The sequence below is a fragment of the Haliotis rubra genome, unplaced genomic scaffold (genome assembly GCF_003918875.1).
Source record: "Haliotis rubra isolate DU_JTF1 unplaced genomic scaffold, ASM391887v1 Scf122, whole genome shotgun sequence".
Taxonomy (NCBI): Eukaryota; Metazoa; Mollusca; class Gastropoda; order Lepetellida; family Haliotidae; genus Haliotis; species Haliotis rubra.
In genome coordinates, this window is record NW_025765137.1 from 1,899,946 (window position 1) to 1,960,893 (window position 60,948).

At 40.6% G+C, this 60,948-nt stretch overlaps 1 protein-coding gene and 1 long non-coding RNA gene across 3 annotated transcripts; both read right to left on the reverse strand.

Annotated features, from left to right (window-relative positions):
* Nucleotides 1-37,458: 37,458 nt before the first annotated feature.
* LOC124265920 (TSET complex member tstB-like) lies at nt 37,459-42,219 on the reverse strand. Of its 2 annotated transcripts, none has more exons than XR_006895591.1 (4): nt 41,909-42,218; nt 39,496-39,619; nt 38,366-38,660; nt 37,459-37,499 (listed from the first exon to the last, which is right to left on the reverse strand). XR_006895591.1 is itself a non-coding variant. In XM_046700763.1 (4 exons), exons 1-3 carry the CDS (start codon nt 41,989-41,991, stop codon nt 38,374-38,376), a joined length of 435 nt encoding a protein of 144 aa, XP_046556719.1. In that variant the 5' UTR covers nt 41,992-42,219; the 3' UTR covers nt 37,459-37,499; nt 38,366-38,373. The 2 variants fall into 2 exon arrangements, 1 of the variants encoding a protein (XP_046556719.1); XM_046700763.1 differs by having other exon boundaries at nt 39,496-39,560; nt 41,909-42,219.
* Nucleotides 42,220-55,119: 12,900 nt separating this feature from the next.
* On the reverse strand, nt 55,120-56,241 carry LOC124265921. The gene is made up of 3 exons (XR_006895592.1): nt 56,180-56,241; nt 55,418-55,721; nt 55,120-55,165 (listed from the first exon to the last, which is right to left on the reverse strand). It is a non-coding gene; the product is annotated as an uncharacterized LOC124265921 (long non-coding RNA).
* Nucleotides 56,242-60,948: the final 4,707 nt, after the last annotated feature.

A 60,948-nucleotide genomic window follows, 5' to 3' on the forward strand; every position in this document is an offset into this window, starting at 1 on the left:
CCTATTACGTTTCATGCCACGAGCCATTGTAAAAGAATTAAAACAATTAATTGAATTTATTGAATGTAGCTGAGCTGAGGTTAACTCGTGCTGTGTCACGTGACATTCACTGACTCGTAAACAACGTGGGTGTTTTTGCTTCGCAGGGGTACATAAAGGGATTTATTCTCGTGTTCAAAAGTTAATTTTCCTCCCAGGCAGGATTCTAGGTAATCTGCCAAGGTCACTTAAACCAATAGCCTCAAATCCATTTTCAGTCCCCTTCCATTCCCTCCGCCAGTCGCCGCACCCATCCCAAACTTCCCCCATGGATGAACTGGGGTGAATAGTTACATTTCTTTGTTCATGACAAAACAAGACTGTCCATGTTTTATAAAATACTGACCTCTTGGGCATTTGCCTGAAAAGGTCGCTGACCAAATGGATGACTGAGTGTTATCGTACCCCGATGCTCATAATATCGATCACTTGATCACCTGCTCCAGACTCGAGTTTCTTTATGCCACTGTTAGCGGGGATCATTAATATAAATAACCAACATATAATCACGGGGTTTTATCTTCTACGTCTTCATGTAACACACATTGGTACTTTTACAACATAGCTGTCACTACCACTGATTTAGCCAGAAAGTGCCCCACGCCATCAGTGTTCCCAGTACAGCTGATCGTCAGTTACAGTCACCACAGGCTAGGTCAGTACAGTGCATCTCGGATAAAGGAGACCTTTATAACAACCTTTTATGTAATAAGTTCTATTATTACTCGCCCGTGGAAGATACTGCAGTGTAATATTTTTACGAGGATATTACACTAGTGTAATGCCGCTAGACGTTTGACGTCATAATGGTTTACAGTTATGACGTCACAATGCTAATACCTCTGTCACAATGGTATTAGACCTTGCTTGACTCGTGGAAAGCTGAAAGTCAATATACTTCGTAGGCAGTTTTGATCAGTTTATGTTGGAGAGTAATATACAGAATACTAAACTCACTTCCGTGAAATACCATTTATATTAAACTCGTGAAAGATTTAGCATCAAACTCGCTTTCGCTCGCTTTCGCTCGTTTGATACCAAATCATTAACTCGTTTAATAAAAATGGTATTACACGGAAGGTCGTTTAGTATCCTCTATATCTGGCAAGGTGCATCTTGTACTTTGCAGACCATTGTGACGTCATTGCGAAGTAACTATACGACGTCGCGATCAAATGACACCTGTACTGTTATCTTTCTGCCACTGAGGTTTGTTAGATGCACTTCCACTTGCAAACTGTTGTTCATTACCGTTTACAAACAGAAACATCCAAATCATAATGTTTGATGGCACAAAGAATCACCCCCTCGTTGTCTTTTGATATTAAATATATGAACAGCTGTCGATAAAGATTTAAACCCCTCGCCCTATGTATGATGATGTATTTTCATTGTGTATTTTTGTATTTACAGTGCAAAGTACAGTTACACAGCTTGCATAATATTGACTTCAATCACATTCATATAGTATTTCTGATGTATGTGATGAAATAAATCCAAGAGATAAATGTAAATCCTATGCATAATCAGATTTCCTTACATCATTACTGCGTCTGGGTGTACCTTGAAAACTTGAAACTTCATATGTGATACATACAGTGTACAAGCAAATGAACGATAATGTCGCCTGTATTTCATTTAAATCACAAGAGACGTCAAATATTGTAAGTATTCATCTGCGCTGAACAAACGACCAGCATTTGAAAACGCGCATCATAGACAGCCATCGAGAGTGCATTATGTGTAAACATGGCTACAATACTGAATAAAACATGGCTGAAGACTGAATGATGTCTTCAATTCTTTTCGAAGTAGCGTCTTCCTTTTTCATTATATTTTTGATGTGTTCTTGTAGGTTTGTGATTTAACCATGTTTATGATATTTGTCTACATGTGCAGGCTGAAACATACTAGTCCCCATTGTAACTTTAATATTACAGCAACATTCCAACAAACAAAACATTTATCACTTAAATTATGTTGTTTTCAAGCCACTTATTCAGCGTATACATTTAACGTGGACATATTTAGAGAGGATACATATTTTGATCACCTGAACACTATCATTATGACAAGCATTGGGAGTATAAACCTTTCTATATCCATATCTTTACAGCTACGGAAATAGCGAGGATAAATGGTCTGTGGTTTCTGAATTCATTTGTTATTAGAAATTATCAATGGAATTATACAAGTGGTAAAATAACGCAAATATCGTGATGGCTTTTCATTATTTTATTCCTTCGAATCAAGATCTTGTTAACGGGTTGGCAATGTCGACTTCTCTAGGTGGCTCTCTGAAACAAAAATTGTAATTCAGTTTGACAATGAATGAGTCACAATGAATTGAAACAAATAATTAACCTCATTTTCTGTTGTATAAACAACAAATGAGTCATCTGATGGTTATCGGAGCAAATCTGGGACTCATAATCAGCGGATCCTGTCACGGCTAAGAGGCATAACTCTTCACATTATGTAGTGATCTTTATGTGATATGGAATGATATTTTATTAAAAGAATTATGGATACATTTATGGATAGGTTTATGCATGTTATCATGCCATTATTACAACAAAACTGTCAATGATTAACCCCGTTTCACACCTCGTGAGATTAACCGGCTGTGGTGAGGATGATGGGGAGGAAGTTGGTGTGACTGCCGCCGCCGCTGCTGCCGTGAGACATGGGGACGGGGATGAACATGGGGTAGGAGGACGAGGACGAGTGGGAGGACTTGCTGCTTCCACAGCAACAACTCTCACCGTAGGTGGCAAACAGTGCCACTGAAACGTAAATATGTTCACAAAAGGTTAAATCTTTTGTTATCATTGTCATTTTATAATTGTCTTTTACTTTGTTCCTTTGAACAATTTGAACAATATGTCACAGCAGTACTGCTTTGTATTCAAGAAAAAACACGTAAGAGAACATGCATAATAATAATGGATCAAGGATCATAATCGGGTTCCCACTTTAAGGATCCTTGCACGGATAAAACATACAATTCTTCGCACTGTTTCACACATACATTAGACCCGTGAAGATCCGGGTTAGAATGAACCTTCAGTAACCCATGCTTGTCGTAAGAGGCGACTAACGGGATCGGGTGGTCAGGCTTGGTCAACACATGTCATCGTATCCCAATTGCGTAGATCGATGTTCAGGCTGTTGGATTGTCTGGTCCAGACTCGATTATTCACCGACGCCATATAGCAGTGCGGCAGCTAAAACGATCAATTCTAATCCGGATAGGTAACCTGGCTGGAATGAAGGTTTATGTTTCCATCGTAGAATTTGACCCATGTCATCGGTTCCCAAGCATAATGTTCAACTGATTGTCTGGTTCAGACTCGATTATTAACAGACCGCCGCCATATAGCTGGAATATTGCTGAGTGCGGCATAAAACTAAACTCACTCACTCAAACATACATTCACAATGGAATATGAGCATTTGTATGGAGTATATGTAAGAGTATATTCTGTCATTCTGTCATTGCAGTTCGACTTAATATATAATAAATGATATTATCAAATAAGACTGACTGACAGAGTTTTGGTTTTACGCCGCTTTTAGCAATATTCCAGCAACATCACGGCGGGGGTTACCAGAAATGGGCTTACACATTGTACCCATGTGGGGATTCGAACCCGGGTCTTCGGCGTGAAGAGCCAACGCACCACTAGGACGACGCCCCTATCAAATAAGAAAGAAAGAATAGTGGTTTATTAGAGAATAACTAGTAAGTACTCACCACACAGGACAAAAATGTAGAGGAATCTTGCCATTGTTAAATCCAATATTTACTGATGTCCAAACGCTATCTAGATACCATTTTATAGGTTGTCGAAATCTTCACCACTGAGAGACGTGTGACAACTTGATGAAAGCCATATTCAGTTTAAGTGGAAGTGTGTACGTTTAAGTCATTGTTTAACCGTAAAGTACACGAAAAACCCGACAAAATGATCATTACCGTGAACACTACACAGTGGTCAAACTGTTCGACACAGTAGGACGAATATGAAATTCGACAGATAAGAACGTTGAAGGCACGAATTGCCATGTGTCGTAAGTTGATACCACGTGGCGTGAAGGGTGCCTGAAGGTACGGTGTTGGTTTGACTGACAGTTTAAGATGACCAATTGACCAGATGACCTGCTGGTGTTAAAATGACGTTGAACACAGTAATGTCCATACAGCAAGGGTAGGTTTAAGGTTTGGGCGAGCAAGTTAAGGACATTATTAAGGACATGTATGTCCAAGTCAAACATTCTATGATGGCATCTATTGATAGAAGAAAATCATGAGAGTATGGGACCATTGTAGTGAGTGAGTGAGTTTGGTTTTACGCCGCTTTTAGCAATATTCCAGCAATATCACGGTGGAGGACACCAGAAATGGGCTTCACATATTGTGCCCATGTGGAAAATCGAACCCGGGTCTTCATCGTGACTACCCCACCGTCCTTGGCCCATTGTAAGTATTTATGTTGTGTTAACGTATCTTAATCATGTACATGTACATAACAACGCATAATCTTACAGTTTTCATGATATTAGATAGTCGGATTGTACATTAGAGTCAACATACCAACATACATGCCAATGAGACATATTCTGAATACTAATACCACCCAATGTCTAATTGGGACATATATTAAACAATTGTTGAATCGTGATGAAATGATGCTGATACTGGGGGACATCTCTTTGACGTGAAACACTTTGATCACTGATACCTCATATTTGGAGTATGGTGCTCTTTGAAGTCTTTGGGGTAAAACAAACCTAGAAGGCTAGAATAGCTGGAGTATTGGGCGACATAAAGGAACAGGCTCGGCAATAGCGAATATTGATGTAAAAACAAAACAGGGGAAAGTGAAAGTGAAAGCCAAATTACCATACCCCACCGCCCCCATCAAATGAGAGACACACAGTCACTGTTCTGAAGTAGTGTGTTCCTTTTCTACTCTGAATACGGCGCCTGCTATATGAAATCAGTTAAACATTTCTTACAAGAAATTGTTCATACCGAGACAAGTACTCACAGTAGGATTGTCGAAATTCGAAAACATGGTAAAGGACTGCGTTCTACAAAGATATCTTTGAAATACTCAGGTGTACCCCCTGTACTTTCACATTGACCATTTCCATAAATGTAATAAATTCCGGTGTACGATTCCAAGTATATAATAAGCATAGATTTATGAATCACCATCAATGATGGTTCCCCGTTTTCGTCACATACACGCGAATCCACGGCGTGTACATGTCAGGAGCTTGTTGGCTACCCACGTATGCCTGGTGGATCTGAAGTACCTGGTGGATCTGAAGTACCTGGTGGATCTGAAGTACCTGGCTGTACTGAAATGATGAAGCACTAACTTAATAAAAGAAAACTCCAAATTGATATATTTTGTCAATTCCATTTATTTCATCAAATAATACGACTTAGTGACGTCAATCGATGTCCATGTTATGTCACCTCTGTCTCCCACTGCAAAATAAAATAATAAATTATGTTATGAAAGCATCACGCATGTGTGAGTGGTAAAGAAACCCTTTACATGAAACTATTGCTAAATACTAAATTTTGATGCGTGAATTAGGCATTTGTCTTGTTACCAAATGTACTGTTGAATAAATGCACGTGACACTTGCTTGAGATTTTTGGTTTGTAAAGCAGCACTGTTTCAATCTTTATGCTGGAGGTCGAGCCTGGACCAGACAATCAAGTGATTGACATCATGAGTAGCGACATATGTTGATATGCAGATGACATACATCCAAGCTTAAGTCAGCGAGTCTTATCACCCGATCCTGTCAGTTGCCTCTAACGACAAGCATCGGTTTCTGATGACCAAATCTTGCCCACGTGGGTATTGTTTTCACCCATGTGAGTACTTGCTAGAAGACTCATCAATACAACGGTAAAATGTTGTTATCGTGTATGAAAAAGTAGATGTTATAACTCCATCACCACCATTTCAATATTCAGTTTGTTTTCTAGCCTCTCAAAGACCTTTGACCATCGGACAAACACGATGTTCAAGTACACAGAAATACTCACGGTGGTTCATCCCAGCGTGGTGAGGATGGTGGGGAGGAAGCTGGAGCTGGGTGGGGCGGCTGGTTGAGGGACGGGGACAGGGATGGGGATGGGGTAGGATGAGGACGTGTGTGAAATGTGGGTTCCCCCGCAGCAACAACTCTCTCCGTAGTGGACAAACAGAGCCACTGAAAGAAAGACAACAAAGATGCGGAATTGTTATTGCTGGAAGCGCTCGTTAAATATAATTTAGAATTCACTGAGTGAGCGTGGATGATTAAGATGTGACACCTAGCTTGGTTCAATCCAGTCATGATATTTGCTGAAAGGTCTGCAATACAACTGTGTGCCAATTAGCACTGATGGTTATATTCATGGGTTTGTGCCCTGTGAAGGCTCCTGTAACAAACTTCGATCATGTCAAAGAGCATCTGTTGTCACAATGTGAACAAGGTATAATTTTACAGCATGATAATTTGGCCTTTTCCTCACTTGAAAACGATACAAGAACCTGTATCGAAACGTCGTGCTCTACGAAAAAAGAAGTTGTCATCCATATATACTTGTTCTATCTGACGTCCAACTTCTAACATGCCACTCAAAGAAGTAATTTGACACCAGTCTACCAGATGTGTCCTAAATGCTTGACAAATATTGCAGTGAGCTGTATAATCACAACCACTCTACTCCGTCCGCTATGAGGTCAGCTTACCTCTGAGGCGCCTATGTTTACGATGTTTGTAAATATCTTCAATAAGTGAGTGAGTTTAGTTTTACGCCACACTCAGCAATATTCCAGCTATATGGCGGCGGTTTACTGGACCACACAGCAGAGTAATCTATTGGGATAGCTATATGGCGGCGGTCTGACCACCCGATCCCGTTAATCGCCTCTTACGACCTGAAGACTGAATCCAGTTTAGTTTCACGCAGCATGAGCAATATTCCAACATATACTACACCAATTGGGATACGATGACATGTGTCAACCAAGTCAGCGAGCCTGACCACCCGATCCCGTTAGTCGCCTCTTACGACAAGCTGAAGATAAATTCTAATCCGGATCATCACGGGTTCTTCAATAACAGTCAAATACTCACCACAAAGTACAATAGAGAAGATCAAACGAGCCATTGTTGCTTCCAGAGTTATCTCCAGTATTGATGCCTCTCTTGGAACAATTTGTTATTTTATACTTTTCAAGAATGTGAACATGCTGAGTTAAATATGACGAAATGAGGAAACTAAACCCTCCAAAATATCTCCTTCAAACAGACTCATTTAACTGAAATATTAAAAAATATATATTTAGACGTGTGCTTTATGTGATTAATAATTCGATATCATCACGTGTTGCAAACGATTATGGGGATTAACTGACAGGATTAGATAACATTTGACGTAATTATAACCATCTTCCCAATGACACCATGCTCAACAGATTCAGAATTTGTACTTTTACGTGGAACATCACGTGCAACTAGTTATAATTAGGCGCATCACGTTGCTTCAAACTGTGTTGAATATGGAAGTGTGTCGTGATATGAACGACTCAGCAAAACATCAAACAGACACGTCTAACTTTCATGTAGGTTGGTGTATAATTCTTGAAAATAAGTATGTATGTAAACGTTTTTATGTTTCTTATCAGATACGAGACACATAAAGTAAGCACGATCCTTGCCATGTGGTTTGATTGTAGCAGATTCACGAGGGGTAAACGTACGTGGTTCTTTGCGCGTTACGCTTTGCAGGGGCGGATACAGCTTTTTGAGGAAGGTGTGTGTGTGTGTGTGCACACTATTGAGAAAAGGGGGGTGCACACTTCATTTACAACCAAGTTTCAATGGTCATTTAATAGACTTTCAGGACAAAAGGGGGTGCACCCTGCAAACCCCACCTCCCCCACACCCTCTCTGGATCCGCCTATGCTTTGTGTCAGACCTGTGAAGAATTGGCCTTCAGCATTCATGCTTATTGTAAGAGGCGACTAACAGAATCGAGTGGTTCACACGTCATCGTCTCCCAATTGAGTAGATCGATGCTCATGCTGTTGACCACTGGATTGTCTGGTCCAGTTTCAATTATTTGCAGACATATAGCTGGAATATTGCTGAGTGTGGCGTTTAACAATAAATAAACAAAACGAAGTCAGAGTGGATATGCACTGTGCGTAGGGGTTAGATAGCCTATACGTTTGACAGCAAAATGTTCGTTAGGTTAGTGAAATTGTTTGGGGACATCACGTTAAGAGGATAAGAGGATACACCACTCCATAAACCCTTCGCAAAACATCATGATAGATGCTGTGACCTTAAAACGTCTGTATAATCGTGAATGACGCGTTGTTCCTCAAACACGGTATCAATATGGTTTAGGAACATCACGGTGGTGTGATTGACAGCTGAGAATGATCACGTGTCCGCCTGTCTGCCTGCTGAGTTTGACGACCACATATATAAAGGTCACGTACATGCACGTCGCCCTTTACCAAATTCTATCGTGATTATTATGAGTTATTGAGTGAGAATAGTTATTCTCCGCTTTTAGAAATATTCCTGACACCAGAAATGGGCTTCACACACTGTACCCATGTGGGGAATCGAAATCCCGTCTTTGGCGAACGCTGTAACCGCTTGGCTACCTCACTGTGAGTATTAAGATACATGTAGGTTACAAATTCTGACAAACTCACATCTGTAGACTGAAGATTGAACTGCTATGTATTAGTAAGTGAATCTTACGCTTCAGTGGGCACAATTATAGGTATATTATGTCGTGGGTGAGTGGGTTTTACTTCCTTTTGAGCAATATTCAAGCGATATCACGGCGGGGAACACCAGAAATGGGTTTCACATTTTGTATCCATGTGGGGAATCGAACCCAGATCTTCATCGTAACGAGTAACTCCTTCACCACTAGACTACCCTACTGCCAGGTATATTATGTAAATAAACGACGTGGATTGGGTAAACAACTGGTGGAGAGAATGAGCAACGAGCCACGACATCGATGTATGATGAGTGAGTGAGTATGGTTTTACGCCTTTTTTAAGCAATATTCCAGCAATATCGCGGCGGAGGACACTAGAAATCACACATTGTACCCAGGTGGGGAATTGAACCCGGGTCTTCGGCGTGACGAGCGAACGCTTTAACCACTAGGCTACCCCACCGCCCCCCGACGTATATGACCCACGATCAACCAGGGCAAATACCATTTCAGGCTAATGTGCAAAAGGATGGACGTAACGTCATGTTACAGTACGACTTTGCATATGTTCCATCAGACTTTTGAGGCAGGATAGCCTTGCTGTTTTGCCATTTCCAGCTAATTGTTCCAACGCCTCTCCTTTTAACATGTCTTGGATGAGATTCGACGGAAAAGGAATTGGAATGAAATTCACCTCAACGTCCTATGACGTTAACTAGAATCGTTAAGCAGACCACCAGTATTGTATATAAGGTTTGACTTCACACCAGTTCCTCCGGCCATGGAAAGACAATGAACGGTGCTTTTAACGCATTTTATTGACGCTTCTTTCAATACAAAGACGTCAATACAATGCGGGCCGTAACGCCATTGACGACCGTTACAACGACCACAGTTTGTCAAACAGACCCAGAAATAAATCTATTCAAGAAAAACAGGCATGTAAGTCTAGAATATGTGGCAAATCTAGATTACGACATTTTCTGAAAATGTTGAAACTCTCTGGGCTCCTTTTTATAATATATTAAAATTATAATTTAGGAACCGATTTTCTGTGAAATATTAAAATTAATGTATTTTAGAGACTAGATGTTAGTGTACATTGACCAATACGTTGGTATAAGTTAAGCAATAACGTCGATAGCGTTTCACTTAGCTTTGTAAGTGCACATAGCTCATGAATATTGAACATATACACCCGTGGATGTTAACCGTATCTCTCACACATGTTGAACATATACACCCGTGGATGTTAACCGTATCTCTCACACATGTTGAACATATACACCCGTGGATGTTGAACGTATCTCTCACACATGTTGAACATATACACCCGTGGATGTTAACCGTATCTCTCACACATGTTGAACATATACACCAGTGGATGTTAACCGTATCTCTCACACATGTTGAACATATACACCCGTGGATGTTGATCGTATCTCTCACACATGTTGAACATATACACCCGTGGATGTTAACCGTATCTCTCACACATGCTGAACATATACACCCGTGGATGTTAACCGTATCTCTCACACATGTTGAAAATATACACCCGTGGATGGTAACCGTATCTCTCACACATGTTGAAAATATACACCCGTGGATGTTAACCGTATCTCTCACACATGTTGAACATATACACCCGTGGATGTTAACCGTATCTCTCACACATGTTGAAAATATACACCCGTGGATGTTAACCGTATCTCTCACACATGTTGAACATATACACCGGTGGATGTTAACCGTATCTCTCACACATGTTGAACATATACACCCGTGGATGTTAACCGTATCTCTCACACATGTTGAACATATACACCCGTGGATGTTAACCGTATCTCTCACACATGTTGAACATATACACCCGTGGATGTTGAACGTATCTCTCACACATGTTGAACATATACACACCCGTGGATGTTAAACGTATCTCTCACACATGTTGAACATATACACCCGTGGATGTTGAACGTATCTCTCACACATGTTGAACATATACACCCGTGGATGTTAACCGTATCTCTCACACATGTTGAACATATACACCCGTGGATGTTGAACGTATCTCTCACACATGTTGAACATATACACCCGTGGATGTTAAACGTATCTCTCACACATATTGAACATATACACCCGTGGATGTTAACCGTATCTCTCACACATGTTGAACATATACACCCGTGGATGTTGAACGTATCTCTCACACATGTTGAACATATACACCCGTGGATGTTGAACGTATCTCTCACACATGTTGAACATATACACCCGTGGATGTTAACCGTATCTCTCACACATGTTGAAAATATACACCCGTGGATGTTAACCGTATCTCTCACACATGTTGAACATATACACCCGTGGATGTTGATCGTATCATTCATGAATATTGAACATAAACAAACGTGGATGTTGACATCAAGATTTTTCGAACATGTTACACATGGACGTTGAACATGTCACTTATAAATATTGAACACATCATGCTTGAATGTTGAATATATCACCCATGTGTGTTGAACATAATCGCTCATGCATGTTGGGCATATCATGCATGAATGTTAATTTAATATATTACTCGTGGAAGTTGAACGTAATCATTCATGGATATTGAACATAATCACTAATGAACGTACAAGGCAACAATATGGATGTCCCAAATATCAGTTGTATTTTCCGATATATGAGCTACTTTTGGTTTGACTGGTTGTACCAGCGAAGTGCAGGATATAAAAGCTACAATCAAATGAAGTTGAAATATTACATTCTTCCAATGATACTATTACGTGTTCAACTGAGCTCTATGTTTTTATATTGTACACCAACCATTAGAGGCATCTCACTCACAGCGAGACGCTGAGATCAACAAAGGGATTAACATTTTCTTTAAGGGCGGTCATAGCATGTTTTTATGGCCACCTATAGGTGGAGTATCTCACCACACCTGTGGGCGGCCCAGGTAAGATCAGTGGGTTACGAAACTTGAAGATTATTGCTACACCTATGCTAACACGCAGTAGTAGACTGAGGCTAGACAGGATAGTATATAAGAGCAGTTATGGACGAGGTTCTACATCACTACGCTCCCACATTTGGAAAGTACAGCAACCACAATGGCTAGCGTTACAAGTCTGTTACTGCTCCTTGGTAAGTTTTTAGTTGTCTTGTTTTACTGTAGGACAATGATATGGTTTTTGTCGTGAATATCCTGACTTGTTTCTGGTTAAACGTCTGTCGAAAGAATGAATATACTAAACTTTTGTTGTTCAGGTTATTTCTGTTCCTACAGGCTTACGCCAAACGTTGTCCATTCAGTGACTTGTACTTTGACACTAGAGACGGCTATTTTAAGGTGTTGATCATGTTAACATCATATTCTATATGGGATCACTGGACGATGGGGTAGCCTAGAGGTTAAAGCGTTCGCTCGTCACGCCGAATGCCCAGGTTCGATTCCCAGTATGGCTACAATGTTGGAAGCTCATTTCTGGTGTCCACCGCCGTTATATTTGAATATTGCTAAAAGCGGCGTAAAACTTAACTCACTCACTTTGGGGATCACTAATCTGGTTGCTTTTGGAGTCCCTGTGACCGTCTAAACAAGCATGATGCTTATTTTTCTCTAATTTTATAGCAATGCTGGTGGCCGTCGCCCTGGCCCACCATGGTCATCACCATCGTCATCATCACCACCACCACCATCATCACCACCATCACACGAAGAATATCCATCATTACGACGAGTACTCGTCGGGCTCATCGGGTTCTTCCTCATCCGGGTCATCAGGATGCGGTTGTGGAGGAAGCTCAGGATCTTCTGAATCCTCAGATGAAGATTACCCCATCCCGATCCCAATCCCAATCTCCAGCGGTGGTGGCGGCAGCAGCAGCAGCGGTTCCTCCGACGCCGCCCTTCTACAAGCTCTCATCAACGCTGGAAAGAAGAAGTAGAGACGTTACGTGGTAAATACAAAACTGATACGTCATAGCGGAGTGACGTTTCTTAGACGAGTCAGGATCCGCTAGTTTTGGGCTTTGAGGCATTTTCTTCCCGAGTATACCTCAGTCAGAATCGTACAAGCTCATGGTTATTAATTGCACAAGCCAGTTCGAATGTTCCAACCTTTAATTTGACGGGCGTGATGATCCCCTGTTTGAGATATGCTTGTTTTTGGATACGACTAAATGCGCTAACTGGTCCATTGGGAGCCATGGTGCTTGCACAATTTACAGATATGCTCATGATATCAATAACCTTTTCCTCCTGTCCATTCTGGAATGTTGACAGGTTAAAGTATCGCTGAGTGTGGCGTCAAACAAATACACTATAGCATAGCTGTTTGTACTGTACGTCCATCAGCGGTTAAAGCGTTGGCTCGTCAGGCCGAAGACCCGGGTTCGATTTCCCACATGGGTACAATGTTTGAAGCCCATTTCTTGTGTCCCCCGCCGTGATGTTGCTGGAATATTGCTAAAAGCGGCGTAAAACTAAACTCACTCACTCATTCACACACGTCAATTAATCATGGCTATTACTGTTATCACGCGGGAATCCCAGGGACGTTGGAGATGTTGGGAATCCTCAACTATTGACGTGTGCGTCATAATCCTCGCCATGTGCCTACATCGGGACTCCAGAAGATTATGGCTGCGACATAGTGCTTTGTTATCATTCTGCAGCTATCACGATGCCTTTCAAAACTATTATTTTCTCATTTGTTACAGGTTCTCTTCTGTTTCCGGGGAGGAATTGTTTTCAACAGCTGGTTCTGTTGACTTCTACTTACCTGTTATACTTTATTTGTTATGTGTTTCTCGAAACAAAAATTATGGAGAATAAAAAGATGAATAATGACAATTACATTGTTGTTTTAGACCTGTTATACTAGAAAGGAGATAGATTAAACAGCCGAAGCAATTGTAACGTGCTACAGTTGTGAAGGACGCAAACGGACACACACACACACATGGACACACACACACACATGGACACACACATACACTAAAACAAACGAGCGCGTGTGCGTTGAGAGAGAGAGAGAGAGAGAGAGAGAGAGAGAGAGAGGAGAGAGAGATGCAAGTTAACTGTAATATTTTAATATTTTTTGGGTGGATCAAGCTTCAAATAAGTGTGGAAGCAAACATTTACCTCATTAACTGCATAGAGAATCAAGCAGAACATGAAAATCAAACATTCGATGCTTCAATTAACAAGAGAATCAAACATAAAATGTTTCATTTACAGATGAATAACAGTAGATTCACATATCCTCTGCTTCAGTAACAGTGGAGTCAAACAATTAGAGCTTCAAGATGGAGAATCAAACATTCGCTACTTCAATTAACAGGAAAATATAGCATACACTGCTGGGAATAACAGGAGAATCAAACTTTCAGTGCTTGAAATAACAATGCTTCAAAAACAGACTAAAACATTCTGTACTTCAAATCACAGGAGAATCAAACATCCACTGCCTAAATTATAGGAGCATCATATATTCACTGCTTGAAATAATAAGGAAACATATACTGTTTCATAGAACTTAAGATCAAATATCCGCTTCTTAAAAAAACACGAGGATCATACATCCGCTGGGTCGAATAGCAGGAGAATAATATATTCACTGCTTTAAATAGCAGCAAAATCAAACATCCAATGCCTCATCTACAATGAGAATCCCCCTCCTTTTTGTCCTGAAAGTTTATTTTATGAATATTGAAACTCTCGTGAAAACACCAGAAAGTGGACTCAGTACACACATGCTATACATGTAGGGAACCCAGAAGTAATCACCAATCTACAATTGGAACGTGATATATATTGTTAAAAACTAACAATTTTATACTTAGGTTTAACCTGTGCAAGAGACACTACAGAAATGACTTGGTTTCCTGAAACCTGGAAACCATCCGTATAGTAAGTAATTTGGGAATCCAGTTGGTTTCCATTCAGTGAAACTGAGTAACTGAGTTTCCAACTAGATTCCATTTTGGATTCTTTGATTTTTGCATTTCTGTAAATGGAAACCAACAAGAAACTAAGGTTATAGGTTTCTTGTTGGTTTCCATTCCTGGAATTTGCAAATAAAGGTTACGAGGATATGAATAAGGTCAAAACAACTTGAATACCTCATTTTTTGTAAAAAGTCGCGTCTGTATCTATAGACTGCAATGTTTTCTACCTAAATATCAATTTATGCCACTGTCAGATATTACTTACAAGAACCAGACGGCTCGGAGTGTGGGGTACTCGCCAATGATTTGAACATACTTTCTACATTACCAGCGTTCGGCACGTCTTGGCTCGGGATACGAGGATGTAAAAACCAGCTTAAATACCTCAATTTTTGTAAAAATCACATTTGCATCTATAGACTGCAATGTTTTCTACCTAAATATCAATTTATGACCCTTTCGGGTAGTATTTTCAAGAACCAGGCGGCTCGGAGTGTAGGGGTCTCGACAATGATTTGAACATACTTTCTACATTACCAGCGTTGGCCCGGGATACGAGGATGTAAAAACCAGCTTGAGTACCTCAATTTTTTTTTAAATCGCATTTGTATCAAAAGACTGCAATGTTTTCTACCTAGGGTAAGTGTTCGATAGTTCAATAAGTATCTATCAAGATTATTAAGTCTTATCTGCACACATTTGTATTTATTTCAATGGCCGAGGGGGTGGGGTGGGGGATGGAGGGTAGCCTAGTGATATCCCCATATCAGTACAATCTGGGTGGCCCGTTTCTGATGTCCCCCGCAGCAATAACACTGAAATGCTGTTACGAATGGCGTAAAACCATACTTACTCACTCAATGAATCGATCAATGACTTATCTCTACGAAAGTGTTTAACGTGGTATGGTGAAGCTTGGACCAGACAAACCCGTGACGGATACTCTATGAACCAAATCTGTAAGTCAGGCATTTCGACCCAATAGTCGCCTTTCACGACACGCAGGGGTTACTGGGGACTATAGCTCTAACCAGACATCTAATAGAAAACGTGTCTCTCAGGGCGGTGGTACAATGTGTGAAGCCCATTTCTGGTGACCCCGCCGTGATATTTCTGAAATATTGCTAAAAGCGGCGTAAAAGTAAACACAGTCACTCACTATCTGTCTCATATCATTACCGGTATGGGACAGGAAATTTGTTGACAACTCAATTTCAGATGGCGTTGCTGTGGTACAATGTGACACACGTTACCAGATCACCACGGGTTACTGATGCTGTGTGTCATAGTCCCCTGATATTCACAAACGTGACGTGATGTAGTCTAGTGGCTAAAGCGTTCGCCCGTCACGCCGAAGGCCCGGGTTTTATTCCCCACATGGGTACAATGTGTGAAGCCCATTTCAGGTGTCCCCCGCCGTGATATTGCTAAAAGCGGCGCAAAACCATACTCACTCACTGAAGCAAGAAAACTATTTATGCGTACGTTATAGTCTTCGTGACATGTAGCATCGTGACGCAAGAGTGAGTGAGTGATAGTTTTACGCCGCACTCAGCAATATTCCAGCTATATGGCGGCGGTCTGTAACTAATCGAGTCTGGACCAGACAATCCATTGATCAACAACATGAGCATCGATCTGCGCAAATGGGAACCGATGATATGTGTCAACCAAGTCAGCGAGCCTGACCAACCGTTCCCGTTAGTCGCCTCTCAATCAATATTCTAAGCCGGACCTTCTCGGGTGCGTGACGCAAGAAAACTATCGATGCGTGTGTGTCATATTTGGATAACCCCCCAATTGTTAGACATCCCAGTTGTCAGACAGATTATGTCAGGATTACTCAAGGTTCGCTTGGCCAGCAAACATTACCTGTTTACCGTTCACTAAAGTGAACAGACCAGAAAACACATTTGTAGGAGGATTTACTGGATATGTTTATCATGTACACTCATAAAAAAAATGCAGGTCACACCAGAAGTCACATGTTTTAATAAAATATTGTCAGGGTATTCTTCATCACATTATTGCATAGGGCACTGTATACACTGTATAAACACCATAACTGATACACTATACATCTCCAGTGTGTAGTCTGAAATACTGGTGGGGTTCCTCTCTGGGACTCAACAGCTTAACATGTCCGCTTCACACAGCTGGTAGCAGCTCATTAATTAGCGGGCAAGACCAGGCAGCTGATTGGTGCGTTATAGTCTTCGCTGCATACATCAAGACACTGTTGATTGGTGCGTTATAGCATTGTGACATACATCATCGGAACCAAATGCGGACACACAAACATTTCTATTTACCTTCTACTGAAACTTAGTATTTAATTTCACAATCAAATCAGTGAAGTAAATATTTTTGTGCAATCCGTGACAAGCGGGAAGTACATGTATGTGAAATGCATCAATAGATCTTTAATCCTTTAACTCCATGAGAATCCATGTGTTTTTGATGTATACACCCCAAACCATTACGCGCTACATGTGTCACTAGCGTGATATGGGTGAGTGAGTGAGTGAGTTTAGTTTTACGCCACACTCAGCAATATTCCAGCTATATGGTGGCGGTCTGTAACTAATCGAGTCTGGACAGGACTATCCAGTGATCAACAGCATGAGCATCGATCTATGTATTTGGCAACCGATGACGTGTCAAGCAAGTCAGCGAGCCCGACTTGTTTACAATAAACATGGGTTGCTGAAGACCAATTCTAACCCGGATGTTCACGGGTCCAAGCATGGTATGGGTTTGGAGTGTTTGTATCCTCATAAGTCAACATAAGATTGATACAAAAAGCTATTTTTCTAAATTACGAGATTCTTTAACGAGTTATTATTATTCATTTTTTTATCTCTTAGTGATAAACTATAATATTTTATTCATTGTACACTATCTGTGTCAAATATCTCAGTCAAATAAACTTTTTTATCATCATCATCATCACCACCACCACCATCATCATCATCATCATCACGTTTTATGTTTGTATATCATTGGAGGGGGCTGGTCAGCAACACCTCACTAATACACTGATAAGCTTAACGTATACAAAGCGTTGTGGTTGCCAGACATAGATCAAACTACATTTTTTCACTTCCCCACCTGCAGATCGTTTATGAAACCACACCTGTCGGCTCCCCAGGTAAGCCAGTTAATTAGGAAAATATGAAGATTACTGCTACATGTGTGCAGTAGGGGGTCAAGTATGGTCAGTATATAAAGACACTAGTGGTCAGTGGTGTACATCACTTCACTCAGTCACTTCAGCAGGGAAACTAAATCACAATGGCTAGCGTTACAAGTCTTGTGCTTCTATTCGGTAAGATTTCATTGCCATCAAGGTTTCTGTGTACATACTACTTTGTGAGCATGATCCTGAATTGTATTTTAAATATTTTCCAAATCACAATTTTACGTAAATATGGAATATGTTGTTAATCATATTGGTTTTCTTTCTTTTTCTACTGTTTTCTATGAACACTGTCAAATCAGTTGCCTGTACGTTCATAAATATTCTAAATTCCCGATTGCCGGTGAAAACATCCAAAACATTTATTTCACATAAGTGGATTGGGCAAGACCAGCGAACGCCTTGTGTCATTATTGACTTTCAGCTATCTTTTAATAGAGGTTTGACTGCTTCTTTGGATTTTTTTTCGCTAAGTGAGACTGACATTTCCATGTTGTAGACGTTATACATATACTTTCACTACTTCTGAAGTGTTGAACTTCAACAGAATTTGAAGGATTTAAAACATTACATTTAACGTAATGACAATGTTCTCGCTGAAATGTTTTTTTTTTCAGTGAGAATTCAACACGGAAGTAGAAACTAAAGGTCTTGAGGAGTTGCCTCACCACTGAGTTTCAAACAAAAGGCTGCAGGCTTAATTTATATATGTGTCGTGGCTTGCGATTAAGTTACCTTATTCTATCCGACTACAAGTCTCAGAATGGTTATCTAAATTCTGCTATAGCGATACCAGCGTGGTGAACATTTTCAGAATCATATATTTTAATCGAATCTTTTCCTCTTCCGTAGCAATACTGGTGGCCGTTGCCCTGGCCCACCATGGTCATCACCATCATCGTCATCATCACCACCACCACCATCATCACCACCACCACACGAAGAATATCCATCATTACGACGAGTACTCGTCGGGCTCATCGGGTTCTTCCTCATCCGGGTCATCAGGATGCGGTTGTGGAGGAAGCTCCAGCTCTTCTGAATCCTCAGATGAAGATTACCCAATCCCAATCCCAATCCCAATCTCCAGCGGTGGCGGAAGCAGCGGCAGCAGCAGTTCCTCCGACGCCGCCCTTCTACAAGCTCTGATCAACGCTGGAAAGAAGAAGTAGAGACCTTACTTGGTGAGTGTAACCTGAAACATCAATTTAATAGATAAAACAAAACATACTGCCAGTTATAGAGTAGCGTCCCTTAAACGTACCAGGATCAGCTTGTGACGGGATCAAAGTCCTCGTTTGACCTACATTTTGTTGCAGTCAACACTATGCCAATGTGGGGGGTCCCGAAATAAGTAAAGGTCCTTAAGCCTGACTTAGAACATTGGAGTGAGTCAGTCAGCTTAGTTTTACGCCGCACTCAGCAATATTCCAGCTATATGGCGGCCGTCAGTAAATACCAGACAATCCGGTGATCAACTGCATGAGCATCGATCTACGCAATTGCTATACGATGACATGTGTCAACCAAGTCAGCGAGCCTGACCACCCGATCCCGTTAGTCGCCGCTAACGACAAGCATGGGTTACTGGCGATCAATTCTAAACCCTGATCTTCATGGGTCTTTGACGAACTGAACAAAACACTAATTTTGGTTCGTTACAACCACAATTTGCTAAAGACAGTTCAACTAAGACAAGACTAAATAGATAAGTTGATGAGGCATATATTAAACAGTTCGTTATAACCGTCAGTTCGTTACAAGCATGTTCGTTACACACGTAGTATTGTACTATCATTACTGTATACGGAATAGACTGACGCCGGATTAGAGGGCGTGTGAATGATCATAAATAAACTAGTTTCTGCCGGGACCAAATTCTAGTGCCGATATTGAGAGCATGCCGTATTGGAGCGCTGCCGGATTCCACTGTATTAGATACCAAGGTTAAACTAGGCGCATCATAACATAAGTGAGTGAGTGAGTTTGGTTTTACGCCGCTTTTAGCAATATTCCAGCAACATCACGGCGGTGAACACCAGAAATGGGCTTCACACATTGTACCCATGTGGGGATTCGAACCCGGGTCTTCGGCGTGACGAGCCAACGCTTTAACCACTAGGCTACCCCACCGCCCCTCATAACATAAGTGTTTGTATGATCTTGTCTATGACTTGTTGATATTATCATATGACACATGATCTCTTTAGAAAGGAATTGGGGAAACTAAAATTATTGGGCCCCGGGCCTTCATTGACTAAATTCGGTAATACATTTGTGTGATTTTTTGTCTAATTCGTTACAGGTTCTATGCAGTATCCAACGATCATTCGTCCTCGACAGCTGGCTCTGTTGATATGTATCTACCTGTTCTGCTTGATCTGTTATCTGTTTCTGTTATCAAAGAATTATATGAAATAAAACAGGACTATATGAAATGAAACAGGAATTCTACCTTTCTTGAGATTCAAACATGATTGCGTTTGACATGACATCACGTACGTTTTGAATTCGTACAGACATTGACCGAAGTAGTTCCAGCCTTGCATTCACTTTGTGGTATCAGATGGAATGTATTCTAATTTGACTCGTAATACCACAAACACAGAAATGTCACGTGATATTTGAAGTTCAATGTTTTCGGCAAGACTCGAACATATTTGGAAAATGTCTGGCATTGCCTGACCGTAACCCAACTTTTGGATGTAAATTATTCTGTTGTGGGTTGCTTAGAAATATTCGGAACATACAGCATATGCATTGCAAACTACACTGTGCGCAATTGGCCATGAATACATATTGGGGCACAATACAGGTTAATGCATATTATCCACAGCTTTAGAATGATAAGAGGTCCGTTTTCCTATCGACCATTCCTGCATGGTTAAGACTGGACTGCTGGCCATTCCTAAGTTGTCCTGCCATGCTTATATGTAACTGGGTCCAAATATGTCTATATTTATTGTGTCCGCTTCGTAATACAACCATGGAGAGGAAATAGTGTTTCAGATATATGTTTCACCTATCATGTGGAAATTTGTGGGTAATATATTATTTACTAGGTACATACTGTTTCGTCTGCTGAAGTTCCTCTTGCGTATACGCACATACATTTACATCCCGTTAGTCCGTAATGTCTCTATCAAGACGTGTTTACTAATATTGTACAAATGGGGTTTAACTGTATCTTGGAAATAAACAAATGAGTACACGAACGGGCTTTGTGAAAGCATTTATTGCTTTTTCTTGGAGAACAATTCCAACTAAATCATCATTTTATGTGTACAAAACCTTCGCCAAGCACAGAAAAAAAATTGAAACGCAAACTCCGAATAATATTGATAATCCCAGCTAACAAATACATACCAAAAAACATACAACAAAGTGGGATTAACTACATTCAGCAAATGTGCCACCACACGTGGAATTCGAAATAGCAGGAAATCTTAGTCGTACTACCACACACAGGGACACGTATTTAGTCAGTTTTTAACTGATTTGTTTGTTGTTTTACGCCGCACTCAGCAATATTCCAGCTATATGGCGGCGGTCTGTATATGATGACGTCTGGACCAGACAACCCAGGGATGAAAGGCATGAGCATCGATCTGCGCAATTGGGATACGATGACACGTGTAAAGCAAGTCAGCCTGACCACCCAGTCCCGTTAGTCGCCTCTTAAGACAAGCATGGGTTGCTGAAGACAAATTCTAAACCGGATCTTCACGGGTAGTTTGAACCGAATCACCCAAACGCCGAAAGAGTCCCAAGTGACCCTGTTGACCCGATCGTTGGCTGGTATGAACTGTATGACGATGGCGGTGATGATGGCGGCGGTTGTGATTCTGATGACTCCGATGATCCTGATGATCCACCGCCCTCAGAACATCCACTGTCACATCCGCATCCGCCTGATCCACCGGAAGATGATCGCTTGAGGTTGAAGGGGAGTCGTATTCGTCGTAGTGGTGGATGTTTTTAGTGTGATGATGGTGGTGGTGATGATGTGTATGATGATGTTCGTGAACGTGGCCACCACTGTGATGCTTGGCTGTGCATACTGCTGTCCACAACACTAGAAACATAAAATAGAGTGAGTGAGTGAGTATGGTTTTACACCGCTTTTAGCATTATTCCAGTAATATCACGTCAGGGGACACCAGAATGGGCTTCACACGGGGTACCCAAGCGGGAAATCGAACCCGGGTCTTCGGCGTGACGAGCGAACGCATTAACAACTGAGCTAACCCACCGCCCCTCACATAAAATAGAATAAACATTGACAAAGGACAGACACCCTTTTACTGATTGCATATCAGAAACACCGGTAGCCATAGCGATGACCAATGGTGAAAGCGATGACCAAAGGCTAGAAGGAATCTACTTTCCTCAGCCAACCTTAGTGAGGATGAATTTGGTTCCTAATATCTAACAGTCATGAATATTATTGGTATGCTAAAATATATTTGACCGATTGTTCCGACGGCATGGGGCGTTGCTCAGAATATCAATCACTGTTCTGACTGGTCATTCGCGACTATTTACACACCTGTCATATTGCTTGAATAAAGCCAACAAACAAAACCTGATGAATGTTTCCAAGTGTGAGCAATCATTCCTGTGATAGCAACGGTATCAATCACTAAATTATATTCGTTTTGACCCAATGCGGATACCGTGGTACTTCATCGTCCAGTGGTGGATCGGGTTTCTGTCACGCCCGGTAACATGGCCGCTGCTCTTGTAATCAACCCCCTGATAACGAGGATATCCTCTGATAGGACACTTTTCAGACCAACTTGCGGCATAAAATCACATACTATTTGCAATGACTAATTGTGATAGTCAAAGCCTGAGATACCGATGCTGACACCAATTATAACCTGCTTAGAATTGATTTGAAGTCGATTTAATCTGTCTAAGTAAATTTGAATAACGCACATGGGTTTAATTTTCAACACAGCATATACCATCCTGAGAGATAAACTTACCTAACACAAGGATGACCCATGCGAGCCTGTAGTTTGCCATCGTGCTTGACTAACTTGTGAGAGCTATATAACAGAAATGCTGCTTTATAATACTTGGACAGCCACATTAATCCTGACTATCTGGCTATCTACAAAATAAGCAGGTAATCGCATTACGACAGCCCCATGTTGAGATGTGCTGTATCCTCTGGGTGACTGCATATTTTTAACAGGAAATTATGAGATACCACGAGACTGAAATAATGGCAATGACAACTTTCTGCGTCAGTATTTCAAAAAACTATGAAATATGTAAAATTATCGAATTATACTCTGCACTTCTTCCTTCTTTAGGCGTGCTTGCTATGCGAATTTGTTTTATACATTTAGCAATATTAAGCCATGACACAGAATGAACGGATTTGTCAGTGTGTTATGTGGCAGAGGTTACTCATTGTGAAACAATGTTTTTACAAGTGTAATACATTGTACCTGTGATATTCAGTGAGGGACACAGCCTGGTTCTCTGGGTTCCGCGGAGCGTTAGCGCAGGTGCAACAGACCCAGGGAACCAGGCTGTGAGGAGCAGTGATGTTCTATATTTAGATTTGTGCTACATTCAGACAGAGTTCTGGAATGTATCACAAATTACAGGCCCTACCAGTGTATTCTGACCCTCTGAGATTATTATCGGAATATCTGGTAGCATTTCCTCGGCATATAAGGGGAGTTAACTCTCGCCTCTCATCTCACACTAAACTCAGTTACAAGAAGACCAGCAATTGCGTGGAGATCATCCTTGCTCTGGAGACTGAGTCTATTTTTGAAACTTGACCATTGTTACAGTGAGGTGAACATTACCATCTCTGTGTTTATAGCTGTAATCACTGTGTTTGTACTTACTGCCTGTCTATGGATACTGCCTTTGAATATTAACTGCTACTGTAATATCTTTGTAGTGATTTTATGTATATAATTTTAGAATCAATTGTTAATTATATGACATTGCTTTATTGTTTGTTGGTTTTGCACGAATATCTTTCAACGCCTGATTACTGGTTTACTAAATGCATTAATTTCAACTTAACCGAACCCGTTTTTGAATCCTACATTCGACACAGTCATGATTCATGGTATGTGGTTTTCACTCAAGTAGTTAAGGCCAGCATAAATAGGGCAGCTTTCCTTTATGTCGAGTGACGTTAAGCTCAGAACACGCAGTGAAGAGTAGTCTCCCTTAGACGTGCCAAGTTCCGCTTGGAATCCAAGGTTTTTTGTCCGTGGTCTGACAGCACCCAAGCTGAACTTGGTGATGATCTCGTTATGTATTCGACTGCCAGAAATTGAATGAAAACAAATAATTTTTCAAAGAGTATTTTATTTTGTTCGAGACTATCAGCACCAGAGGAACTCGAGTTCATTCGAAACTGAAAACTGAAAAAGATGAAAAATATATTATTAATGGCATCAGGCGAAAGTAAGACTGGGTAGTATTCAGTTATATATTTGCTGACACACAACGCTTGTTTCATTTCCGCTTGCATCGTCCACACCACTATGGACGAACTTCAGTGTGATAATGACAAATGTATTGTCACGCTGAACATTATAGTGGTTGAACAGAAATGGTTAAAGTCTCCGATTTGCACACTATTGGACATCCACCAGGCTCTCTTGTGTAATGATACTGGTCATGTTACTTCTATATTCAATTCGGATGGGGCATTGCTCTTTCACAAGATGAAACAGATATTACATGTTTTATCATTCTAATAAATCACTAATCTTGTCACCGGATTGTCTGTCGATTGTTTAGGGCCCGTCTTCTTATAGCACGAGGAATGTTGTACGGCGTCAGATATCAAACACAGAGGCATGTGATATATACCACTAGAGCAGGACGTGGTTACCTTGTCACCGGATTGTCTGTCGATTGTTTGGGGGCCGTCTTCTTATAGCACGAGGAATGCTGTACGGCGTCAGATATCAAACACAGAGGCATGTGATATACCACTATATAGAGCAGGACGTGGTTAACCTGAACATCTGGTGTCATCCCAGTTGTTTTAATGATATACTCAGAAGTTTTACCTTGAACGCCCTGTGGAATATGCCTCGGCAGATAATACTGAATTATCAGGCGTTGACGACTTTAATGACTGTCCTTAAAAACGAAAATCTGGCAAAACTCACAGGTTTTGATAAAAATCATCGCTCGTCAACTTCTTTCTTATTTCCCCGCATTGATGAGAGCCTGAAGAAGGGCGGCGTCGGAGGAACCACTGCTGCCGCTGCTGCTGCCGCCGCTAGAGATGGGGACGGGGATGGGGATAGGGTAGTCTTCCGAGGAGGATGAGGAAGAACCGGAACTTCCTCCACAAGAAGAACAGCCACACGAGGAGCATCCACAGGAGGAAGAGGAGGATGGAGAGGAGTGATGATGGTGGTGGATGATGGTTTCACTGCTGCTGTAGCTGCTGCTGCGACGATGTCGGTGTCGGTGCCGGCGATGTCGGTGACAGTGTGCAGAGAGCATCACCATAGCTGATAATTGATTAAGATCATACTATAATTTGTTCGCAAACGGATTTGTTTGACTAAACGCTCCTGCGGTAAGCTTATTTGTAAATATATTCACATTTTTAGTGAGTGAGTTTAGTTTTACGCCGCACTCAGCAATATTCTAGCTATATGGCGGAAGTCTGTAAATAATCGAGTATGGTCCAGACAACCCAATGATCAACAGCATGAGCATCGACCTGCGCAATTGGGAACCGATGACATGTGTCAACCAAGCCATGAGTCAACATGAGTCTGACCACCCGATCCCGTTAGTCGCCTCTTACGACAAGCAAGGGTTACTGAAGGTTCATTCTAACCCGGACCTTCACGGGTCTGACATTTTCAAAATTTAAACAATAAGTATTGTACAGTCACGGAAGTATTTCAGAAATGAAGACAGATATCAGATAGAGGGCCGAAGACTTATTGTGAGCATGCACCAATATGTACAGGTCATTGTTTTACCACTATTGAGGGTGAGTGTGGGTTTACACTGTCTTTAGGAGTATTCCAGCAAACTCACGGCGCTTGCTCCTGGGATTCACACATTGTATCAGTATGGGGAATCGAAGGAACACTTTACCCACTAAGCTACCCAACAGCCTCTTATACCAATACGAAGCATAGGGGAGTGAGTGATATAGGTTTAATGTCGCACTGAACAATATATCAGTGACGCAGGTTGATGTTGCTGAAACTAGGACTGACTGACTGAGTTTGGTTTTACGCCGCTTTTAGCAATATTCCAGCAATATCACGGCGGGGGGACTCCAGAAATGGGCTTCACACATTGTACCCATGTGGGGATTCGAACCCGGGTCTTCGGCGTGACGAGCCAACGCTTTAACCACTAGACTACCCCACCGCCCCTGAAACTAGGAACGGATCCTGTTCCAACAGATCATACATAGATCATGATCTGGGATTCGAACCCAGGATAGGCTGATTCTAACATATACTTCCTAATTACTAGTACATGTTAGCTCTGCTTTTGTAGATAAGCACCATTAACAAAAGCTTACGCCATTTGAAACGTCACAGAGAGAATTAACGACATCGGATCCTGGAATACGAAATGTTAAAAACAAGAGACTAGATTCGAAACTTAAGGGAAAATTCTTAAATAACTGCATGTGGTATTGCTACTCACCGAACAAAAATAGCACAAGGGAGAACTTGTACATGGTGTCAGGTGGAAGGAAACTCAAGAATGAATGATGAAAACGTGAATTTTCACTCCTTTACATACGGTCGCGGTTTAACACCCTGTAATGATTACTTGTACTTTTAGTTCAACTGAGCCCAGCATGGGATATGATCAGCAGAGTGTGTGGCTGGTTTAACGAGTCTCTGGCTGTGCTGACTCAGTTGTGGCTGAAGGTGCCTGTTGTTTGTTGTTCACGAGTCCAGCTTTACGATGGTGGGCTATGCACCAGGCTGTCCAAATGGATATTCTGTTATCTTGCTATCTGTCGGGCGCGGGGCGGTGGGGTAGCCTAGTGGTTAAAGCGTTGGCTCGTCACGCCGAAGACCCGGGTTCGAATCCCACATGGGTACAATGTGTGAAGCCCATTTCTGGTGTCCCCCGCCGTGATGTTGCTGGAATATTGCTTAAAGCGGCGTAAAACCAAACTCAGTCAGTCAGTCAGTCGGGCGCTGGACCTGTGGTTGACAGTATGAGCGACGACTCGAGCCGTCGAGGCACGTTAACACACAAACATCTATTCACACATTGCAATTCCCCAATCCTCGTTTGGGCAGTAGGGTAGACGAGTGGTAGAAGCGTTCGCTTGCCATACCGAAGGTCCGGGTTCGATTTACACAACGTCATATTGCTGGATTAATATTACTGCTAAGAGAGGCGCAAAATCATGCTCAACGCTCACTCAATCCCTGTTACGGAAGGTTTTCTTGAAAAAAACCCCAAAAGGATCGCACTCTCTCTCGAGTGACTAATGGAAAATTTCTGCAGGAAAAAAAACATCTGCCAGGCATTTCTGCAGGAAACAAGAATTCAACAGAAATGTCTGGAGGAAATAAAAAATCAACAGACGTGTCTGCAGGAAATAAAATCAACAGAAATGTCTGCAGGAAACAAGCATTCAACAGAAATGTCTGCAGGAAACAAAAATTCAACAGAAATGTCTGCAGGAAACATATTCTGCAGGGATGCATTTTCAGAACCGATTTCCGAGCTAATGAACGTAAGAACACACTGGCACATTATTGTTTATCTCCACGAGACCTTCCCAGTAGGCCTTCCCAGTAGGCCTTCCCAAATAAATTGTATGGTAATATATTGCGATTCATGTACTCGTATTGCGAGACGTATTGCGATATCTTGGGGACTTGGGGACTTAGTGTTGACAGTGAGTGACAGTAATTGTGCATGTCAATCCTATTTCCTACATTATAAGTCCCTGAACATATAGGTTATGGTTCTGATAACAGCAATCTCAAAATTAGGTTGCAGTCATGGATTCTATTTTCATGTTTATACAATTTATAGTATTACAGTATATCGTTTTGTTGTTGAATAAAGAAGGAAAACATTGGTTGTGAATGTAAACCATAAAGATAATCACAGAAACTTCATGAAGTTCCTCGCTTTCATTTTGGACATTGTTTACCTCATGATATGATACCGGGTGGTACCAGAATCTTCTAGTGACAAGTGGCTCTAGCTGCAATATGTGTTCAATAACATTTCCAATTAATCTTGCAGCAATAGGACGCAGGTAGAGAGTATTAAAACACGATAGAGCGTGAACTTGCAGGTTCCTAGTCAAGCGTGGATCCGCATTTAGCGGATTCGAGTCGTAGATTCTGTCAGCACTTTACAACAAACACGACATTCTGTTTGGTGCAGATTTTAGTCAAATTCAGTCATTCAGATGATAGGTTATGTCGTAGATTGAACCTTATAAACTCTTGCCCTCTTCGTATAAGGTAATGGATAAGCTACTTTCAGCAATAGTCCGTCGGAAGCAAAACCGGATTTAACGATGAGATTTGACGGGTTTTGCAGTTATCGGTAACAACAATCACTTGAAATATTGTTACAAAAATATATTTTAAGTCTGCGGCAATTGTCACTTTGCACGGAGGAAGGCGAGCAGATCCGTCGCAAATTATACATAGATGGGAGACAACTCTTGATGCACAGTTGTAGTTCTGTCAGTTGCACTTCAGACATTTGAAAATGAGATTTACCTGGTGTTTTTTGCTTCGGCTTTGTCCACCTAAATCTCAAGTGGATTATCAACATTGATGGTGTTTTTATTTATATATAGAAGAAATCGCTTCAATTCCTTCATCTTGAAAACGATGATTCTCCAACACAACAGTGCAAAAGACAATCGCGCAAAGGTCTCATATGTTAACCTTTACGGATGTTAAGTAGCAACCCCATAGCACCATCAGAACTACTACTACTACTACTACTACTACTACTACTACTACTACTACTGTAGTAGTGTGTGTAGTAGTGTGCGTAGTAGTAGTACCAGGGCTTCCCGTATTTAGGCACAATCGGAATTATGCACGTGGGGCCACAGTGGAAAGGGAAACTATTGAGTCTGAAGGTTTTAAAATTGGATATGGCTTATCTCCCTTCGAAAGTTAACACAACCAAATTCACTGTAAAATGTTCATTCAACAGTACATGTACGTGCAGTACACAGATTCCACATACAAAAGGAACGCTAGTCTCTCTTCCGCCCCACTTACATCGGAAGAGACTACAGAAAGTCGACATCGTGGAAAGAATGAAAACATTATGTAAATGTTGTACAGATGGTTAGATCTGTGGCTGGCTTCAAAGTAACGGGGATATGCTCAGCGTTGAACGAAAACTTGGTATCCTGGCAGAAAAGCTCCAGTTCCTGATCTGGAAGATTATATTAGTTTCGAGACAAAAGAGCACAACATTTCTGGGAAACAGAGTTACATGTAGCCCTCACTTTTTTCCACACAACCTGCCCAGAAGAGCAATGCTTTACTTGATACAATAAGACAAATTTAGATGCAAAAGCTTAGGTTCATTACAACACTCCAGATAATCTATAACTTCACATCCCCCCTATTGGTCGAGGTCGAGGTCCAGCCGGCCATGGTAGATAGGTAAACAATGGTCGGATTAACTATAGTCTGTTGCAGTAAAGATGACTTGAAAAATTAAGAAAAACTCCTAAACATGTCAAAACATTGATTACACAAACAGTCTTGTTTCCTGCGGACTGGGTTTCGTCCTTATTGCGCAACATAGTACAATAACCAGTCTAGAATTTTGAGACCAATTCATTCAACTGGATACATAAATATTAGTCAGTATTGTTTGATACATCTAACCACTTGTATATTGCAACACTACGCTCCTTCTAATACTTGCAAAAACGCCATACAGCGTGCTCTGACAGACGGAAATCTTGGAAATCTCAAAACGAGGCTCTGCCGCTAGAAACGTTTGGCGGTCTGGTATTATATCAATCACATTGTGCGTTACAAAACCACACTGAGTAAGCGCAGAAAAACACATAACAGGTGTTACCAGTGAGCCCGATTAATTGTGAATCATTGTACGACCGCATCAAACAGGGACAGTATGTGACGTCTTAGTTAAGGTCATGTTGCCTACACCTCGCCATAAGTTAAAATTAACATGTAAATACCATTTTCTTATGAAACAAGGAATTGGAATTCAGTGTAACCATCGTTGTTTGTGGTGTCTCTTTTCACTTTCACACGAGAAAATTTGGATCGGCTGAAAAGTAGGTCATTGTCTGAATAGGTTAATGACACTCATGTTTCGGTTTGTACTTTGGACACATGCATGCACATATTAATACCATACATAACAAAATATTTACACATGCATATGGTGTAGTAGGCAGACACCTTGCGAACATTCGATTTCAGGTTAAATAAGAATTCCTGAATGACAATATCTTTGCAGTCTCTAGAAGGTTGTGAATATCACGATATGTTGTGATGAAGTCGTTATTGTTGCCGGACAGTTCTTTCTACAGCAACGCCAGTGCACAGTGGTGTTTCTTCTGCTCTTAATTCTAAATATGTGACCATTATGAACTAAATTCTGTCCACCTTGGGAGTAGCAACAAACCGAACATTTACTTGAACATTTGCCATTTTGCGACAATGTATACACATGGCAACACTGGCACCTACAACTCATAAATACTCACTTATAAACATAATCAATGACATTCATCAAAAGTGTTCATCTATCAGGTGTCCCTCATAATCTCACATTATTTAAATAGCGTCCACTCTGTTAGAAAAGTTCACCCGCACACACCAACTTTAATTAAACAGCCTATAACCAGAAGTGCTGTGAGCTGTGGCCTTTAATCCCTTGTAACAACATACAGGGTGCAGGCACACTGAGGTTAAACCAGTCAACGTACATACACATTTATTAGATACAATAACGTATTTTAACAGTGATACCCCAGTTTACACAGTTTACTGATTCCGACTAGGCCTTGTATTTATTCCATCAATGAGTTTCAGTACTTATTTCAATGTAATAAATTTACTGCTTCCAGAAATATGTATTTAAAGAATTATTATGTAAACAACCCTAACTATTATAAAATGTCAGCCCTATTTGAAACTCTTAATATGAAGCAATTAAGAAATCTATGTAAATTTATTTCCATTATAATGTCTGTCAACATGACATGATTAGTTTACCTGTACATAATTGCTGGATTTGTTTCAAGCCATAGCCTAAAAGTGATATATTTTTGAAAAATACCCCCATAATGCTTTGCATGTATTTGTAAACTTATGGTAATAAAAAAGGATGATACATATCGCCATGCAGGGTCCTTTAACTTCTTTTGGTTTTATGCAGCGGGGGGCGAACCACCGACCTTGCAATCTCAGGACAGACGCACTATCCACTAGACCACTAAGGGTTTGGTGATCTATGACAAGTGTCATCCGGTCAATTGCAATGAATCTCTTTAAACCAGCTATCCGTAACACATGTTATATTTGGGATTACACTTTCTTATTAAAGTAGGGGCGGTGGGGTGGCCTAGTGGTTAAAGCGGTGGCTCGTTACGCCGAAGACCCGAGTTCGATTTCCCGACATGGGTACAATGTGTGAAGCACATTTCTGGTGTCTCCCGCCTTCATATTGCTGGAATATTGCTAAAAGCGGCGTAAAACCATACTGACTCACTCTTAGTAAAGTACAAATTCTATTACTTTTGTTGGGTTGAGTCCCATCTGAACCCACACCCTCAGAGTCAGGCACCTAATCGCAGGCACACAAAGTCAGCCGCTATCCGTGTTTATAATGGATATCGCGAAATCGCGAAAGACGATAGGAAATAACGAGTAGCTTGATCTTCGGATTCAGTCACCTGCATAGATGTGGATATAATGGTCGTTGTGCGAGTCTGACTAATGTATCCTGAATTATGAACAAGCAAGCACATTAAATATTATGTGAACAATACACAACGCATGTATGTGTTCTCATTTCTAGACTGACTGACTGGGTTTGGTTTTAAGCTGCTTTTAGCAATATTCCAGCAACATCACGGCGGGGGACACCAGAAATGGGCTTCACACATTGTACCCATGTGGGGAATCGAACCCGGGTCTTCGGTGTGACGAGCCAACGCTTTAACCATTAGGCTACCCCACCGCCCCTATCATTTCTAGAAAATAGTTAAAGAGACAAAGAACATGTTTTCTTAAAATGTATTTATTCAACCCAAATTTCCCAATATTCTGGACAAAGCAGCTCTCCCGAGACTGGCAACTGAAAAGGATAAAATATGCATGAATGATGAGGTGATGAGACTACTAAGGAATCGTTTCAGCTCCCAGTACAGATAAATAGAATTTATTTACTCCATAGTGGTGTTGAGAATTGAATAGTGAGATAGATTGTAAAAATAGTGAGATAAACATTTGGTTAAGTTCCCTCATAAACAAGGAAACAACCTCAGTAAAACTTGATCAGTGCTAAAAGTGTACAGTATTGAACATTACACAGTTTACTCATAGTACTCGCTATAGTCTCCTTTAAACTATTTTTAAGAGAAGTCGGTATTAAACCGAAAACCATTAAGGATATAATGAAAACCTCTGTTTACCTATTTCCCAGCGTTGATGAGAGCCTGAAGAAGGGCGGCGTCGGAGGAACCACTGCTGCCGCTGCTGCTGCTGCCGCTAGAGATGGGGACGGGGATTGGGATGGGGTAATCCTCGGAGGAGGAAGAGGAGGATCCGGAGCTACCTCCACAACAGCCGCAGCCGGAAGACCCGGATGAGCCTGATGATCCTGATGATTCGTAGTGGTGCACGTGTTTCACGGAAGAAGAGTGGTGATGATGATGGTGGTGGTGATGACGATGTCGACGGCGGTGATGGGCAAGGCTCACAGCCAGAAGCATAGCTGGAATCACAAAGATGTGGCATTTATTCTTCGAGAATAAGAATACATGGAAGATTTGAAGTGGCTTCTGATATTTTGTTTAAAAAAATGAAATAATTTGCTCTCTATTCCAACAGATTAAATATTTCTATTTCAGATTAAAAGTTTAAAATAATATTTTTACTTTTAAGCTAACACGGACAATAAACAATGGCACTGATCTGTTCCCAAAAAGGAACCGGATTGGTAAACAAGCATAAGCTTATATGAATACCGCTCCGGCACTGATATGATACCCTGTACCTAATAAGGAACCAACCACACATTAGGTATGATTAACACAAATAATAATGCCATGTTAAAGCTTTGTGTTACTGTGTAAATAACGATAATTTTTATGTTGATTGTTTTAGAAGGAATGGTGCGTTGTTTTGTAACATTTATGTAAAATTCGTGGGGCGGTGGGGTAGCCTAGTGGTTAAAGCGTTCGCTCGTCACGCCGAAGATCCGGGTTCGATTCCCCACATGGGTACAATGTGTGAAGCCTATTTCTGGTGTCCCCCGCCGTGATATTGCTGGAATATTGCTAAAAGCGGCGTAAAACCAAACTCAGTCAATCGGTTATGTAAAATTCTGTCTGCAACACATATCAATCACACAGAATTCGTTAAAAGACAGAAATTTCTCACTTGTTTGTAGCATAATTAAGAAGATGAATTTCAAGAAAAAAGAAGCAAAACCGAATTACCATGTTACTATATAACGGTAAGAGAGTGTATAGTTCAAAATTCACTTACCAACTAAAACAAGAATGAGGGAGAACTTCATGGCGAATGTCTTGGTGTGCTTTGCAGGGAGAGGAAAACTGATGAAGTACAGACAATTTGTCATGTATATATACCAGAACACTGCAGCCTCTGAAGCCCACGGAGAGACGATACAGTCAGCAGGAGGTTGTTTTAGCGACAACACCAACAGCAGGACCTGTGGAGATAGTCTTGTCTCCGATGAGATACCTGGGTCTTAAGCCGCTATTGTTACACTGTGTTTCTAAAATAAACCATGCTGCATCATGCTTCGTGGGTTTTTAAATCTACATCACATACACTCTATTGACATTGTATTATAAACTCTTATGACGAGAAGTGTTTAATGCTTTCATTTATTCAGCTTTTTATGTCATGATGAGGGGATGTATGCTGTCAGTGAGAGACAGTGACATATGAGGGAAAGAGTTTGTCATGGTTTAACGATAGTAACAGTATGGGCAGAATTTGTAATTTTTGTGTTTCTCATCGCCCGACCGACCCTTATTTTATTGCAGACCAAAATTTTAAAAAAATCTTTTTTTTCATTCCAACACTGCCGACCCGAACCTAGAACATACCGACTCGTCATATAAAATGTTACCACACAAAAAAAAATCAGAGTTATGACCCTTGACAACAGACCGACCATGATGTCTGCTACAAACATCTGGTCTATTTTGAAGTATCACCTTCATATCCCTATTAAAGTGGGCGTAGTGTCATCTTAATTTGATAACCTTTTATAACTTACGAACTCTATCAACTCATTCACCTCATCTAGCACAATATATTGTGTTAGATACACTGGTCTCTTATACTAGTCTTTATATAAGTGCAGACTATACTGTTGTTTCGTTGATCTTAAAGCTACATTGGATTCCATAGATAGAACAAGTTTGATGTATAAACTTTGGACTGGCAATGGCAAATGTAATTTTTTTAGATTAATTAGAAATATGTACACAAATGTTTAATCATGTATGTCATTGCAAGGTGGCTATACAAAACTTTTGACTGAATAAAACAGGATTGGCAACTATCACCACTGCTATTTTCATTGTATGTTAATTATATTACTGAATTTCCTGGTGTTGATAAAGATAGATGCATTGACCTTGGTGTCTGTCGACTTTTCATGTTACTCTTTGCCGATGATATGTTACTGTTTGATAGCACTGTCCGAAGTTTACAAAAAAGATTGAATAATCTATCAATATATTGTAATAAGTGGTCTTTAATCGTCAATAGTAGTAAAACTAAATGTATGGTTTTCAGGAAAGGTGGTAGATTAAAGACATGCGAAATTTTCAGTGATACCCAACTAGAAATTGTGTCTTCTTACAAATATTTGAGTGTTCATTTCTCATGCAGTGGGTTATGGCTTATATATTGTCCAACTCAGAAATATGGGGATTTCACCCCTCACAGGATGCAGACAGAGTATACAATAATTTCTTAAAGCAAATTCTTTTTCTTGATAGAAATACACGGAACCTTGGGGATGTTTATCTTTCAAAACTAGACAATATATAACAATTGTAAAATATTGGGCACAGTTATCATACCAAAAGGATAATGGCCTGCACTTAGGTCTGAACCTACCCCCTGGAACACGTCTTAGCCTTCAACGTCAAACATTGGTCAACTCAACTCAACATAACCATACCTCGAAGAGTTCGTGCATGTCTGCCCAACAGAGGTGGTTTTGCCCCATATTTGTAACGAATTTTATCACCGTCCTCTTTCACAACCTTTAGCTATTTCGCAACCAGCACACCAACTATTGATCGCCATATCCCCAGTAGATATGACCACATATTTTCCACTTGCTAATACGATATAGATCAGAAGATATATCTTGATGATTCCCAGTGTCCCCTCCATTTTGGATTACTCCATATAAAGAGAAAAGATTTAATGAGTATTGCTCTTAGAGATTTAAATATAATCGTCGGGGGTGGGGTGGGTTGTATTCAAAGCGCCGCCTAGTCCCCAAGCGAAACTATATTTATCGGTTATACGTAGCGTCACCGATGTATTCAGCCGAATATATTTGCAGTGCCAGTTCTCCATCCCCATATACTGGGGATTAAAATAATAATTATTTCAAACAAGCGTGAGGCGTTACCAGAAAGCCTACAGCGATAAAGAAGTAATATACCCCGGTGACACTTTAGACACATGTCAGTGTCTCTCGTCTTGAGTTGACTCCATGATCTATTGGTTGTAATATTTGTGTTTCGGTAAAAAGCAGGACACTCCAGTGTGAATAACGCTGATTTGTTGCCTCATAGTGCTATCTGATTTTACGCTTCTGTAACTGAACCCGTGAAATCCAGAACAGACTTTAAAAACTATTAATATTTTGGTGTCATATTGGTGTTTCATGGATGGAAGATATTTTTGATTCAGCTGTGATATTGCTATCATTCGGTTATATTGTTGTAGCGCTACATTCACTCTCTGAACTAATTGTTTCAATGTCGTTGAAACAAACGCTGTTGGTGTGTTCAGAACAAGTGATATTTAACATCTTCATGCCTGTGGGTGTTACACTGTGACCTCCTTTAGCAAGATTAAACAAAGGAATGTACGGTGTGCTTTCTCAGACTGACTGACTGAGTTTGGTTTTACGCCGCTTTTAGCAATATTCCAGCAACATCACGGCGGGGGACACCGGAAATGGGCTTCACACATAGTACCCATGTGGGGATTCGAACCCGGGTCTTCGGCGTGACGAACCAACGCTTTAACCATTAGGCTACCCCACTGCCCCTGCTTTCTCAGAGTGGACATATATTAAAGGTCACATGCAACCAAAAAATCAAACATAATTAAAACACAATTATCACTTATTCATGACATATAATATACATTGCTGGTTATGAAAAAACATATAAACAAAATTATAAGCGTACAATCGCAAATCAAAAGTGCAATATTTTGTACTTGGGTTTACTTCCCAAGAAACGAAGCAGCCGGGATACCGAACCCAGTCAGAGCGGGTGGGTGTGCACTCAAGTGTAACGGCTGGTTCATTTGCAGATTCCCTCAAGGCTCATTGTGTGTGTATATATAGAGATGTTGGGTTTTGTAAATACATGCTCATTTTTTGTGTATAACATTTGGCAATCAACAGACATCATAACATGTCATGTGTTCAAGTATCACACCTGCCTGTCTGTGTAATTACATAATGTGACAGAGACCGAACTCGGGCCATAAATCAATGCGTTTTGTTTATGGGGTATACCATGATTGGTGTTCAAATTGCATGTGGTCAGTGATCGAAGTTGTGTATTGAATATTGTCATTAGCAGACAGGCAGGCAGACACACAGGTGTCAATAAAACAAGACATTGAGTTTTGTCTGTGACAGCGACATATCTATACTACCCATCAAAAGTTTAGACTCACTAGTCTGCATGTAGCCACTTACTTTAGTCAACTGTTCTAAACTAGATTTTGCAAAATATTCCATACTGTTTAAAGGTACTGTTTACACATGAACTGATGTATTGTTAAACAAATTCGTAATGTTGAAAAGCTTATTGTCATGAGTTCAGTAAATGATGAAAATCAGTGTCCATACCGAAAGGTATCAGTGAATCTGCAAAGTTGTGCTTTTTACGTTGCATGTGACTTTTAAGTGGATAATGTGTGTAGAAGTCTAGTGTTTATAAACAACATATGTATCGTTCATTTTCAGGAGTTTCCGACGCGAGTTTGTCAAAGATCATTCAAACGTCAGTACATCCGAGAATGGCAACTGAAAAAGAAAAGCACAATATAAGTTATAGCATGAATGAAGATGGATGGATTCCGTTATCTGCTACAGGAAATAGCACTGATACCCGACAGCAGGTGTACCATGATGGCCACTGGGTTGTATAGATTGTACTCTAAACAACTTCTTCTTGATATGTCAGCTAAAACATCCTGTTTGGTGAGTTGAGTTTCAATGTTGGGTTCAGGATTATTGTCAGTTATATGGGAGATGGATTTTTCTGAGCTGACATATCAAAGGTAGCCTTTATACTTTCACATCATTATTCACACATCAACTTAAATGAAAGAGAAAATGATTTTTTAATCAACAAGACTGCTATAACCATTGTAGTGAAAAAGATGAACCGTGGGTTTTGACACGCGACACATTACTACAACCTCTGCTGGTGGAGACACATTGCTATAACCTCTGCTGGTGGAGACACATTACTATAACCTCTGCTGGTGGAGACACATTACTACAACCTCTGCTGGTGGAGACACATTACTATAACCTCTGCTGGTGGAGACACATTACTATAACCTCTGCTGGTGGAGACACATTACTACAACCTCTGCTGGTGGAGACACATTACTACAACCTCTGCAGGTGGATAAGTGTGCACACAACTATCCTCCTCAAATTGTGTCTGAGGCGCATGAGTGAGTGAGTGAGTTTTAGTTTTACGCCGCTTTTAGCAATATTCCAGCAATATCACGGCGGGGACATCAGGAATTGGCTTCACACATTCTACCCATGTGGGGATTCGAACCCGGGTCTTCAGCGGGGCTTAACCTCTAGGCTACCCCGCTGTCCCCGTGGACTTTAACACTTTGAAATCCGAGTTACGAAAGTGGTGTCTCTACCTATCTATCTATTTCCCAGCGTTGATGAGAGCCTGAAGAAGGGCGGCGTCGGAGGAACCACTGCTGCCGCTGCTGCTGCCGCCGCTAGAAATGGGGACGGGGATTGGGATGGGGTAATCCTCGGAGGAGGAAGAGGAGGATCCGGAGCTACCCCCACAACAGCCGCAGCCGGAAGACCCGGATGAGCCTGATGATCCTGATGAGTGGTAGTGGTGCACGTGCTTCACGGAGGATGAGTGATGGTGATGACGATGTCGACGACGGTGATGGGCAAGGCTGACACCCAGAAGCATAGCTGGAATCACAGAAAATTATAAATCTATATTTTATCGTTGCAAAATTTCTCTTGGGTACAGTGGAAGTATGCTTTTAAGTTTGAGAGATCTGGCATTAGTGATGAAATTCTCCTGTAAATAAACGAGTCTAGGCAAAGAAACAACAACAACAAATTACTATCGTGAGCAACACCTGTCGCCTTTGGTTATAGCATTCGAAAAGCCGAAAGCACATTATCACCTGAAAAGTAAGCTAATATAAGGCCATTCTAAATAACCTAGATCGATGAAGTTCATGTGAGAGTGGACCGCCTCCGTGGTGTAGTGGTTAGAGCGTCCGCCCGGAGAGCGGAAGGTCGCGGGTTCGATCCCCGACCGCGTCATACCAAAAAGACGTTAAAATATGGAACTGGTTGGTCCCTGCTGGCGCTCGGCATTAATGAGTACAACAAGGACTGGTCGGCTCGGAGTCAGTATAATGTGTCTGAGTGGGGTATTCATGCTTCACTGCGGCATGGTATATCAATGAGCTAGCACTATAAAACCAGCGCTAGTACATGCAGCCGCACATACACATACACACGCATGCACGTCGTCATATGAGCGAAATATTATTAAGCACGACGTTAAACCAGGTTTCACCTCACCTCATGTGAGAGCGTACGCGACACATTCATCATGCACATGTTATTAACATAAACAAAATAAATATTATTTATTTACAAAAAAAGAAGAGCAAAAGTGCTTTGTGACCCTTTCGTAGAAGCAAGTCGCAGATTGTATTTATACAAGAAAGAACTGTACCAATATAGAGTCTAGATGAAATATCATTCGATAAAATTTGAATGTACTCACCAACAATAACGAGGATGAGAGAGAACTTCATGATGCCCGTCTTGCTATCCTTTGCGACAGAGGAACTGGTCAACAGAGACAAGTTACCGTGTATATATACCAGATCTCTCTTCCCACGTGGAGCCTATACAGAGACAATGAAGTCAACAGGATGTGGTCTTCTCAATAGTAGTAGCAGCAGGACCTGTGGAGATTATCTTGTCTCCTACAAGTTTACTCCCTCTTAAGTTGTTATTTTAACCCTTCTGTCTAAAATAAGCTTTGCTGCATCATCAAGGGATGCTTGATGTCGCATGAAGGAAAAACTCCCTGAAGCTGATCGCAGGAGATCGTATTTTTTATTTAAAACCAGTGATGGGTAAGTGAAAAGATCAATGTAGAAAAGTACTATAATAAGATAAATATATACTCGGAAGCTCGATTGCGTTAACATCTGAATGACGTCTAAATGGTATAAACTGACTCCCATCTTCAACTATTTTGGCAGTAAGAGCTACTCGAGATTTTAAGTTTAATTTTATCTTCACTTTGATCTCAAGGATAACGTGTTTTGCCGTTTTTGCCCAACGGATCTGTCTCGTCTGATAACTAGGACTGTCTGTGCCTTTGATTACTTGTATGTGCTTCCGGAGGTTGATGAAGATGCTTATGGACGTAACGTTAACGACTAATAAAAAACTCTCTCTATCATATTTAGCATTTTAGCATTTTTTAGCATATCTACCCTTTTATTGTACAGGAACCTGTTCTGCTATTTTATGTTTTGTATTGCACGCATTCAGCTTGAGACGAGCTTCAAATGGAAAACACGTGTTTGTTCTGTAACATCCCAATTTTGATTCAGTATGGCATACGTTTTTTCTCAGTCACTCTTCAAGCGTGTGAGTTAGTTCAGTTTTACGCCGCTTTTGGCAATATTCCAGCAATATCTCGGCGGCACTCTTCAAGAGTGACTGGGATTGGTCAGCATGCGCCACTTGGAACAATATACCTATTTCAGTTGTATCACAGCCTTTCAGCTTGATGTGGGGAGGAAATCCCGAAGCAGATCTAACATGTTTACAACATTGGTGAAACCCGTGAATAGCCGTATGGTGCTGAAAAAACCCAAGTAATACAAGTGAGAAGCTTGGATTCAAGCTCATGATCATACTATACTCAAGGTTTTCAAGTGAGTGGGCGAGTGAGTTGTGTTTTACGCTGATTTTAGCAATATTCGAGCAATTTTAGGGCGGGGGGATACCAGAAATGGGCTTCACGCAATGTACCTATGTGGGGAATCAGCGTGAGGAGCGAACACCTTAACCACTAGGCTACCCCAGTGCCCCCAAGGATTTCAAGAAGGTGGATAAATTACTGTAGACCATTAATTTTGACAATCATCTTGCATCACTCAGTTGTTAGTGTTTGTTTCTAGCCGGGTTTTTATTGTTTGAAAATGAAAATCGTACACATGCAAATTTCACGCCATACACCAATCATCTTTCAAGAGCGATTACTGTACAAACAACTATGGTCATAAGGAAGTGCAAGTGGTGGGTGATGCTCTCTCAAAACATTCATTATTATCATATCAACACTGATTGACTTCGTTATATCTCCCAATGTTTTCAATCGTAAATTATAAATGAAGTTCCCCTCATATTTTTAAGAGTCTATAAGGATTCTGGCACACCCAGGGGTCGCAAATGTGTACAGCTAATTGCGGTGCCTATTGTCCGACTGCATTTCCTCCTCTACTGATGATGCTATGAGTGCATGAAGGCTTCCGGTGCTTCCCTCTGCCTTACCCTCACCATATGGACATATGGGACTACGTACATTATCGAGATCTGGACTGGTAAGTATATACGAGAAAACCGTGCATCACATGAGTGAGTGAGTTTAGTTTTACGCCGCAATATATTCCAACAATATCAAGATGGGGGACACCATAAAAGGGCTCCACACATTGTACCCATTTGGGGAATTGAACCCAGGACTTCGGCGTGACGAGCGAACGCATTAACCACTAGGCTAAAACACACACACACACACACACACACACACACACACACACACACACAGCATCAACTGTAAATCATTACCCTTAATCTAAAAAAGGAAGGTTTTTTTATGTATTTGTAGAATGTATTGAGAAAATAGAGTTAAAAACTAAATGTGATCTCGTTATCTAAAACCATTTGATATATTTTGTGCAATCTGAAAAAAGTGCGATCGGACCGTTATGGACGTTTGTTGTCTAAAAATATGCTTATGTACATATCGTCTTGGGAAACACTATGCATAATGTTAAGCTTCTTTTCAAATAACACCTATACTCAATCAAATTACAACCTTGACTATGTGGTGTCTGAGCAACTGTCTATTAGTGGCAGTCGCAGTTCCAAATGTGTAGCGGAGATGACCTCACCTGATGTGCACGTCATCTTGGTGTGACGACACAACATGCGCCCAAGTCTTTGAACGATCTGCAACGACGCCCTTCTGTTGCATACGGGTCTTCGGACTGTGTATTGGTTGACGACTGCAGCCCAGGGCTCGTGCAACTGCTGCAGCGGACAGTCAAGTATTACATTTCCCATGCCAAGCTCACGTTGATGATTTGTGAGTCGAGGTATACTCGCTTTGTGATTAAACTTGCACTGTTTATGCGTTTTCCTGTTATTAGCTACCCTGCAATGCGCGTGATAGCTAAGGCGATCACGTGACTCTCTGCACGAGATTGCTGTGTTTCACGCTTTTCAGCAAAACCTTTGACGTCGGTCGTCAAGAGTGAATGAGTGAGTTTGGCTCTACGCCGCTTTGAGCAATATTCCAGCAATATCACGGCAGGGGACACCAGAAATAGGCTTCACACATTGTACCCATGTGGGGAATCGAACCGGGTTTTCGGCGTGACCTGCGAACGCTTTAACCACTAGGCTACCCCACCGCCCCCAGTCGTCAAGAGCGCGAACAGACAAGCTACATGTGCATGATACAAAAAGAACCCCAAAAGCATTATCCCTCCTCAAAACTTTAGCAACAAGTTTCTATTTGTGTATATGTGAAAGACTGGAAAAGGACATCAATGCAAGAAACGTGCATTCTAAGACAGATAGGAAAATCTATTCTTCTAAGTTAAATCTTCAGGTATATCGATGATCTGATTGCGTTCGGTTATGGTCAAATACCCTAAATCTTTCCACTGTATAACCTATACAATTCTTGAGATAAGTGTAACCGGTTTGATATTTTCATCTAGGCATAAGGATTCGTACTGACACAACTATCCACAACACTGTGTGAAAACACTGCTAATATAGACTTTCCATTTGTCAACTTTCGAGCAATCAAACCAGCTGATGGTATCTACATTTTGCTATATTTTACTTCAGAGCGTTCGTTATCAAACGTTGTTTGATCATGGCAAGATTATTCAAGCTTCGAAAACAGTTCTGTCCAAAGGTGGAAGGTATTTCCAATTTCGACGCACCAGTGACACTTGTCGGACCATTCGTCACCACTCGCCCCTTTCCGTAACCTCCAAGAAGACGGCTTGTCCCGGAATAACAGGAGTTGGTCACGAATGTTGTGGGACGGGATACTGTCATCGTTTCGTGAATACCTGCTATCATCACTCTGTGATACTTCTCCATAACGAGTCGGAAAAGAACACTGAGCTCTGCCTTCTGCAGCGATTTCTTATGACTACGGGTTTTATTTATATATATCTCATTGTCATTGATGATAATTTTTGTATACCCTTAAAGTGTGAAAAAGAGTAAACGCATGCAACGCTCATGCAGTATAGACTTGGTTTTACAATTATCACGTGAAACTGTTATTGACATTATTGCGTGAAATTGCCTGCCCTATGTTATTGCACGAAAGCCACAAAATCCTCTCTACAATGACAAGAGACGTATCTACCATAAAACGTTTTAAGGGCTGGTTTTTCGAAGTATTAAACCTAGTAATCAATGTGAAAGATAAATTTTAAAAATTCATGACAAGAGTGTAAATATTCCGCCCCAACCTGTTTGGAGGGCATTGTACGCGAGTCTTTTAAAGCGCCTCATTCTATGGGTTGCCTCCCTTCGATCGTTGCTATGGAATCCCTGCTTTTTACCCGAGTGTGTCTCTGAAGTTGCCAGAGACACGCTTGTGATTGTTGTATCTGAACGTCTCCTGTCTACATGACAGGCGTTAACGCGTTATTTCTGGCTTTACTTCTGTTGCGTGGGTAAAACGCCGTATCAGTGTATTACTTTTTGGCCTTCTGTTTGAGAGCTCGTCCTCGTTGCACATTGAAAATAAATACATGTATTTTATTTTTTGCAAAGAGGTTTTATTTACTCCAAAGCATCCGAAATTAAATTACAACAAACATCCGTGACTTCATCCGAAGGTGGTAACTGAAAAAGAAAGATTTTAAACGTGATACACGATTGTTTGACATGTAACAGCACAGAGAATTCTTGTTAACAATAGTCATCCCCTTTGACCGACAAGACCTCAACCAAAAAACAAGGCAGTGGTAAACCTCTCGCATTCAAATTAGTGAGTGAGTGAATATTATTTAGTGACGCAGAAAACAACATATACGGACGACCTGTAAGCTAATTATTGAAAGCATGAACAATGTTAAAGGGCACTGGGGCAAAACGACACGCAAGCAGGACCTGAGTTTCTGGTCCACTTTTGTCATTGTTATGACGTGCAAGGAAATGGTAATCACTATTCTGCTTGTAGGGGCGGGTAGTGGCCTAGTGGTAAACAAGTTTGCTTGTCACACCAAAGAACCGGGTTCGACATCGGTGCCAAGAATGGGAATCCTAGTTTTCATGTTCCCCACAGTGTTATGGCTGGAATATTTTAGTAATAAAACCTTAATCACTCACTAACACCTGCCCTGAAAATCGGACCGCGATGACGTCACTAACGGACGTTATGTCATTAAAACGTTTGTGTAAATTATCATTATTGTGAGATTCTTATTTTTCGTCTTTCTTATAAGTTACAGAAAGCTGTTTTCTTTACCTCATAACCTATTTCCCAGCGTTGATGAGAGCCTGAAGAAGGGCGGCGTCGGAGGAACTACTGCTGCCGCTGCTGCTGCCGCCGCTAGAGATGGGGACGGGGATTGGGATGGGGTAGTCCTCGGAGGAGGAAGAGGAGGATCCGGAGCTACCCCCACAACAGCCGCAGCCGGAAGACCCGGATGAGCCTGATGATCCTGATGAGTGGTAGTGGTGCACGTGCTTCACGGAGGATGAGTGATGGTGATGGCGATGTCGACGGCGGTGATGGGCGAGGCTAACTGCCAGAAGCATAGCTGGAATCACAAACATACGTGATGCCGTCTGTTTTGCTGCGCAAATGCAAGTTAAACATTTTAACCTTCTCAGATACTTGAAGAAGATTACAGAAAATTACATGTATATGAGAGATGTATTACATAACATGGTTTCCGATTATTTGTGTTTACATATTTCAGGATTGAAGCTAATGGACATATGTTCCCCGTAGCCCAAGATGTCAATATGGAACGTCAGCAATAGACAGTCGCAGGTGAGTGTCGCATAATCAGTCGCAGTTTTATCCCAAACAGATTTCAACAGGTGTCAGAGGCAAGAATTGTAGGAATAAATGACACCAGGTGTTGGTGAAGTTAACGATAGTTCCTGGTTTCAAATGTCACACAGACGTTAATGGGGATTACTGATACTTGTGCTGATATTGGTAAGAACGTTTTTTGCTAAAGGATGACATATAGACACGTACAAGGAAAATAGAATTTCAGCAATTTAAAATTTAAACTGTCCCTATATTACCCAGAATGTTCATTTTTACTATTCATTAGAGGCATACTAAAAAGTAACATTGTGAAAGAAATTTCCATCTATTATCATCGCCAGGGAGCAAACTCTACATCTGAAAATGGATATTTTGAAAATAATCGGGACCGATGATGCAAAATATCTTTCATGAAATATACTCACCAACAAAGACGAGGAGGAGTGAGTATTTCATTGTCTTCTTAACCTTAGAAACAGAGAGCTGATGAAGTAGAAGAAGGTTCCCATGTATATATACCATAAAACCCTTCTCATGGGGAGCCTGTACAGAGACGATTAAGTCAACAGGATGTGGTTTTGGCGAGAGCAGAAGCAGCAGGACATGTTGAGATAATCTTATCTCCGATGAGATACCTGGGCCTTAAGCTGATTGGTAACACCTTATCTTCAAAATAACTTGCTACATCATGTCACGTTGCTGTTTCAGTTCGCATCTCAAACCTTTATTATTACAATTGGTTTTCTTTTCCAAACAGGTAAGGGAAAGATTGCATGTATATATATGACGAGTGTACTTAATTACGACTTATTTAGAATATATTTAAAATATGACACATCATGTCAATGTGACCATTGATTATGAGAATGTTTTTCATTACTTCCTTGAATGCCCATTGTATACAAGTCAAAGACATAAAATGTTACAATCTTTAGAAAGTATTGTTAAAATTAGAACACTGATTGGTATTAATCGTATCTTACATGGCAATGCAGATGTCTCATTTACTGCAAATCAGAATGTTTTCAAATATGTACATATCTATATCTCTCCAACAAAACGTTTTCTCAGTTAACTTCTGTTGTACATATGCTATTATTGGGAGAGGGCTTTTCTATCAATAAACACAATCAAACCTCTCAGTGACAAACCTGTTTTCATTTTCGATAGTAATTGATAGTAAAATCAATTTTGAGAAGAGAAATCATTTATCATTGAATCACAACAAAGTTCTATTTACCCACAATCAAACTTCTAAGTAACGAACCTGTTTCAGGCTCACCCTGCTCTACTCACAAGACAGTGGACTGTTCCATTATACCCGTAGGTGTTACCCTAATTAACCTTCTAGTTCAGTGTCTGTCAATTGGGTGTCTGTCAAATGGGTGTCTGTCAATTGGGAGATAACCACGGGATCGGGTGGTCAGGCTCGCTGGCTTGGTTGACACATGTCATCGGTTCCAAATTGCGCAGATCGATACTCATGCTGTTGATCACTGGATTGTCTGGTCCAGATTCGATTATTTACACATCGCCGCTATATAGCTGGAATATTGCTGAGTGCGGCGTAAAACCAAACTCACTCACTCACCCTTCACCGTGACGTATCTACTTGAATCTCTCCAATCCAGAAGGGAGTGAGTGAGTGAGTGAGTATGATTACAAGCAATGTCAAGGCTGGGTACAACATATATGGACTTGGCAAATGGCACCCATGTGGGGAATCAAACCCGTTTCTTTCGGTGTGATACGCTTGGACCACAAAGTTACCCCACCGAATCTGACAATCCAAAGACGTATATACTGAGTGTTGTGAGAGACTTGTTTGTATTATGAACACATGCCAAATCACAGACACATTGTGCGATTATATTTATTACAAATTTGCAACATCAGTGATGCAAATTATGTCTGTCTCCGTGTTCATGTAAATACTTGACTTGCCTTTTCATGTGTTTGTAATGGATGCCACCAGTTGGCAGGATACACTCACCTGTAGCAAAATCTGGTATCATCGTTGCTTTGATGGTACACGTGCAGAAAGCATGTTCAAATTTGATACATCAGTGACCAAAATGATTTCAGAAGCGGTTTAATATTTCATATTAAGTTCACGTGATCTTTTCAGGAGATCAATTCACAATGCATGTATTTATGACTGGTGCCACTTGAGGGCAGGATAAGCTAACCTTTCGCTACGATCGGTATCATGGCTATTTAATAGTTACTGTAGTTGTATACATATGTTAAGGCAATATTTATATTTATCTTCTTATGTACACGGGCAAGAGGCGTTACCAGAAGGAGCATTTAAACAATCAACAGTTTATCAATGTCTATTTCCTCTACAAGCAGGCTCTTTCCAGTTCATTTGAGTAATTGTGTAAGGGAAACATTGTGGAATTTTACCGTTGCTTAACTCAAGCGAGTGAGTGAGTTTAGTTTTAATCCGTTTTTAGCATATTCGAACCCGGCTCTTCAGGGTGACGAGTGAACGCTTTAACCACAAGGCTACCCCACCGTTCCGCTTAACTCAAGTGAACATACAGTGAAGTGTATAATTATGCACATGAACACGAAGGCTATTACATTTTGCACACACATTTGGAAATTTTGTTAAAACTGGTGGTCTTCCATTGATGGGATTTCATTAAGTGATGTATTTGGTGTTTAGGTCCGCTTTTAATGGGCGGGTTACAAGGTGGTTGAGTGAGTGGTTGAGTGAGCGGTTGGGTGACTGATTCAGTGTGTGGTTGAGTGAGTGGTTGAGTGAGTGAGTGGCTGAATCAGTGAGTGGTTGAGTGAGTGAGTGAGTGATGTTTTGATCCAGCTTTGAACAATTTCATTTCAGCTAAACTTCAGCGAAACTGTGGTACAATTGCGAAATGTTTCTTACACTGCTGAATCTCACGGCTAGGGGTAATATGAACTGAAGAATCACAGTAAGCTGGCTAGTGTAAGCGCATGCATGATATTCGGAAACAATACAAAATCCAGTGTTAACGATCAAACAATTTATTAGTATCTTGAAACAAAACAAAATCAACAAATAACGATACAAGGTTACATTGATAACAAACAACTGTGAACAACCTGTACAAGTGCGAGGATATGGATATCCCATCTGAAAGAAGAAAGCAAACGTTAGGTGTTATTAAGAATGTACTTTTTTACATATTCTAAAGAGGTTATATCCCAAAAATTCCAAATCCCAAAACTTCCATATCCCAATACTACCACACATTGTTAAAACAACAACTCCTCATCACCCCAAGAATGTTGTTGCTATAAGCTGTGGAAGGTTTGGGATGTGGAAGTTTTGGGAGGATACCTCTAAAGATATTCTTATTTCAATATTTTAATTCTCAGCAGTTGCATAAACAAAGTGTCAGTGACCATCGGACAAAAGTGAAATATCAATACTACGAATTCCCACTCCACTGTGTTAATGTGAATCGCAAACATGGTTGTCGATCCGGGATATACGGTAGCCATCGAGTTACACACGAAGGCTAGAAGGCCTGAAGTATCACGTGACATGACCATGTGAGTTTCCACATTACCTGAAGTACCTTTCATTCCGCGTTGAATGCGTGAGTGAGTGAGTGGGTTCTTTGGGTGAGTGAGTGCGTGAATATCATCATCAGTTTCTCAGCTACATGTTGAATATGTCTGGTAAAGTGAGTGAGTGAGTTTAGTTTTACGCCGCGGTTAGCAATATTCCAGCAATATCGCGGCGGGGGACACCAGAAGTGAGCTTCACACATTGTACCCATGTAGGGAATCGAACCCGTGTCACTAGCAGCCCACACCGCCCCGTGTGAAATAAAATATAACCCAGACACCCACAAGAATAAATGGGTAAGGCAAGCACTGTGAAGGCAACTGTTTTCAGGCAACTTACGTTACTTTTAAGCAACATCAGTCAGATTGTCGCCCTACCTCATCATCTATTTGCCATTGTTGATGAGAGCCTGTAGAAGGGCGGCGTCGGAGGAACCGCTGCTACTGCTGCCGCCACCGCTGGAGATTGGGATTGGGATTGGGATGGGGTAATCTTCATCTGAGGATTCAGAAGATCCGGAGCTTCCTCCACAACAACATCCTGAAGATCCGGAGGATGAAGATCCTGAAGATCCAGATGACCCTGACTCGTAGTGATGGATGTGTTTCACCGAGGTGGAGTGACGATGACTGTGACGGTGACGATGGGCAAAGCTCACTGTCACGAGCATGGCTGTTGGAAACAATAATGTTTGAATTAGTTGTGAAACTAATCAGGTACAGATGCCATGAATTATATCTATAGGAAATGTGATATGTTGTAGTGTAACAGTATTTATGCACAAGTATGTCATCGCATTGTAATGAGGATACTAGAGAGAGAGAGAGAGAGAGAGAGAGAGAGAGAGAGAAGAGAGAGAAGAGAGAGGTGAAGAAAGAGAGAGCGAAGAGAGAAGAAAGAAAGGGAGAGGGAAGAAAGAGAGCGGAGAGAGATAAGGACAGAGAGAAGGAAGAGAGAGAGAAGATTATAGAGAAGAAAGAGATATAGAAAGGGAGAAAGAAGAGAGAGAGTACAAAGAGGGAGGGGAGAGAGATGGAAGAGTGAGAGAAAGAAGAAAGTAGAAAAAGGGAGTGGAGAGAGAGAGTAGAAAGAGGGAGGAGAGAATAAAAGGGAGAGAGAGGGGTGGTCTACCTTGCGTCATCACTTGATCTTAATACGTCACAGTGGTAATACGTCACAGTGGTAATACTTTCTGTTTTCATTTCAGCTACATCCTACCTACTTGATGCTCTGATTACTGACTTTAAATTTGAAACGTCAACGCCAGAGAATTACCAATCTTGATTATCCAACAAAACTGATTGCAGGAGTAGTATTATGCAATGCAACGGTAAAAAGTGATAACAACAGGTGTTCACGAATACGGTCAGTACGTCCTGCCCTACTCAAAAACACAGTCGATCATTAAACATACTGTTCGCTCGTCTGGTTACTTTATGTATGATATATATATATATATACATGTATATATATTCCGCTGCGTTATTCAATGCTATTCGACTGGGGCAGGTTTGGATATAACTACAGTGAGTGAGTATGGTTTTACGCCGTTTTTAGCAATATTTCCGCAATATCACGGCGGGGGACACCACAAATGGCTTCACAAATTGTACCCATGTGGGGAATCGAACCCGAGGCTTCGGCGTGACGAGCGAACGCTTTAACCACTAGGGTACCCCACAGCCCTACAGCTACAGATTTTGTAGATATGTAGAGGGTTGCACTGTTGAAAAAATTACAAAAATTGAAAAATTAAATGCAAAATACAAAATTTAGAGACTGACTGGCAGAGTATGGTTTTACACCGGTTTTAGCAATATTCCAGCAATATCACGGCGGGGGACACCAGAATAGGTCTTCACAAATTGTACCCATGTGGGGAATCGAACCAGGGTCTTCGGCGTGAGGAGCGAACGCTCTAGCCACTAGGCTACCCCAACGCCCCTACAAATTTAGAGAAAATGGGAAATAACAATACTTTTTTTTAAATGATCAGAGCCTGATCTTTCTCAATATGAATTAGATAATAAAAAACAACAACAACTACGTGTATATACTCAAGCCATACATACCAAGAAGCACAAAGATGGTCAATTTCATTTTGAATTCTGTCTGTAGGGCTGTGTGAAGAGAAATGGATGATGATGTTGTATCTCTGTGACTTATATACACCACAACACATACCAGCTACTGACTGTAAGAATGTCGGTGTGGTCACAATGTCCGTGTTTGTGGTTGGAGATTAAGTGTGATTAAGGAAGAACAGGTCTGTGGTGTAGGTGTGACATAATCCAGATTATGGCATAGTTTGATAAGATCAAATGTATTTCATTGTCAGCATTCTTTATGGGGTTTTTCATCCACATTGCTGAATTTTATCTGTTTCTTGTAGCAGCCTAAATTAAAAAGTCTAAAAAGGAGAACCAGACAGATGAGAAATTCAGAACCTGAGGGAATCTAGACTTTAGGGTTTTAACATTGCAGGGAGGGCTAGGCAGTAGGGAAAATAACGTGGTTCAGGGACTGTGAGACAGACAAGGATTATGCTTGTGTTAATAAATACGATATTTGTATTAAGAATTGTGATCCATATATCATGTCAACTTTTACTCAAATACAACTTTTTTCAACCGGTCATTGGAGTTAGTCATTGTATCCATAATTCATGATAATGCATGTAATGTATTATGGAATTATGTTCCATAGAAGTGTGGCACGGTGCCAACATATCAACGTTCGGTATTTACATATATGTATTTGTCCGCGGCTGTTTGTATAAACGATTACGGAAGGAGCGTCTTGACACACCCTTATGTATTTTATGTCACCAGAATACGCCTCCAGGTTGTGATGACACAATATGACATTTTACAACAACAGATAATATCTTTATACTGCATGGTCTAATACAAACATATCTTAGCTTAAATGGTGGAACGTACGACGCATTATTCGTGGATTTTGCAAAGGCTTTTGATTCTGTGCAGCGGAATAAACTATGGGGACTTCTCAAATCGCACGGTCTTAGTAAAAGTGAATAAAATGTTGAATAGTATACACGAAAATGTTAAAGTGTGTGTAAGGAATAAGCATGAATTATCTGAACTTTTTATTAGTGAACTAGGTGTTAGACAAGGATGTTTTTAAGCCCTTTCCTATTTACGTTTTCATTAATGAATTGGCAATGCAAATATGTGACACATGTACGAATGGGATCCAACTACCCCCAGATACAATAGAAACTATTTCTGCTACTCTTTGGCGATGATATTGTATTATTCTCTAGTACTGTTAGCGGTTTACAGAAACAAATAGATGAATTGGACACATTTTCTGACCAGAATAAATTGTGTGTAAACAGAGACAAAACCAAAATTGTCGTCTTTAAGAAAGGTGGAAAACTTTCTAAATTAGCAAAATGGTATTATAAAGGGCAACTACTCCAAACTACCAGTGTTTATAAGTACCCTGGCGTATAGTTCTCTAATAGCCTTTCCTGGTCCATACACACAAAACAAGCGTAAGAAAAAAGTTTCTTGGTGTAAAACCGAACACATGTAATATTATGGTTTACGGAGAATTGGGTAGATTTCCATTGTTTAAATATTCCACCTTTAAAGCCATACGGTATTTAGTAAGATTACTGTATATGCCATGACACACGTTTGCGAAAAAATGTTAGGATATGATGAAATTGTATGACGGAAAAGGGAAAAGAAATTGGATGACTGATATTAAGGAGTTGTTGTACAAAACAGGTTATGGTTATGTGTGGTGTGATCACAATGTTCAGACCCATGCAAATATTATCATATCATTTACACAAAGAATGAAAGTTATGTATTTCCAATCTTGGTCGGAATCATTACTTCTATCAACAAAATGGTTATATTAATATAATCAATGGAAATCGGACTATTTAGCAAAAATCGACGTAAACAAGTTTCGTATATCTCTCTCTCGTTTTCGTTGCTCTTCCCATTTATCATTTATTGAAACTGGCAGGTATGCAGGTATACAAAGAGAAAACAGAATATGTCAATTATGTAATTTGAATACTGTTGAGGATGAATTACATTTCCTTCTAATCTGTCCTGTACGTATGACTCTACGAACTAAATACCTAAAGCCATACCATTATAGGTGTAAGAAAATTACATGTAATTCCACTCTTAACATATACCACCACGTTATTATTACAGAATAAAAAGGATTGTTATAGAAAAGAAATTGTTAATGACTTCTAACTACTCATGTAAATTAAATGTACTACAAGCCTGTGGCCTTTTTAAGTACAGAATAAAGATTGATTGACATTTTAAGGATTTGAAGAAGTCGCGTCTTTTGTGATATGGGAACGAAAAACTCGTTGTTGTATACTATTGAGTGAGTGAGTGAGTGTGGTTTTACGCGCTTTTAGCAATATTCCAGCAATATCACAGCGGTGGACACCAGAAATGGGCTTCACACATTGTACTCATGTGGGGAATCGAACCCGGCCCACCGCCCATTGTTGTATATTTAGAGATCGTGACTTATTGGGATGAGAGCGTCATGGTGTGGAATGGGATTTCCAGTAAAGAGTGAACGCCACTGGTCATCACTGACGGTAACCTCAATACCCAACGGTAGAAGGATTATATCCTACGCCTTACGTGCTTCCGTTTATTGGCCAACAGCCAGACCCCACACTTCCAACGTCGATGTGGACTTTCTGGCAAGAACGTTCATGTGTAATTGATCACCAGACCCATTTGGGATACCATTGACATATCGGCTGCGACCACAGATTCCAGACCCCAGACCCCAGACAGAACGTGTGCAGATGCTCCATGATGAATGGCGACGCATCCCAAGTGACGTCATCAGGTAACTAAAGAATTTTGTGCGGGGAGTGTTTGAATGCATTCAAGTCAATGAACTGAACATTCAAGAACTTGATTTTGGTTTTGCACGTTCGCATTGACAATTGCAATTAATTTGCTATTGATAGTCTCAGACAACATATCATTTCCATAGAAACCAATAGATCCATTTAAATTGTTACAGTGTCTCCGGGAGCTGGGAGATTCAGACATGAACCTGAGCAAATCTAGACTTGCTGATTTAATACTTTTGCACTGGGTTGGGCTGAAGGAGAAAATGTAGTGGACTGGGAGAAAGACTAGTATATGTCGTAGAGTGTCTGTCTAAGTTTTACATTGATGTTCATTCTGTTAATCACTGGACTGTCTGGTCCAGACTCGATTATTTACAGACCGTTGCCATATAGCTGGGATATTGCTGAGGGCGGCGTAAAACTCAACTCACTCACTCACTCAAACGATATATAATGCCGTAATAGTAGTGAAATGTAACATATGTTATATTTCGATTTTCACTTACTCAGTAACATATCGGGGATTCGAATCCTGAGTCCGTATAGCTTGGTATCCCCCTCAGAGGCATATACCTTTCACTCGCCCTCACTGACATGTTCTTGTTAAAAATGAAAAAACATATTGGTGGAGGTTAGTGGTGTTCCGATTAATTGAAATAATCGAAGATTGGTCGCAGTGGCCAAACGACCAAGCAATCGATCACATTTTCTCATAATCGAACACAAACGATTTTGGAACCGCTGTAATAGAGTTTGAAATACTTGATGATAGAACATATTTAGGACGTTGTCACTTCACTTTCTGAAAAGTCATGACTGAATATTTCTTGAAGAATCTGGGAAGTTTATGTTACACTGGAACTGAATCATTTTACACTGGATGTGAAATTTGCAAATGTAATTTGTGAGTTTCAAAAAACAACAACAGAGAACCAAATGTTTTTTCTTTATACTTATCTGCAACTACAACCTGAATAGGAAAATCTAAAAAATGACGCGAACCATTTTTTTTCGACGATTGGTCGTTGGTATTGAACCAATCATCAATTGTGAGATTTCAACCAATTCCCAACACTAGTGGAGGTGGCGTTTGATGCAGGTAGAATGGGACATGCTTACCCTTTACGGGAACTCCTGTTGTCGTCACTGATTTTCTGCCTTACTTTTCCATGATTGTCAAGAGTATTTTGACTTTCACCACCAAGTCAATCCCTTTGTTCATTTGAGGCTTTCACTATCAATTCAAGTTACGGATAACTGAGTGAGTGAGTGAGTGAGTGAGTGAGTGAGTGAGTGAGTGAGTGAGTGAGTGAGTGAGTGAGTGAGTGAGTGAGTGAGTGAGTGAGTGAGTGAGTGAGTGAGTGAGTGAGTGAGTGAGTGAGTGAGTGAGTGAGTGAGTGAGTGAGTGAGTGAGTGAGTGAGTGAGTGAGTGAGTGAGTGAGTGCAAGCTTAAGGATGGAGGACATGTCTCCTCTCACGACCAGCACTGATTGCACGTGACCTGTTATAAAAGAGACACGTCATAGACTCCTATTTTCGGCAGCAGGACGGCATGCCTTTGTGGACAATACTCAAACTACTTTGTAAATTCTAATGATTTTATTTACGAAAAACATTAACAGTAACAACATAAAAAACGCAGGACCGTTGAGGACGTGTGCAGTCTGAAAAAGAAGAAAAGAACCATTTGAATATAGGTGACTAAACAGTTTCGATAATGATAAGAAATTGCTGCCATAGGTGCACTTTTGATTACCATACGAGCATTTTTCGAACAAACAGCAATTGCATAACTATTTTGTTTTTTGGTGAACTGTCAACGCCATTTTAACAACACTTTTACATTATATCTTTATTCCATGCCTAATCGCTCAAAGGTGAACGAAACATATTTAATATACTTAAAGATATCTTACCGTTTCATTTATTTGCCAGCGTTGATGAGAGCCTGTAGAAGGGCGGCGTCGGAGGAACTGCTGCTGCCGCTGCTTCCGCCACCGCTGGAGATTGGGATTGGGATTGGGATGGGGTAATCTTCATCTGAGGATTCAGAAGATCCGGAGCTTCCTCCACAACCGCATCCCGATGATCCGGAGGATGAAGATCCTGAAGATCCCGATGATCCCGACTCGTAGTGGTGGATGTGTTTGACGGACGAGGAGTGATGATGATGGTGATGATGACGGTGACGATGGGCAAGGGCCACTGCTATCATCATGGCTGTGAAAAAGAAATTCACCAGTTCAACACCAACGAAATTTACTGTTCCTTGGCTGGTTCCATGCCATGGCAAACAATTGTAGGGAACCAAATACTGGTGAAATTGGTACTCTAAGGACATTTGGTTCAAATCATTCAAAAATTGTTTTATTATTTCAGCTGTTATATATAATCGAAAACAAAACAGTTAAAAACATTTATGAATGCAAGACACGTCATGTTAAAGTTAAAGACACGTCATGATTCTGTAATAGATTGAAACAAACTCACCAAGGAAAACCAAGACTATTTTGAGATTCATTTTTTTCGCTATTCTTCTTGGAAGGCGGATGCAAAAGCAAGAGATGAATGATGAAAAAACTACAGAAAAAAATCCTTTTATACAATTATTACAGGAAGCAAATGTTCGGTATGGCGCGGTAAGAAGGTATGTAGACGATGTATATAAGGAAATATACCATGGTGTATCTCCGCTTGGGGCGCTTCTTTCAAGCTGTCACAGGAATCTGGGCATTCTGTTGGACGCGATACTTGGGCGATATCATAATGTAATAAGAACACTGTGACTGTAAGTTAGATGATTGAGGATGAATTCCATTTTGTTATGATATGTTCAGCTAATGAAAGCCTAAGATCAAAATACCTACCGTTTGTCTGTACATCCTATAATATAAAAACTAGTTTCATCAATGTAATGACATCTAATGATCCAAACGTTATTATTAAGCTACAATTTTATTATGTTCATTATGCACTATGTATGAGACGTCAAATTTTGTAAGTTGTAAGTTCCAACCTGCTGCTTGTATCATCTGTATGTGGGCCGGAGGAGACACATGCTGAATAAACAAATTGAATTGATACAACGTCGCTTTATGGCACGAATGACGCGAACGTGTAAACTATTGGTCGCTGATGATGTTCACGAAATTTAGTGGGTTTAAAGTGAGTGAGTGAGTGAGGTTGCAATATCCCGACAATATCACGGAGATGACGAACGAACGCTTTAACCACCAGGCTACCACTGATGTTTTCAAAGCTTCATTGACTGTACCAGATGTTTTAGCCTGTTTCAAGTAATATACGTTTATATTGAAGAAGCGTAGGGTGAGTGAGTAAGTTGAGTTTTACGCCGCACTCTGGCAGCGGTCTGAAAATATTCGAGTCTGAACCAGACAATACAGTGATCAACAGCATGAGCATCGATCTACGCAATTGGGATGCAATGACATGTGTCAACCAAGTAAGCGAGCCTGACCACCCGATCCCGTTAGTCGCCTCTTACGACAAGCATGGGTTGCTGAAGACCAGTTCTACCGTGGATCATTACGGGAATTCATTAAGTAACCATAATATATTTACATACATATATACATATATATATATATAAACTTCAGATGACATTAACTGCTTCAATACCGTGTGTTAGTGTCCTAGGTTCTACCTATATCTTTTCGTCGAAATGCGTACAACAAACTACGGAAGTAACGAACTGAACTTCGTGGTCCCTTTGCCTTTGCCATAACCGGAGTTTACCCATCATATAGATACATGCATTTGTATAATTATGTATATGTGTACTTAGAGTATGATATATTTAATATGTCCTAGCAAAAGTTAAATAGTGTATGTAATTTACCACGCGTACTGACATCTTTTCATATTTTTTTGCTTCTTTTTTGCTATTCATTATCAGCTGGAATGTTGAAAATATGTCACAATTGGTGTTTTTATGCTTTTCAATGGTTTACACGTTGTTGCCATAGCTTTCTACGGAAACAGTTGCAGATTACAAGAATAACTTCCTACTACAAGTTCTGTCACGTTTGTCATCAGTAAAGGAAACGTTGGTATAAAAGCACATCACTTCGTGGTTCGGTCGTAAACAATTAAACATTGTGTGACTCTCACTACAAAATCTTGGACAATGAACGCCACTCTGTTGTCGCTGTTCGTTATTGGTGAGTAGACGAAATATTTATACTAACGTGAGATGACTTTCATTGGGAGTATCGTCCATACATTGATGACAATACCCTTGCTAGACAGTTTTAAAAATGTTGTACTATAATTATCGAAAAGAAAACCATGCCTATAGTATGTGAAAGATTTGTACACACGCAATCCTTTAACTGTAGATTTCAAGTGAAATTTAACTTTTAGAGATGATATTTTCGTGTCAAAAGACATAATGGAAAGATAAGGTGACCATGTATCATCAAAAACATCCTTCAAACTTGCAACAGTTTGTGTGAAATAAGTATTATGTATTGAATGTAAAATGTATACAAAACCGGCCTCAGTGGCAGAAAGATAAGTGATGTCATTCGACTGTGACGTCATGGTAACAATGATGTCAAAATGGTCTGCAAAGCGGTGTGATAGGATTGGAGTTATAGCTTTAGATTTAGATTTCGCTTTAGTTTACCCAATACCGTGGATACCATAAGCATTGTGCCGCTTTAAGCGACCTGGTCACCTATGCTCCCATTTTTTGTGATGACGCAAGCGTATTTTTTTCTCAACTGCCGGTGAGAATGTCATTACATTATCAGTATCATGTTGTTTCAGTGTTGCTGGTGACCGTCTCCATGGCAACTCTGTACCAGTATGGCGATAGCGAGCCGGTGGAGATGGAAATCAGGTATGACGAACCACCCCTTCAATCACCACCATCATCATCAGGATGCTGAGGATGAGCCAAGGAATACTGGCGGTGAGACATTTCACTTCCTTCCCTCCCCTTCTTCTCCACCAGTTTACCTCCTCGACCTCCCGTCGTATAGCATGTATATCCTGGCCTGCTATGAACTAATAATCATATAACGGTATCACAAGAGGGACGGTATCACCACGGAGAAAATGACTTATTACAGTGTAAAGATATGCAACGTAGACACACAATTATACGTTTCACGTGAAACCTTGACAAAATAAGAGAAACTTCCCTCGTTAAATGTAAATAAATACAATTTTACTAAGGTACAGAGGTTTTGTTAAATTATTATTCCGGTGGGTAACGAGAAACAAAGGAATTTCATATTTGGCCTTACACATAGGCGAAGTTTTTATACATCTGAAAATCTGTCAAACTGACGGTTCCTGTTTGAAGCCGAATATTTTCACAAACCTATGCTATCCTACCCATGGCCGGGTTAAGGAATGGTAAAGCTCTCAGATACAGGTATAGTACTGGTAAACATTTATCAATGAACAACTATGTCAAAGTGACATTTACTTCTTTGTTTCAGGAATCGGACGCCCCGAAGGACGTAGGACCCGAAGGACGTAGGACCCGGTGATATACATGTACCTTATGTTTATGTGTTGTTTCTTTGTATAATAAAGTTATTTGTACGGAAAACTGTTTTGACTTACATCACCTTTAAAGGCGCAATCATGAATATATCAGATACATACTCATGTAATTTTGGATGTTTTAACAAGTCAGAATAAACTAATACAATCACTGAAAGAAAAAGATCTGTGATGATCGAGTCTGGACCAGACAGTCCAGGGACCAACATCATTAGCATCGATCTGTAAATAATCGAGTCTGGACCAGACAATCCAGGGACCAATATCATTAGCATCGATCTACACAATTGAGATACAATGACAGGTGTCCACCAAGCCACAGTCTGGAGTTGGAATGAGATGACGATGTAGAAAATGTGTGTGTCTGGTAGAAGTATGTCATGCCCCTGTGAATAATTTGGTGTCATATACACTCATACACGTATATTGGGCAAAGTGTCTTATCCACATACAAAATACTCGGGGTGACTATTGAGGGGGAAACAACTATTGCGATAGCGATAGTCTATTGCGACCAACTATAAACTGTTTGTTTCTCCTTGAACTGTCTCATTTGAAGTCATTTTTCAAATGAATGTATAGCTTATGTGAAATAAAAACAAACTCAAGTAGTTTCAGTCTCTTTTAATAACTCACAAGAAAACTGAAACCCAGTCTAGTAACAGGGACGGATAACTCTAAATCAAAGGGAACGAATCTTAACGTCGTGCTTGAGAATATTACGCTCATATGACGACGTGCATGCGTGTGTGTGTATGTGCGGCTGCTTGTACTAGCCCAGACTTAAGCTGATACCATGCCGCAGTGAAGCATGAATACCCCACTCAGACACATTATACTAACTCCGAGCCGACAAGTCCTTGTTGTACCCATTAATGCCGAGCGCCAGGCAGGGACCTACAAGTACCATATTTTAACGTCGTTTTGGTATGACGCGGTCGGGGACCGAACCCGTGACCTCCCGCTCTCCGGGCGGACGCTCTAACCACTACACCACGGAGGCGGACTTTATCAACGGAAGCCAATTACTAAACTATCCATAGTCACACATAATATCGTTGCATCGATAGTTTTTCGTTTCTGCCATCGATTAATTGCCATCGGAGACTCAACAATTGCAATCCATCGATAGTTCGATGCACCGTTACATCACTACAAAATACCCGCTGCAACACTCCCTTAAGAAATGATATACAATCACACCGGAAGATAATCTCTACCTTTACTTACTTACTTATGGGTATCAACAATAGTTTGACATATTTACAAGCAACAACATTCTACTGTCTGAATGTACATACCGTATGTCTATATTTCGGTCTTTCACGTAAATTTATGGAATATATTTAGTAAATTTGATGTTTTTTGGGGCAGATGTGTTGAGAGACCCTGAATCAACTAAAAAGCGAGTAGGCAGGGCTTGGATGTGAAACGTCCTTGAGTTCGATTCCCACATTTCTTTCTTTTGGATTTGAGTCAGTCTCACATTCTTAGCAAAGCGCGTGGTTTGGGTGAGTGAGTGAATATAGTTTTACGCCGCTCCTAGCAATATTCCAGCAATATCACGGCGAATGGGCTTCACACATTGTACCCATGTGGGGAATCTACCCGGGTGTTTGAGGTGGCGAGCGAACGCTTTAACCACTCGGCTACCCAACCGGTCCATCGTGGTGTGGAGATATGCATATCGTATCAGTTAACCTCGGTTATAACGAATTAAAGGGACCACTAATTTTAGTTCGTTATAACCGTAGTTCCTTTTACTCGTTTAGACTAAAACATTCAGCAATTCGCCAAGTCCAAAAAGACTTATTCGTAATATCTGTAAGTTCGTTATAAAAGTAGTTTACGTATTACGTAAACGTTAGTGTGATTAGATTTGTTGTAAATGTCCTCACTATATTCATTT

Excerpts from the sequence above, each read along its gene's own strand:
- LOC124265920 (XM_046700763.1), bottom strand. The coding sequence starts at position 41,991 with ATGCAACAGAAGGGCGTCGTTGCAGATCGTTCAAAGACTTGGGCGCAT. Across the intron at positions 39,561-41,908 it reads CAAGATGACGTGCACATCAG|TTCCTCTGTCGCAAAGGATA; the intron begins GTGAGGTCATCT and ends TCTGTTGACCAG. Across the intron at positions 38,661-39,495 it reads TCTCATCCTCGTTATTGTTG|CTATGCTTCTGGGTGTCAGC; the intron begins GTGAGTACATTC and ends CTGTGATTCCAG.